This window comes from Pinus tabuliformis, chromosome 7 (assembly GCF_031772625.1).
Source record: "Pinus tabuliformis cultivar Carrire ecotype Pingquan chromosome 7, CPIR1, whole genome shotgun sequence".
In the NCBI taxonomy this organism is placed as follows: Eukaryota; Viridiplantae; Streptophyta; class Pinopsida; order Pinales; family Pinaceae; genus Pinus; species Pinus tabuliformis.
Window position 1 is genome coordinate 1,535,027,320 of NC_142293.1, and position 72,089 is coordinate 1,535,099,408.

The window sequence follows — 72,089 nt, forward strand, 5'->3', positions numbered from 1 at the left end:
TAGTTAATCACAAGTGATACCCATCACTTGTTTTGCCCAACATTCAGCTTGGAATACATGTCACATGACCTTAGTGTTATTTTATTTACATGAAAAATCAACCAGGGGTTGTTACATGCACTGAGTTGACAAAAGCCTAATTATTTGAGGCTGAAGACATACTTTCACTCCCAAGGTTTAGAGCCAAGTTTCTAACCATGTTACACTTTTCTTCCATAAGAATAATTCTTTGTTATTATTGGATCAACAAGTTCATAATGTTTCCACGTTGTGAGATGAAAGTGCTCCAACTCATTTATATTTGAGGTTATTGACAGAATAGTTTTCTTATCTAAATGGATTCCTTCTTCATGTCTTTTCAGTATTCCTTTAAGCTTGTTGATATTCATGTTGTCTGTGTTGACTAGATTCATTATCAAATAGAGATGCACATAGTCCCTATTGAAGGATACTAATGGATTCTAAAAGCTAAGGAGAAACTTCTTGGAAATCCTGTGAGCTAAAGCAAACTTGAGACCAAAATATGAGAGAAATTCTTGTGCTGACAAACTAATACCAATATTGACCTATGTCCTATTCCTTGTAACTAGGGCCAATCTTATTTTTGGAAATTGATCGTCTCTTACTATTAGTGGTTGATCTCAAATCTCTTAATAGTATCTTCCTTATAGCTGTGACATCATATTGGAATAACTCCATCCCTAAACACATTGTTTTAGAGTATATTTCTCATTTTATCACGGTAAGGAGTAGTTTTGATCTACACATACACATTGCATCATAAATGAGAAAAAGAAAGGAAAAGAAAAACAAAATAAAATTGTATACCCCATTCTATCAACTACACTATGAGAGTCAGGTAAACCTAGTAACCACCTCCCTAAATCTCAAATGAAATCTAGTAACAAACAAGAAAAGAACTGCTAACTTTCCTTAGCTTATGATTGATTGAAACAAGTAATATCTGAGGTATAACTTACCTGTTTATCGAAATTAAGTTTGAAGTCCCTTTCAGTGCCTTTGATAGTTAGATTCTCCTTGATGCTTTAGAGATCGTTGCAGTGCTTTCCACAACTTCTCCATTATTGTTTCGAAGTATATCTACATACACAGAAACACACAAAGGATTAAAGCATCTAGGTTATAGAATGAAAGATAAATGAAACACTTAACTTAGCATATATCATAAATTGAATCAATAACCAATCATAACGTATGTGAGTGATTAAGGAATCTCACAAATGATATTAGAAAAGACATGATTAGGAAAGAACAAATTTTTTTATTAAATAAAAGGGAAAACAAACTTAGAACCTCAAAGCCTTGATGTTACAAGTCTCTTCCCACAATCTCCAACCTTGTCCTTCGATGAAAATCCTCCTATCCTTATTTCTTCAGCATAAGCCTACCTTCAATAGTCCTCCTCAATCCTCTGGCTTTTGTTTGATTTATAGGCCAAGGAGGAGGATTAAGATTCTCTTCCTAAGGGTTGAGATCCACAAATGGCGGGATAGGGGATCCACAAAGAGAGGGAAGTAGCTACATGATGAGAGGGATCAGGCTTGAGTAGGAATCCATTCGAAGTTGTTAGTTTGGAAAGATTCGACTGAAAAAACTTCTATACTTTACCTTTTATTTTTAACTTACGTTGAGTCATGTGCATGTCATAGTGTTATACAAAGCGCACTTTTGCGCAACTTATAATGGTCTCTTCTATGTATGCACAAAAATGGACTAGGGAACTATGTGGGAAGCTAAAAATAGGTTTTTCAGGCTAAAGATCTAGGAATTTCATTCTCTTTGGGATTTTTTGGGTTATAGCCTTGTAGGGGTGTGCTTTGGAACACTTTGAAGGATAGCGAAAGATCCAAATTGATGTTTATTTTTCTAATGTGACAAAATGATGTGTAATAGGTGCGTTACACACTTGGAAATGTATATATCTTGAAGATGCTTTGATTTTGGGGGCTTTATTTTTCTCTTGGTTTTGGAGTGGATGGTGCATGAGAGTTGGGTTTGAAGAGGAGGAGACTAAGAGATAAGTGTGGAAGGAAACTTGATAGGGGGAACTAGAGTTGGGAGTTAGCAAGGTGCTTGACATATAGAGGTTAGACACACTATGGCTATGGTTATAGACTTGCTTGGAGGGCTAGGTAACCTATGGCGGTTCCTTAGGCTAGGAAGCCAGTTAGGTTGTTCCTAGTTGGTAGGGTGGCATATTTAGTTAGGTGATCCTAGAAGGAGCACTACAACAAAGCTAAAATAACCAAATATTCCTATTATTCATCATGTTTATTTAAAATATGCTGAAATAAAATTGTATGATGTTGATTCAAACATGAAAAGAACTATTGTGTAGTTGTATGATATCTTTTTTTTTGTATATAAATAAATAAATAAATAGATGGAATAAATCATTTGTTTTATAATCTTGAGGCCCTAAGTAAGGGCCTCACTTTCAACCAATCAAGTACCAAATTGATACCCACACCAGATAATCCCCATTCAAAATCAAAATTTGGGGGCTCTGACTTTGATTTCTTATGTCAGGAAAAAAATGATCTTTGACCACCCATGCAAGCTCGATGCTTCAACCAAGGCTCTAATATCACTTTCTATCACCCTCATTACTAAACCAAACAACGAACTAAAATACAATTTAAGAATACATTAGTACATCATGATAATTATGCTCATGCAAATAACGAAAAAAATTTGAAAATGGAAATGTAACTATTTAAGCAAACAAAATAGCACCTAAATAGTAAGAACAATGAGTAAAATGCAACAATGAACTATTTTCAAGCATAACAGTGATATTTTAAATAGAAAAATTGATAAGAAAACGTGTCTTTGTAAAAAATACACAATTTTCTATAAATGTTGGATGTTCCACCCAACCATAAACTCTTCTCCTCTAGTTTATGAGTAGTAGGTCACCCTCAATTCTGGGCTGTGAATCCAAAAGAAAGGATGACTCCTATAACTAACAAGTGTGCACTAGCCCAATATTCAGTAAAATTGTAGCAAGATAAGTCATGCGTCAACTCTAACCCTCCAGCTCTCTTTCTCCTCAACTTGCACAACCCAAGGGATGGGAACCATTTCTCTGCAACATAGTCCCCTAGGCTATCCCATTTCCCTCTAAGACTCCAACATAGGTTGTGTAGGAAATATTTCACCTGGGGATTCCAAGAATTTTACTTATACAAGAGTGCTCATAGTAGCATTTTCACATGACCATTTGGGTAATTCTCAATAAAAATTCACTCATAGGCATTAAAAAAATAATTCTCTATGCATTTTATAGCTACAACAAGATGTTTTCAACACCACTATACTTGCATCTCATTTCTCCAACACCACTATACTCGCATCTCATTTCTCCAACACCCCACTGTATTTTCCTCTCTCCCACCTAATTGTAAAAGCTACCCTCTCCTCCTACTTGAATTTCCTTTTCTTCTTCTTCCATGCATGCTTGAATATCACTCTTCCCAAATATAATTCTACCATTTACATGCCTCAATAAATTATTTGGATGACTTTCCCACCAACCTCTAACATGCATTCATTGATTGGTTTGATAATTCAAAGGAGGAAAATATTAATAATAAAATGATTTAGAAAAGTGACTTAGGTTTAATAGGCCTATGGAATTTCCCTTGGAGCCCACTTTATCCTGCTCTCTTGTGGAAACATATCCCTCATGACTTTCTTCTTATATGTCTACATTTTATCATGTATTTTATTTTTATTACATTATATGTATATTGTTTACATATTACACCACTTAACCCATAGCCATTCATCATATTTATAAATATACAATGTTAATGATAGAATTAAAAACTTGGATGTTGCATGGACTAATATATGTGAATGTCAAGATATTAAAATGGTTTGAAATTTATTTTTAAATATTAAATAAGTTTTCATAAGGTGCATGATATCATGAAAGCATACTACTTAACGTTGAAAGGAAAAGACTACTTAGCATACATAGATATTATGAAACTTTTGGTAAAGAAAGATATGGTCATAGTGATAGGTCATGGTGGTGAAAAAAATAGTTTATAAGTATGTTTCAAAATAACAAAAAATTGTAAATATTTTCTGTAAATGCTTTGTCCAAATGGTTTTGAGAAAATAAAAACACAACTCTAAGAATCTAGCAACATTCTTCTTAAATCATGCATGGTAATTGAGCCTTTTAATCACTCTCAATGAATATTAATGAAGTCCATTGAAAATGAAAATGAAGGTATTGTGGACATAATTATAGCAAGGGGATATGAAGGGAATTCCTAAAGGTTGAAAACTATTTGCTTTATGCACTTCCTTAATCCATGAAAGCCATCTAGTAGCAACCTATGACTAACCATTACAACATCTCTTCATGTAATCTAGGTAATGGGTTATGAATTTCCAATATCCAAGGGGTAACAATCAAGCTTGAAAGAGTTGAGTGACTTTGTCAAAATCATGATCCAAACCTAAGCATTAGCACTCAAAAGAGACAGTGGCCCCAACACCAATGCAACACACACTATAGAAAAAACTTTAAGATTCTTAAAGATGACAACTATGTCTCAATTAGAAATTTGGTTGGTTAAAGTTAAATTTAATTAGATGCTTAGAATTATATTTTTTAGTATACCTAAATATCCATCATTACCCTTTTATATTGTAAAACATTTCTCATATTTTTTAATAAGCTTTCATAAACCATGACCAAATCCATAAAACAAAGATCTATGTAATTAAAAATGTAAAAGAGAAAAAAAATCACATGCCACTTGTCACTTTTGATTATAGATGGAAAATCATGTTATTTCTTCACTCAATTAGAAAAATAAACAAAAAAAAAAATAACAAAATAGTTGTAATCATCCAAATGGTGAAATTCGAGGTACTATACAAAACAATCCATATCATTAAATCCTTCTCTCAAAAATTTTCTATAACTTTGGTCCTCAAATTACATTATATATCAATGTGGTTCGAAGTGAATAGAAATTTTTGTAATCATTTGATCATGCTTACTTATATTTAAATTTGTAATAATTTATTCATTTGAATAATGGCATGGACCATAATAATATGTTGCATTGTAACATTAATATGATTATGTCTTCTTTTGACATTCACAATGGTATTTATGTCAAATTGTTATGTTCTTAATAATTATGTTAGATTCTAACATTGATCCAAGATTATATTACATTGTTATATTTTTCAATATTTATGTCACATCATGATTATCATCTTGGTTTTACTTGTAGATTTTCCTTGTAGATTCAAACTGTTAATGTAATTTACTAAAACAAAAGACTTGAATCTACTATGTTCATGAGTGGAAAGCAAATTTAATCAATCGAGAAATCACAACATAAACATGAGACAAGATTCAATCACACACATGATCGAAGATTTAAAAGAAACCACTAAAAACCACTTCCTATTTTTATTGCATTAGTCAGAAAATAGAGAAGAAATATAATGCTTTCTCAAGTCTGAGCAACCTCTACACTAGTATAGTCTATCTCATTGCTTCACAAGCTAGCTGTGGTCAATATTTAACCAAATTTCAGCCTACCCAAGTCCCTATTTCCTTTTTTATTTCTCAAGGAATTAGCCCCTATTATTTAGGGAAATTCCACATCTAGAATTGCGCAATCCCTGTAGGCCTTTTTTTGACTGCATGCACCACCTGTACAATTTGGAATTGTCTACAACTGATAGTCCACTACCCTTAAACTCCAATCTCAACTCGCCAACTTGAGTTATTTGCATGCATCAACTATTTTGGGCTAATTGATGATTTCACTGGTTTATCACTGGATAACACACCCCACTATTTGATTCTCCACTAGTTCTTAATTGGTTAGAACTAGTTAAACTCACAAAAACACAAATTAACTGAAATAGATTACTACAAATTAGAAATCAATCATAACTAAATACAACTCAAGTGTCTCCTACTTGAACTAACATATTTAACTGAATGATAAGTACCATATCACTTCAGCTAAATTCCTGCAAGTATTTTTAAGAAATTAGAATTCAAATTTCTCCTAATTTAATTAAGGAAAAATTAAATTAGGAAATTCTTGTTACATTTTCAACACTCCCTCTCAGCAAGAAAGGGATTCACATTTACCCCGATCCAACACCTTTGGAATGTATTTCATGCAACACTTCTCTTTGTTGCTACTGCTACTGCAACTAAGAAGCATCCATAAACAAAATCATTAAATCAATCTGCAACTGTCTACTAGGAAAACTATGTTGTTCCTCACTGTGCTACTAAGCCTCCTACTCTACTATCAACACTACTCTACACTCCTCAATATTTGAATGAAATTGATCCTCCTGCTATTGAATATTGTGGGCCATTGTAGCAATGGTAATGATCCATGAGACAAAAACATCTCAATGGAACCTACCCAAATTTATGAAACACTTTGGACTATCGCTTGACATAACCCCACCTCACACCTAGAGGTATGGATACACATGCTCCTTCTTCACACTTAGCTTGAACTCTCCCCCTACTGGAGGTCTCTACTTGATTGGATGTCTCCACTCTGCCTCATGTCTACTTCTCCATTTGTGGCTACTTCGCAACTTCTTGAGGCTCCATTTTGAGAGGTAAATCATGTTCCCTTTCAACAGCCAGGTCTCTAACCCTGGCCTTGCTCCTTAAAGCTTTGCATCCATATTGTACCTCAATGGCATATAGGTTCTTGACTCAAGAACCAATCTACTTAAATTGTCCCATGGTTGTGTCTCAGGAATACTTTCCTTTTGCTGAGGATCACATTGTAACCACGTTCTTCCAAAACTGCAATGAAGATTAGATTCTTCTTTGGACCTGGAACAAACATCACATCCTTGAGCTTAAGAGGGGAACCTTACTCCCTCTAAAAGGACACTGCACTGATCCTAGTAGCACTGTACCTTTCTTCATCTCCAAACTCAATGTTCCTCTAGAGATCTTTCTCCTCCAAGTCATTGAAAAAATCTCTATTCCCCGTCATGTGGAATGAGGCACCACTATCCAAGTACCACCCACTCCCCATCACTGTGCTCACCATGCATGAAATAAGGGTGAAATCAAACTCGAATTGTGAATCCAAAGCTTCATCCGATGTTGCTACTATAGGCTCCTTCTTGTTCTCCTTCTTATGTGGACACGTTGTGGCATAGCGCTTGAATTAATGATAGTTGAAACACTTGATTTTGGACAAGTATTTCTTCTTTCCCTCTTGGATAGAATCAGCCTCACCTTGATACTTCTTTCCCTTGGCCCTCTTTCCCATGGAGATTCGAAACAATATGATCTCGAACTCCCTCCAATATAATCCTCCTCGATTTTGCTATGCACTTCTTCCATTCTGCTAGATCTTTAGCATCTGATGTTGGAGGATTCCAGATATCATGATCTATCAATTCCTTCAGCTCATTATCTTCCAACACTTTCTCCATCCTTTGCTTCCAAGCAATATAGTTTGATCTACCCTCAAGGGCATACTCGAGTCTCGAGCCATAGAAAGACATCTTGCTAGCTCTGAACAATGATCCTACAAATTTGATTCACCTCCAAAATCACTTCAAATTATTCTCTCCTATTGTGATTCCTTCTTTGATACAATGTAGATTTTCCTTGTAGATACAAACTACTAATGTAATTTACTAAAAAAATACTTGAATGTACTCTAATCATCAGCAGAAAGCAAATTTAATCAATCGAGAAATCACAACATAAACATGAGACAAGATTCAATCACACATATACTTAGAGATTTATCTAAGGGGAAAGAAATTGTTAAAAACCCCTTCCTAGATATATTGCATTAGTTACAAAATAGAGAAGAGATATAATGCTTCCTCAAGCTTGAACAACCTTTGCACTAGTGCAATCTATCTCACTGCTTAACAAGTCAGCTTTGGTTAATAATTAACCAAATTTCAGTTTGCCCAAGTCCCTATTTCCTTGCATTTTTTCTCGAGGAATTAGCCCCTTTTGTTTAGGGAAATTCCCTATCTAGAAATGCACAATCCCTATAGGTTCTTTTTTGACTTCATGCACCACTTGTATAATTTGGAATTGTCTACAACTGATAGTACACTACCCTTGAACTCCAATCTCAACTAGGTAGCTCGAGTTATTTTCATGCATCAATTATTCTAAGTTGATTGATAAGTTAACTAGTTGATCACTGGTGAACACACCCCACTGTTTGATCCTCCACTAGTTCTTAATCAATTAGAACTAGTTAAACTCACAATAACTCAAATTAATTGAAATGGATTGCTAGAAATTAGCAAACAATCATAACTAAATACAACTCAAGTGTCTCCTACTTGAACTAACTAATTTAACCAAATTATAAGTGCCATATCACTTCAATTAAATTCCTCCAAGTATGTTTATAAAATTTGAATTTGAATTTCTCCTACTTTAATTAAGGAAAAATTAAATTAGGAATTTCTTGCTACATTTTCAACAATGTTAGGTCCCTATAATACTAGTGATTACCCCATTACTATTGTAGTTGTATCCTTTATTAATATTGTTGTGCCCCTATTGTCCCCATATTTTTATTACTGTGCCCCATAGAATCCCTCTATTGTTATTTTTGTGCCTTTATATTATTATTGTTAGGTCAGCTTGGTTATATTGTGACTCCTTAGACTCCTATATATAGAAAGGAGGTTTTGTCATTTGAATCATCCAAGAATTGTTCATTTGTGTAATGTAAAGGAGGTTTCCCCCTCGAATAGGCAGAATTCTAAGGCGTTTATCTTTCTTTTCTATCATTTTGTGAGCTGGTTTCATAACATTTGGTATCAGAGCTTTGAATTCTAGGGTTTCGCTGCTCCAAACAGGTCATTGTGGAATTTGCACTATAACTTTTTTTCTGCGACGTTTCAGACGCTACAAAAAAAAAACCATTTGAGAAGAAATCGCACTGAACCTCAGGTCCAAATTTCAGAGCTTTTCATGCAACATTTGCGGAGATATGATCTGAGGAAGTCAGTCTTTTTGCAGACTCCTGAATTACTTCCAAACAGGTGACCTGGGGAAAATAGTCATAACTTTTGTTTTGAGCATCAGATTGAAATTTCGTAAGAAGTTACAGAAAGAATACGGACTGCAGTTTCCTGTATATATTTTTCAGATCCCAAGATCGAAACAGTGACACGTGGCACTTCATAAAAGTTCGCTCTTCTGAAAATGTATATAATCGGGTCATATTGGGAGATTGTGCATAACACTTCCTTGGAGAATCTAAATTCAATCAGACTGATGGCATTGGAAAGAGGACGCAGAGGTTTACCGCAGGTCACAATTTTAGAACTGGAAGATCTTAAATTACAGAGATACATCAGAGGCAATATCAAGCTCCTACAAAGTGAAAAAAGGTGTGTAGATTTTTTTAAATTTTTGCTTAAGCTTGGTTTGAAAAACTATTTTGAAGGAATTCAAAGGGCATAGTATAGCATTATTATCGATAACTGATGCTTCGAGGAAAGAAAATGCAAACACCTAGTAAGCAACTTGAATGCTCTAGCATGACTTATGAAGAAGAGGAAGAAATGCAACATGATATATCAAAATTATGAGACCAAGTGCAACAAATGTCACTCGCACAAAAAGTAACAGAATCTAAGATGGATGGTTTAAAGAAAGATGTAGAAGCTAAGATGAATGACGTGGAAGCTAAGATGGATGATTTGAAGATAGATTTGAAGACAGATTTGAAGACAGGCATGGCAGATTTGAAGATAGATTTGACAAATTTTCTACAAGAAATACTTACTAATGGTGAAAGGGTAGTAAAGGAAACTCGTGATGAGAAAAAAATAAATGTTAATCATGATTTCATAGACTCTAATGTTGGATCTAAGAACCACCATATTCCAAAAATCGATATGAGGAATTTTGATGGCAAGGATCTCGCAACATGGATACTACAGATGGAGCAATTTTTCGATCTCAATAAAGTGCAAAACACACAAAAGGTATGTATTGCCACTTTATAGTTGGAACCAAATCAATTTGTATGGTATCAATGGCTTTGCTCTCGTAAACAAATTGTCACTTGGGCAATTTTTATGGAAGAATTGACAGCACATTATGAGGATACAAAAAGCAACACTTTTTTTAGCCAACTGATAAGTCTCAAACAAAAGGGTTCAATGATGGATCACATTGAGGACTTCCAAAAATTGAACATAAGGGTAAAAGATATTCCAGAAGAGCATAGGATTGATGTGTTCATAGGGACTTTAAAGGATAATATCCAACATGAGGTTCACCTTTGGGAACCTAATTCATTGGAGAAGGCATTCAGGTTAGCAAGAAAAATGGAAAGCAAAATTATGGCAACCAGGAAGCCTACCACTCACAACTATAAAGATGGAAGTGTTGTTGCCCCTAGCCTTCCACAACCTATAAGGTTGACACCACAAAAATTGGAAGAAAAAAGAGCAAAAGAGCTTTGTTACAGTTGTGATATTAAATACACTAAAGGTCATAAGTGTGCTGAGAAGAAATTATTCTACATAGATTGTGAAGAGGAGGAAGAAAAGGAACAAGAAATGTCAAAAGAAGAGGATATACTCCAGGAACAAACCCTAGATAAAGAAGTAATGAATCCAACCATATCTTGTAATGCATTGGCTGGAATTACCACTCCTCAAACTGTTAAGATAGAAGGACATATCAAGAAGAAAAAGGTAATAGTGTTGATTGATTCAGGAAGTACCCACAATTTTATTCATTGTAAGATAGCAAAAGAATTGAATTGCTTCCTATATCCAGCACCAGAGTGTCAAGTAATGGTTGCAAGTGGAGGAATGATAAATTGCTCTAGAAAGTGCCATAATATCAAGCTATCCATGGGAGAATATGTATTGAGTAGCCCAATGCTTTCCATTCCAATGGGAGGTGCTGATGTTGTACTAGGAGTCCAATGGCTACAATCCTTGGGTACAATAGCTTTTAATTTTCAAGAACTTTTCATGAAATTTTCTGTAGAAGGAAAGGAAGTTGAATTAAGGGGTATTGCAGGGAAACCAGGAAAAATAATCAGCTCTAACAGTATGACAAAGCTTCTAAAAAAGGAACAAAGAGGTGTAATTGCACAATTATGTTCGCTAGATGTTTCCACACCAAAATCATCTATTTCTCCAGATCTCCAAAATGTCCTAGACAATCATTCCAAGGTATTTGAGACTCCCAAAGGTCTTCCACCTATTCGTGATCATGATCATGCTATTCATCTGATTCCAGGAAGTGTTCCTCCAAACATCAGGCCGTACAGATATCCCCATGCCCAAAAGAGTGAAATTGAACGTATGGTTGCAAAAATGCTAGAGGCTGGTATAATTCAACCTAGTCAAAGTTCTTTCTCTGCTTCAGTAGTATTGGTGCACAAGAAGGATGGATAATGGCACATGTGTCCGGATTATAGGGAGCTCAACAAGCTCACTATTAAAGATAAGTTTCCCATTCTTGTCATTGATGAACTACTGGATGAATTGCATGGATCAATTTACTTCACCAAGTTGGATCTTTGTTCAGGATATCATCAAATCAGAATGAAGACTGAAGACATTCCGAAAATAGCATTTAGAACTCATGAGGGTCATTATGAATTTTTGGTCATGCCTTTTGGCCTTACCAATGCACCTTCTACATTTCAAGGTTTGATGAATTCCATTTTCAAACCCTTCCTTAGAAAATTTGTGTTAGTATTTTTTGATGATATACTAATCTACAGCAAGTCTTGGAAGGATCATGTTGAACATGTTGACAGGGTGCTACAACTATTGGAGGAGAAACAATTATATGCAAAAAGATCCAAATGTTTCTTTGGAGTATAAGAGGTGGAATATCTGGGTCATATTGTATCTCATGAAGGAGTTAAGGTAGACCCTAGCAAAATTAAAGCCATTAAGGAATGGAAAATCCCCACATCCATAAAGCATCTGCGAGGATTTCTCGGGTTGACAGGGTATTATCGCAAGTTTGTTAATAATTATGGGAGAATAGCAGCACCTCTAACAACATTATTGAAGAAAGATGCATTTTCATGGACTCCAGAAGCAACAAAGGCCTTCAAACATCTTAAAGAGGCAATGTGCCAAGCACTGGTCTTAGCTACACCGGACTTCACAAAAACCATTATTGTGGAATGTGATGCCTCAGGAAATGGAATTGGTGTTGTTTTAATGCAAGATGGAAGACCCATTGCTTTTGAAAGTCGTCCAATCAAGGGAAAGTTTTTACACAAAGCTATTTATGAGAATGAAATGTTGGCAATACTACATGCACTTAAGAAATGGCGACCCTACCTAATGGGAAGACACTTCAAGGTAAAAATGGATCATGATAGCCTTAAACACTTTTTAGAACAAATATTATCCTCTAAAGAGCAACAAAAGTGGGTCACAAAGATGTTGGGTTATGACTTTGAAATCATCTACAAAAAAGGGAAGCAAAATGTGGTGGCAGATGCACTCTCAAGAAAGGATGAGGATGTGGAAGCATTGTTGTGTGCCATTTCTATTATCCAACCAGATTGGATAAACGAAGCAAGGGAGGAATGGAAGAATGATGAAGAAGTGTAGGCACTTATTCGAAAGTTACAACAAGATTCCAGTACATCTGATACATTTAGCTAGAAAAATGATTTGTTATGGTACAAAGATCGCTTATACCTCTGTAAGAATTCCCAACTCAAACAAAAGATTCTTATGGAATTGCACACTTCTCCCTTAGGAGGGCACTCAGGATTTTTAAAAACTTACCACAGGGTTAAGAAGGAATTTTTTTGGGATGGCCTTAAATCGGATATTCAAAAGTTTGTGGCGGAATGTTTGGTTTGCCAACAAAATAAAGTTGAAACAATTAAGACCCTGGGTCTATTACAACCTTTATCCATTCCAAGCCAATGTTGGGAGGAGGTTTCAATGGATTTTATCATAGGTTTACCCAAGTCTGAGGGAAAGAGTGTAATCATGGTGGTAGTTGACAGACTTACCAAGTATGCACACTTTTGTGCATTATCACATCCATTTAAAGCTAGTACAATTTCTACTACATTTATGGAAACAATTCAAAAGCTACATGGAAACCCAAAGATTATTGTAACTGATAGAGATCCCATTTTCACTGGAAATTTTTGGACAGAATTATTTTCTTGTCTTGGTACTCAATTTGCTCATAGCTCATCTTATCATCCTCAATCTGATGGGCAAACTGAGATAGTAAACAAATGTTTGGAAGGATATCTTCATTGCTTTGTATCTGATAAACAGACACAATGGGTCAAATGGTTGCCTCTAGCTGAATGGTGGTATAACACTTCCTTCCATATAGCAACAAAAATGACCCCATTTATGGCACTTTATGGATATCAGCCACCATCCATCACATCATATTTAAGAGAAAATTCTAAGGTTCAAGCAGTGGAACATCACATCGAGCATCAACAACAAGTCCTCCAACTCTTAAAGGATAACCCCGTGTTGGCGTAGAATAGAATGAAACAACAGGCAGATCAACATCGCAGCGAAAGAAGTTTTGATGTAGGTAATTGGGTATTCCTACAGCTACAACCATATAAACAAATGTCCCTCAAGCAAGCTAAGAAGGATAATAAATTATCACCAAAGTATTATGGTCCACACAAGGTGTTGTAAAAGATTGGTACTATGGCATACAAATTGGAGCTTCCTGCAGCTTCTCGAGTGCACCCACTTTTTCATGTTTCATGTTTAAAGAAGGTGATAGGCGACAAGCTCCCAATTCAAACAATATTGCCAGAACTTGACGAGGAAGGAAAAATTATATTAGAACGGAAGCAGTCACAGAAACAAGAACTCGACAGCTACGAAATCGATCAATTTCAGAGTATCTCATCAAGTGGAAAAACTTATCCGCTAGAGATTCCACAGGGGAGGATGAGAATTTTATACAGAAGCATCCAAAACTACTCAAGCGTTGAGGACAACACTTTTTTTGAAGGAGAGGGGCATGTTAGGTCCCTATAATATTAGTGACTACCCCATTACTATTGTAGTTGTATCCCTTATTAATATTATTGTGCCCCTATTGTCCCCATATTGTTATTACTGTGCCACATAGAATCCCTCTATTGTTATTTTTGTGCCTTTATATTATTATTGTTAGGTCGGCTTGGTTATATTGTGACTCCTTAGACTCCTATATATAGAAAGGAGGTTTTGTCATTTGAATCATCCAAGAATTTTTCATTTGTGTAATGTAAAGGAGGTTTCCCCCTCGAAAAGGCTGAATTCTAAGGCATTTATCTTTCTTTTCTATCTTTTTGTGAGCTGGTTTCATAAAAAACAATTTGTCTCAACAAGAAAGGAATTCACATCTACCCTAATCCAACACCTTTGGAATGTATTGCATGTAACACTTCTCTCTGTTACTTTTGTTACTGCAACATCTGCAACTAAGAAGCATCCATAAAAATAATAATCATTGAATCAATCTATAATTGTCTACTAAGAAAATTGTGTTGTTGCTGACTCTACTACTGGGCCTCCTGCTCTGTTGGCAACATTGCTCTACACTCCTCAGTATTTGACTGAAATTGATTCTCCTACTACTGAATACTACGGGCTGCTGTAGCAAGGGTAATGATCAATGAGACAAAAACACCTCAATGGACCTTGCCCAAATTTATGAAACTCTTTGGACTGTGGCTTCACATTGCCCCACCTCAAAACTGGAGGTATGGTTAGATGTGCTCCTTCTGCCCACTTAGCTCAAACTCTCCTCTACCGGAGGTCTCTGCTTGAGTGGATGTCTCCATTCTTCCTCATGTCTGCTTCTCCATTTGTGTCTATTCCACAACTTCTTGAGGCTCCTTCTGAGGCTCCGTTTTGATAGGTAAATCATGCTCCCTCTTAACCACCAAGTCTTTAATCCTGGCCTTGCTCATCAAATCTTTGCATGCCTCTTCTACCTCAAGTGCGCACAAGTTCTTGAGTCGAGCACCGATCTACTTCAATTGTCCCATGGGTATGTGTCTCAGGAATACTTTTCTTTTGCTAAAGATCAGATCGTAACCATGGCCTTCCAAAACTAGAACGAAGATTAGATTCTACTTTAGACTCGGAACAAACATCACATCCTTGAGCCGGAGAGTGGAGCCTGAATCCCTCTGAAAGGTTACTGTATCGATCTTGGTAGCACTGTACCTTCCATTGTCTCAAAACTCAATGTTCCTTTGGAGATCTTTCTCCTCCAAGTCACTGGAAAACTCTCTATTCCCTGTCATGTGGAACAAGGCACCATTATCCAAGTAACACCCACTCCCCATCAATCTGCTCACCATGCATGTGATAAGGGTGAAATCAAGCTCGAACTATGAATCCAAAGCTTCACCAGTTGCAGCTACTGCAGGCTCCTTCTTGTGTGGACCCTTTGTGGGATAGTGCCTAAATTCATGACAGTTGAAACACTTGATTTTAATCAAGTCTTTCTTCTTTCCCTCTTGGCTAGAATCATCCTCACCTTGGGGCTTCTTTCCCTTGGCTTTATTTCCTTTGCTGACTAATGAAAATTCCTCTTCCTCTTCTTTGGATGAGGTCCCATCTCTGATATTCTGCCCTATCTCCTTTTGTACCAAGTCTGACCAAAGGTGTTCCTAATTTGGTAGGTTATAGCTCCCATTCACCGAATCTTGGTAGTTGTGCCAACTCTTGGGAAGGCCTATAAGTGATAGGCTTACGAGATCATCTTCTACAACGTTAATACCAACACTCCCAAGTTCATCTCGACATTGGGTGAACCTGCTCAGTTATTGTGGTATTGTATCGCCCTTTTCTGTCTTGATCTGTCGAAGCTTGTCCTTCAGTGCCAACTTCCTATGGTCAATGTTGTTCTAAAACAAGTTTATCAAGGCTTGCCACATTACATATGGAGTCTCTTTCCCATGGATATTCAAGACAATATGATCTCGAACTCCCTCCAATATGATCCTTCTCACTTTTGCTACACGCTTCTTCCATTCTGCTAGATCTTTAGCATCTCATGTTGGAGGCTTCGAGATATCATGATCTATGAATTCCTTCAACAAATTATCTTCCAACACTGCCTCCATCCTTCCCTTCTAAGCAATATAGTTCTAGCTACCCTCAAGGGCATAGTCGAGTCTCGGGCTATAGAAATACATCCTACTAGCTATGAAGAATGATTCTGCAAATTCGATTCACCTGCAAAAACAACTTTCAATTCTTCTCTCCTATTGTGATTCTTGCTCTGATACCATGTAGATTTTCCTTGTAGATTCAAACTACTAATGAAATGTACTAAAACAAAAGACTTAAATCTACTATAATCATCAGTGGAAAGAAAATTTAATTGATCGATAAATCAAAACATAAACATGAGACAAGATTCAATCACACATATGCTCAGAGATTTATCTAAGGGGAAAGCAACTGGTAAAAACCCTTCCTATTCGTATTGCATTAGTCAGAAAACATAGAATAAATACAATGCTTTCTAAAGCGTGGGAAATCTATCCACTAGTACAATCTTTCTCACTACTTCACAAGCGAGCTTTGGTCAATAGTAACCAAATTTCATCCTGCCGAAGTCCCTATTAGTCCCCATCCAGAACTGCACAATCCCTGTAGGCCCTTTTATGACTGCATGCACCACCTGTACAATTTGGAATTGTCGACAATTGATAATACACTTCCCTTGAACTCCAATACCAACTGGGTAACTCGAGTTATCTGCATGAGTCAATTATTCTAGGATGATTGATGAGTTATCTGGGTGTGAACACACCCCACAATTTGATCCTCCATTAATTCTTAATCAGTTGGAATTAGTTAAACTCACAGTAACTCAAATTAACTGAAATATATTGCTAGAAATTAGCAATCAATCATAACTAAATACAACTCAAGTGTCTCCTACTTAAATAACTGATCTAACTGAATGATAAGTGCCATATCACTTCTGTTAAATTCCTCTAAATATTTTTATGAAATTAGAATTCAAATTTCTGTTAATTTAATTGACACAAAATTAAATTAAAAATTTCTTACTACATTTTCAACGTTACTTATATTAAATTTCTATATTCTTAAATTATATCTCATTATATTTATATTAAATTGCTATATTCTTAAAGTTACATGGTTGAATTGTGACATTTCCCTAAATTCTTATCTCAGTGTAACATTCATGTTAATTCACTTATAATAAAGTGTTACATTCTTTACCAATTTTGTCGACTTATCCTCCGAAGGTGGCAAAACCTATCAAACTCAGGTGTCAAACCAACAGTGAGGACAGCCATCTCTGGCTGCTATCCGCGAATGTCGGTTTGACTCATCGCCGTTATCAAGGAAAACCACGCCACCTGTAATAACCCGCTGGTGGTCCGTAAGGGAGCAGGCTTTCACTCCTGCCAGATGCCTCTGGGTCTTGGGCCGTTAACCTGTTTCCTTACGTCCGAGGAAGACGAGCTCTTAGCCAAGCAGAAGCAGTTTTACGGCATACTCCAGGCCGAAATTTTGTCGACTTATCATTTTCAATAAAAAATTATTATCACACTCTAATATTATTTAAAGATTATATTAAATTATAATATTTTTCACACTTCCTATAATTATATAAAGTAAAAGTATACACTCAAACTATACACTCAAACTATACAATCACATAAGACAGTACTTCATACTGTTCACTTTTGAACATTGTTTAAAACTCGTAATAATAATTTAATTTATATGGTGATCATCAAATGTACCCATTTAGAGGGCAAGCACTCTATTTTAAAAGTTCACGCAGAAAAATCACCCTATATTTTAACCCAATAATCATGGAATCGTAGAAACCATGAAACCCTTAACAATAATAATAATGCGTAACTTATTTAATTTTCATGATTGAAAGTTTCTTATTTATGTTCGGTTCAAAGATGTAATGAGATTTGTACTTTAAAAAGGCCAAAAAGATAACAATGTTTTTTAATTTAAATCCATAAAGCTGAAATGTAAAAAAGAAAATTAAGGTATTAATTAAAAACCAAACTGTCATATCTGAAATTTTTAAAATCTTATTTTTTAAATGAATTATCGCACGTTTGTTTATTTATAATGATAAGTCATAAGCACGAATGAATTTTGATTTTAAAAAACCATTTTTCGAATAAATTTTCTTTTAAAAAAAATATTTTTACAGTTAAAGAGAGTAGACTTTTTGTGGTGCATATACTACTCCATGTATTATAGATTTGTTAAATAAGGTCATATGTTAAATTCCACTCTACAATAATGATATTGATGCCAGGATAATAATTTCAATATTTTTAATAAAATTCAATAATAATAAGATAAATAAAATAAAAGAAAATAGTTAAAAATAATTATAATATAATAAATAATTTATATATAATATTGATGAAATTATTAGCTTTTTCCTTCTTGTACTTGTATGACATGGGATTGATTTCCATGCTAACCAACATAATACACCAGATAAACAATCATAACAAAATATAATTAAAGTAAAAATTATATATATCTTTTAATTTAAATATTTCTAAATTTACATATTAAACATTTTAGGTATATTATTATAAATTCAAAATTTAATTTATAATTTTATATTTATTAAAATATAAAATTTGATCGATAAGAAAAAAGATAAGATGACATGCATGGTACTAAAAAAGATAAGATGACATGCATGGTACTAAAAGAACGGATTATTGCAAATATGGTTTTGGATATCATTATTTTCTTATTTATAATCTTAATTCATTAAATTTTAATTTTTTAAAATATTTTCATTCATAATAAAAAAAAAAATTTAATTTTCATTTTTTAAAAGGTATTAAATTTTTTTTAAGGAGAGAGGACCTTTTAATGTTGGCTATGAATTAGTTAAGTTGTACTCTCCATTAGAAATAGATATATACTCTTGTGAGAAGAATGGTTCATTTTTTAAATTAAAAGTTTGGAAGAATTGTTCATCCAGCCGGGAGAAGTGGGAAAGAAATATGTGTAAAAAAAACGGGTATTAAATTGTGAAAAATAAATATATAATTTTCATTTATATATAAATACAATATGACTTGATTCCATTATTATGATATATATAAGTTATTGATTGGTATATTTTTATTTTTATTTTAAATTTATCACATATTTTAAGGATTGAAGTTTGACATTTGTTTTTCATGATTAATATAATTTATTTGTGTAAGTATTTTATGAAGATTTAAATATTATGGTTTTGTGTATAGTATAAGTGATTATTTTATTTTGAAAAATTATAATTATATATATATATATAATAAAAAAATGTAATTTATTATTAAAATTGGTAATTATTTGGTTAATATTATTGATTTAATCATATATATATATATATATATATATATATATATAAAATAATTGATTTATATATATAAAATAATTGATTTAAAAAAAAAAATGTGTTTTAAACAAAGCTAATTTATGAATGTCTAAAAAAATTTGTGCTTATATATACTATGTGTTAATTTTATTTTAAATTTGAAAAAAATCATACATCTATTTTATAATAAAAAACATACTACTAAAATGTTTTAGTAACAAAAAAATATTTACTTTCATTTATTTATACATTAAAATACTTGAGATGAAAATATTTTATTTATTATTAACATTCATTTCTTTCCACTAAATACCATAGATTAACTCCATTTTAAACATTAAAAAAAATACAAGTGTTCCTTATATTTAAAAATAAAAATATATGATTTTTTTTATTTTTAATTATTTTGTATTTATATTTCTTTACATAAAGATAATGTAAAAATATCTTGTTTCAGTTGATATGAAATAATTTTTCAACCATGTATCAACTAGATATTAAACCTATAAAAAAAACTTTTCAAAACCAAAAAAAACACTTTTAAACATAGCACGTGCTAGTAGCAGATGTCCCTGCAAACAAGGGATTGCATTGTAGGGTAAGTCATTTGTAACATTTCAGCAGGATAATTATCCTGCAATCTAATTTATAAAATTTACATCTATCCAATCTTTTCTGCCAAAGAGGAAAGGGGTTCGTATTGCTTTGTCTCTGAAGCATCTATTTGTAGATTTGGGTATTCAAAGACTTGATCGGTCATTTTCACCTGATAAACAGTAAGCTGCAACAACTACCCTTTTATGCTTCCTCAGGGCTAGATCCTATTCTTTTACTAAGAGAGCAAAGGTGGAAGCATATTTTGAATTTTTAGAACATTGTAGTCTGCTAACAATTTGATTTCATTATGGAGGTATGTTCTATGGATTTCTCATGAAGTAGCCTTTTTGTACAGTATTTTTGAAGATATTCTTTATTATATTAAAACCAATGTTATCAAGGCGTAGATCAAGTTTGGCATGCCAAAGTTAGAGTGGTGGTTTCAATTTGAATGCATTTTAGGGATTTTTTTGTTGGGGTCAAATTTCTTAGGAATTATCTTTTCTCACGAGTTTAAATATGATTTTTAAGCACTATTCGAACTGGAATTTAAATAGTTTTTATTTTTTTTTTTTTTTTTTTTTTTAAATATATTGGGTTTTATAATTCATTTTTTAAACACTCTCTATACGAAGTTAATGTAGATACATAATGTTAGTGTAGATTTAATGATAATGGAGAGGTAGTATGATATGCACTTTCACCACTCAACGATCTCTTATGTTGGACCAAGCAATTTCTAGTTTTCTCTCTAGAATTTCTATATAGTGTCTTCAATTATGGATAGAGGAGACATTTAGGATCTTTGTAAAGTGATGTGTTTCCATGAGGATATGATTCAAGAAAACAGTTGGTTGACTAATTAGATTGGGTCTACTCAATCTCTACAATTTTAGAAGAGAATGACAAGCTCTTCCTCACCCACTGATCTTATATGTTGGTTCAAGAAACATATAGTTCTATGTAATCACTTCAATTATGGAGATTTTATAAATTCAAGAGATTGATAAGGTGATGTGTCACCATGGGGAGATATCACCTTTGTTTCCTTGCTCACATTCTCTTTTAAAATCATGGAGATTAGGCAGCCCAATCTGCATTGTTAGTCAGAACATTTTAGTTATCTAAAAGAAGCTACTAGACTCTCTAGAAATAGAATGCCAAAGGGTATAATATTTAACACATTATGTGCATGGACTCTCTGTCAATGGGTTCAGAAAATAGAGACAACAAGAACTCTCCTCCAACAATTTTAAAATATGAAGAAATAGTCCATTAACTAGCAAACCTTATGGATATTTAAGGACAATGTGTTGAAATATGTAACTAGGTTCGATATTTCATAATGACATGTGTGATCATGATTTTATGTAATTAATAAAAAGAATAAAAATAAAATTATTTTTATGTTATGCTTGAGACATGGGTTTCATGCTCAAGGAATTTTATAGATCAAGCTCCCATTTTGAGCTATTAGGTTTTATCATTAAGTCATAAAGTCAATTGAGTCAATGTCATGTATTGAAGGCCCATTTAGGCATGTTACATATTACAAAAGGGAATTTATTTGAGTCATTATAAGAGTCATAAAACCTCCAAGACGTCGTCACAAGTACTTTCGCAAGTCAACCTTCCAAAGAAGCTATAGAATGTTCTAAAAGGTGATGTCGGCCTACACACTATTATAAGTTGGCTTATTTTGTATGCACAAATCACTATATAAAGAGGACTCGTCCTCACTTCAAAGGCATCAGTCAAGCATCTGAAATAGAAGAGGAAGTGCAAGTGAAGGGGAGAAGGGAGACTCTCATCCAACGAAGGAAAAGTGAAGAAGATGAAGTGTTTTGGCTTCATTTTTGGGTCATATTCCTCACACATGTGACTGAAATTAGGGTTTCTGCAGTAAGGTCATATCAATCCTTGAAGAAGCTAAGAAAGGGGTCACAAAGCAAGAATTTTTTCTAGCCGAGATCACCAGGGGGAGTCTCCAAGCCAATCAAACAATAAAAGTGTCACCAAACTCCTCCAATTAGTTCACACATGTGAAATTGTATGGATTTTAGGCAGGCCAAGAATTGTAGGGCTGCAAAGAGAGGTCGAATTTTAGGGAAGTTGAGAATAGAGGTGCAAGCAGTTATTTTGACAAGTGTTGACTTAGAAAAGAAGAACAAGTTGTTCAAAAAGGTTTTGTGACTTGGCCTTGGATAGGTTGTTAGGTCAAGGGTCTTGGTCTTGGAATTCATCACTTGAAGATTTTATAAGAAGAAGAATTCATTTGGGTTCTCCTCTCAAGTTGGAGAGGTTTTGGCCCTGGTTGATTGCCTACATTTTGTATCCCTTGTCTCATCATTATTTATGATTTGGTAGTTGTTTGGGTAGGTTTTAACCCCGTACATAAATTATCTGCATACGAATTCTAAAACTAGAAAATAGACAATGGAAAGAGGAACGTAAAACAAATATACACAGAGATTTTCCCCTAGATCCCAAAACCGGGACTGCCAGATTGATTTTTTATTATGTTCCTTTCAATGTTACAATACATATATATACATGCTATAACATCCATAAACCCCAATCCATTGACCCTAGATTATAAAATAATTGTAGTTCCCTTTACTCGATCTACAAAATATCATGGACTGAAAACCATCGCACCCAAAACCATGTGATAAATCCATGCACAAAACCATAGGTAGGTCCACCACCCCCACTGTGACCCCCCGGCGGTGCCCAACATAATGTATAGATGGGGCCACCGCCCCCTCTGTAACCCCCCTGCACGTGGGATAGTCGTGGAAAGAATATAACACAACCCAACATTCTCCCACTTATTGTTTTCTTTCCACAAGGGGCCATAGGAGAGCTTAGTCATTGATCTAGTGCCCATTGTTTCTCTACTCCAAGAGAACTTCTCAGTGCTCACAAAATTTGTCAATGCATTTGTAGTATTCTTCAAAGTGCCCACCTTTACTAGCAACACCTTTTGTCTTCTACCATATCCCTCACAAAGTGATACTGAACATCAATGTGCTTTGTCTTAGAATGATAAGTAGGATTCTTTGCCAAGAAAATTGCACTTTGGCTACCACACCTTATCCTTATAGCTCGATGTGCTAACCACATACTTAAACACAATCTATGAAACCAAACTGCTTCCTTCCTTGCATGAGTGGCTTCCATGTATTTTCCCTCTGTAGTTGAAATTTCCACTACAGATTGTCTCTTACTCATCCAACTAACTACACCTCCAAATAGGTTAAACACATATCCACTTGTAGATCTTCTCTAATCCATATCTCTAATCCAGTCTGCATCAACAAAGCCATGGATGTCCAAAACCCTATCAAATCTTGGTCTTCCTTGGTAGCACAAACCATAATCACTAGCACCACACAAATACCTGAAAACCCGCTTCACTGCTGTCTAATGCTCCTTCCATATTTTTGACATAAACTTGCTCAATACTCCCACTACATGTACAATGTCTATTATAGTATAGACCATCGCATACATCAGGCTACTGAGTGCACTTGCATATGGAACATGGGATATGTCCTCTTCCTCTTCTTGTATCTTGGGACACTTTTCAGCAGATAACTTTACACCTACAGGAATAGTAACCTTCACCAGTTTACTATCCTACATATTAAACATCTGCAGTATTGTCTTGACATACTTCTTATGGTTTAACGAGAGCTTCTTGTTTGCCTGATCTCGTTTAATTTCCACGCCCAAAATATAGTTTGCAGCAACAAGATCTTTCATGTCGAATTTGAAGGACAATTTGGTCTTCAAATCCTAGATAATTTCTTTGTCATTTCCAACCAGCAACATATCATCCACATACAAGACCAAAAAATAACACAGTCACCAATTAATTTAAAATACACACAACGATTTTCTTTGTTTTTGGTGAAGCCATGTCCCTGTAAAAATGTATCAAATTTATGATACAACATCCTTGGTGACTGTTTTAACCCATACAAAGACTTTTTTAACTTGCATACCAGTTATTTCTTACCCTTCACCGCAAAGCCTTCAGGTTGCTTCATGTATATCTCTTCTTCCAAATCCCCATGAAGAAATGTTGTCTTCACATCCATATATTCTACCTCAAAATTAAAAGAAACAACAACATATAAAAGTAATATAATAGAATCTACCTTGGCAACAGGAGAAAAAATATGACCAAAATCAATTCCCAACACCTGGGAATAACCTTTTGCCACCAACCAATCTTTTTATTTCTCCACCTTTCCTTTTGCATTCATCTTCTTCTTGAGCACCCATTTGCTTCCAATGGTTTTCCTTTCATCCGGCAACTCCACCAGATCCCAAGCTTCATTTTTATGCAAAGATTTCATTTCATCAACCATGGCCTCTTTCCAGAGTTTGTCATCCTCTGAATCTACTACTTCCTTCACAGTTTGGGATCATCATCAGTAATAGATAAAGAAAAATTTGAACAGAAAGCAGATGGACTATACCTTTCTGGCTACCTTCTTTCTCGAACTGATCTTCTCACAACTGCAGTTTGTGGCTCTTCATCTTTTGATTCCTCTTTTGTTTTAGAGTTTGATTCTTCCTCCTTTAGCTCAAACTCTATCTTCTCAGGTCCCTTTGGTAGGACTTCATGTTTAATAACATATTTCACCTCTCTAAAAACCACATCTTGGTTGTACATAACCTTCCTTGTTACTGGATTCCAAAGCTTATAACCTTTGAAACCATCCTTATGCCCAATAAAGATGCACTTTTCAGATTTACTATCCAACTTTGTTATTTTCTCCTTTGGAACATGTACATATGCATTACATCCAAATACCCTCAGATGTGAAAGAGAAGAATTCTTATGAGTCCATACCTCTTGTGGAGTCTTATCCTCCAATGCTAATGAAGGTATCAAATGTACAAAACCTTCCTTGTTACTGGGTTCCAAAGCTTATAAGCTTTTAAACCATCCCTATACTCAATAAAGATGCACTTTTCAGATTTACTATCCAACTTTGTTCTTTTCTCCTTTGGAACATGTACATATGCATTACATCCAAATACCCTCAGATGTGAAAGAGAAGGTTTTTTACTAGTCCATACCTCTTGTGGAGTCCTATCCTCCGACGCCAATGAAAGTTATTTGTTGACCAGGTAACATACAGTCTCCACCGCCTCTACCCAGATGTCTTGTCTTAACCTTGCACCACTAAGCATGCTTTTTTCCCTTTCCATCAACATCTTGTTCATTCTTTCTGCAACTCCATTTTTGTCAGGTGTGTATGGAGTAGTATTCTGTCGTGTTATACCACACTTCTTACAGAACTCTTCAAATCCATTCTTGCAAAAATCTCCACCGCTATCTGTCCTCAGTACCTTTATCTTCTTCTTTGTCTGGTTTTCCACCAGATCCTTAAATTCTTTAAACCTGTCAAAGACTTCATATTTCTTCTCGAGGAAATATATCCATGTATTCCTTGAGAAGTCATCTATAAATGATACATCGTACACATACTTACCCAGTGATGGAACCGACACAGGTCCAAACACATCACTGTGCACAGACTCTAATATCTATTTGGCCCTCTTACTAACAAAGGGGAAAGTCACAAGATTTTGCTTCCCATATACACAATTTTCATAGAAATCAAAATCCAGAGAGCTATTAGACATACCTTCTACCATACCTTTACCATGAAGTATTTGAAGGCCTTTCTCTCCAATATGTCCAAGCCTTTGATGCTTAATCCAAAATTGATCAATGCATGATCAAGGATCTAGAAAAAGCCTAAAATTCAAAGTTACTCGATTCAAGTGGAAGCAGTGTCATTATGTAGAGCTCGCAGAAACGACTCTAGCGCAACTTGAATAGGTGCATTTCGCCTCCTGATTAATAAGAAATTGCTTGTTGAAGTTTGTGACGAAATAATGTTTTACTCATCAACACATGGCAAAAGTACAGGTTCATCTCAGTCGCTGTTATGAAACCAGCTCACAAAATGATAGAAAACATAGATGAACACCTTAGAAATAAGCCTCTTCGAGGGGGCAACCTCCTTTACATTACACAAATGAACAATTCTTGGATGATACAAATGACAAGACCTCATTTCTATATATAGGAGTCTAAGGGGTCATAATATAATCACAACCGACAATAATAATGTAAGGGAACAATAATAACAATAGTGGGCTTGTATGGGGCACACTAATAACAATATGGGGACTACATGGGCACAACAATATAATAAGGGGATTGTACTAATAAAAATAAGGGGTTACACTAGTAGTATAGGGACCTAACATGCCCCTCTCCTTCAAAAAGTGTTGTCCTCAACACTTGAGTAGTTCTTGATGATTCTGTATAAATTCTTGTCCTCCAATGTGAAATCTTCAACGAGTAAGTTCTTCCACTTAATGAGATACTCTGAAATTGATCTATTTCATAGTTTTCGATTTCTTGGTTATGTGACTGCTTCAGGTTCCAATATAATTTTTCCTTCATTGTCAAGTTCTCGCGATACTGTTTGAACTGGGATCTTCTGTAAATTTTGAATGAGTTCCCACTCCTTTGGACATATGGATATCTTTAAGGCTTGATGTTTGGAGGAACACTTCCTGGAATCAAATGAATAGCATGATCATAATCATGAATAGGTGGGAGGCCTTTGGGAGTCTCAAATATCTTGGAATGATTGTCCAAAACGTTTTGGAGATCTGGAGAAATATATGATTTCGATGTGGGATCCTCTAATGAACATAATATTGCAATTATGCCCTGTTTTTCTTTATTTAGAAGCTTTGTCATGCTGTTAGAGTTGATTATCTTTCTTGATTTCCCTTCGATGCTCCTCAATTCAACTTCCTTTCCTTCCCAAAAAAAATCAAGAAAAGTTCTTGAAAATTAAAAGCTATCATACCCAAAGATCATAGCCATTGGAATCCTAGTAAAACATCAACACCATCCATTGGAATGGAAAGCATTGGGCTATGCAATACATATTCTCCCATGGATAGCTTGATATTATGGCACTTTCCAGAGAAATTTATGGTTCCTCAACTTGCAACCATCACTTGACACTTTGGTGTTGGATATAGGAAGCAATTCGATTCCTTGGCTATCTTACAATGAATAAAATTATGGGTAATGCCTGAATCAATCAAAATTATTAGATTTTTCTTCTTGATATGTCCTTCTATATTGATAGTTTGAGGAGTGGTAATTTCTTCCAATGCATTACAATATATGGTCAGATTCATTTCTTGATGCTCGATGTGATCTTTCACTTCTTGATATGTCCTTCTATATTGATAGTTTGAGGAGTAGTAATTTCATCCAATGCATTACAAGATATGATCGGATTCATTTCTTCTTTCTTGATGTGATCTTTCACTTCTTGAACCTTTTTCTTCTTGATATGTCCTTCTATCTTGAGAGTTTGAGGAGTGGTAATTCTTTCCAATTCTTTACAAGATATGGTCGGATTCATTTCTTCTTTCTCTGGGGTGAGTTCCTGGTGTATATCCCCTTCTTTTGATGTTTCTTTATCATTTTCTTCCTCCTTTTCATAATCTTTGTAAAATAATTTCTTCTCAGCACACTTATGACCTTTAGTGTATTTTCTATCACAATTATAACAAAGCCTTTTTTCTCTTTTTTCTTCCAATTGTTGTGGTGTAAACCTTGTAGGTTATGGAAGGCTAGGAGAAAAAAAAATTCCATAATTATAGTCATGAGTGGTGGGATTCCTTATTTCTATAATTTCTCTTTCAATTTTTCTTGCCAACTTGAATGCCTTCTCCAATGAATCAGGTTCCCAAAGATGAACCTCGTGTTGAAGGTTATCCTTTAAAGTCCCTATGAAGACATCAACCATTTTCTTCTCTGGAATATCATTTACCCTTATATTCAATTTTTGAAAGTGCTCAATGTGCTCTACCATTGAACACCTTTATTTGATATTTATCAATTGGCTAAAGAAGGTGTCTCTCTTTGTATCCTCATAATGTGCTATCATTTCCTTTGTGAAAATTGACCATGTAATAAGTGGTTTACGAGAACAAAGCCCTTTATACCATAAAAATTGATCTAGTTCTAAATATGAAGATGCAATACATACCTTTTGTAATAGTTTCACCTCATGTAGATCAAAATATTGCTCCATCTGTAGTATCCAATTTACCGGGTCCTTGCCATCAAACTTCCTCATATCTCCTTTTCTTGATTTTAGGATTTCAATCTTGAAACGACTATAAGTCTATAATTTTGGATCTTCCAGTTCTAAAATCATGACCTACAGTAACCCTATGTGTCCTCCTTCCAGTGCCACCAGTCTGATCAAAATTGGATTCTCCAATAAAGATTTATGCACAATCTCCCAAGATGACCTGATTATATACCTTTTAGAAAGAGCGAACTTGTATGAAGTACCACATGTCACTATTTTGACCATGGGATCTGAAAAATATACACAGAAAACTACAGTCAATCCTATTTGTATAACTTCTTACGAAATTTCAATTTGATGCTCAGAGAGATAGTTATGATGATTTTCCCCAGGTCACCTGTTTAGGAAGTTATTCGGGCGTCTTCCGAAACCCTAACTTCCTCATATCATATATCCTCAAATATAGCAAAACAAGATCTGCATTTTGGACCCGTGGTGTAGGTTGATTTCTTCTCAAATGGGTTTTGTTTTTAGCTTCTGTAACTTCATATCAACAAAGTTATAGTGAAAATTCCACGATGACCTGTTTTAGATGAAATTCTGGAGCTTGGAAAAACCCTAAATTCCTCAGATCATATCTCCGAAAATATAGCAATACAGGATCTAAAATTCGGACCCGAGGTTCAGCGAGATTGCACCTCAAATGGGTTTTTCTTTTATCTTCTGAAACATCGCAGACTAACAGTTATAGCGAGAATTCCATGATGACCTATTTGGAGCAGCAAACCCTAGAATCCAAGATCTGATACCAAATGTTAAGAAACTGGCTCACAAAAAGATAGAAAAGATAGATGAACGCCTTAGAAATAAGCCTCTTCTAGGGGGAACCTCCTTTACATTACACAAATGAAAAATTATTGGATAATACAAATGACAAGACCTCCTTTCTATATATAGGAGTCTATGGGGTCATAATATAATTAGAGTCAACATAACAATAATAATGTAAGGGCACAATAATAAAAATAGTGGGCTTGTATGGGGCACAATAATAACAATATGGGTACTACATGGGCACAAAAATATAATAAGTGGATTGTACTAATAAAAATAAGGGGTTACACTAGTAGTATAGGGACCTAACAGTCGCGGATATCTAGCTTCGTTACAGTGGTAATATCTCCAGTTGATTACATGGTGAGATTTGGGTATATATGGTGGCATTAAAAGTATGAAAACTTATGCACAAACATGATTTATAAAACATATAACATGTGGTGTAAAGAAAACATATATTAAAATATGTTATGGTATTAAAATTTAAGACACACACCATATATTAACCCATACATTAAACATTTAATTGCGCAAATATAATATGGGTTATAAACCTAGTCTACGAAATATAATCCAAAACATATAAAAGTGGGGGTTAATGTTATTAAAGTTTCATAACTATATATTAAACATTTAGTGGTGCAAATAAATGGTGAACGTATATTTCAAAATGGTGAAACACATATTACATAAGGTTAAACGCATATGTTACATGGTGAGTTGAACACATGTAGGTTTATTGCATGGCCAAATAGCGCAGAGTTTATGGTTGTAATGTTATATGACATAGTTCAACCATGTTAGGTGTCACATGGCGTGGGATTTGGCACCGTTTCGATTCGCCGAAAATGACATGCAATTCAATGACAAGCCAAGGGATCCACCACTCCACCGTGACGGCAAACGGATAAGGCATAGTTTGACATCACCGTGTTCACATGCCATGGGTTCTAATGTAATACCACCATCGAGAATGTTATGCCATGTATAAAATTGGACTGTGCCAGGGTTTAATTTATTATATGGTTGTTATGTGTATAATTTCCATTTCACCGAATGTAATATTTTATGGTGCAGTTCTAAACAAATGTTAAAAATAGAACCATATTGTTATATGGTTATAATAATGCGGTATGTAATTAATACATTGTTATGTTTGTTGTATGTGTTAGTTAACAACACTACATATACATGTAATGTAATGCCATGAAAAAAAGGAGGGAGTTGTGACATTTTGTGCAACATAGAAGATTTTTAGTGTAGTTTTGGAGATTTGGAGGTAGAACTTTGCAGGTTTATTCTGGGAGCTGTAAGAGGTCTTTTCATGAGTTGTCAGTTGCGTCGGATTTCTGAGGTCGAGCAGAAAACAACTAGACCAGCCAGGGATCTTGTTGATGTAACTTTGATGTATTTTTTTGGCTTTGAATTTCTCATATAAAGGCCTCTCCATTGAGGACTAGGTCCGGAGATGTAGGCTTTGAGATAGCCGAACTATGTTATCAATCTCTTGCATCACTTTTCTTCTCATGGTTTGTTTTCTTAATATGTTGCAAAATTTCTTAACAGTTCTTCATGATTATGTATTTAATGGTGTTTTTAAATCATGCATTAACACTTTCTAACAGTAAATAAATCACATTTCAATTGAATATCTTTTTGAGGATCAATGCCATAGCATGGTCTTTTCTCCAGAGATCACTAGATTTTCTGATCCACTTTCAAGAACTACAAAACTATTGCACCCATCAATAACAGTGTTACCTTGTAGCTTGTACAAAGTTCCAATCTGAACTCCCCACATCAATACAAGCGCGCCCAAAACCATATTGTAGGTATCTTTCTCGAACACTATTTTTACACATGCACCATCCAAAATGCTTACATAAATCATATTTCTGGCTAATGCAGGAATATGCAGAACACCCGAAAGTGTTCTAACCCTTCCACCTTGCAACTTCAACTTGACTTTTCTGTGGCCAATGATTCTAGACTTCCTGTCATCCCCTAAGAAGACATCATCACCATCATATTTCCCATACTCACAGAACCACTCTCCATTGGGAGTGAAGTGAAAGGATGCACCTGAATTAATCAACCATGCCTCATGATCTACATGTGTACTTAAAGAAGAAGCCAAGTACACATCCCCACCTTCATCTGAGTTGGTTTTTACCTCTGCAAAAGGAGCATCATCATATCCCTTTCCTTTCTCAAGAGCTTTAGATTTATAGTCCCTTTTGTTGTGCCCTTCCTTTCCGCATTTCCACCACACCTTTACAGGTTTTCCTAGAGATTTAGATCTCCCTCTAGATTTATATCTCCCACTTGAGGACTTATTTTTGTTTTTGTTATGGGACCATCCTTGTACTGACAAGGAATCACCATTATGGCTCTCCGTATTTTTCCGTCTCATCTCCTCTGTCAGCAAGGATGACACTATTTCATCAAACTGCAAGGCAATTACATTAGAAGAAGTCCACCTGGGATCCTCGCTCAAATCATCATCACAAGGAAGGAGACCTCAAAAGACCCTAACTCTACTTGAATTGAAGAAATCATCAAATCAAAGCATCTTGAAGTATACTCATCCAAGGGAGGCAAGAAGAAAGGAGTTGTTGGCATCATCAAAGGATTCAATGTGATCTCCCTCTCTTTGGAGTCATGGATCACTTTTGAATAAAACCATCTTCATCAAGAAGAAGTTTTCTATTATTTATATCATCATCAAATTCAAGAGGGTAGCATATTGAAGAAGCATCTTCACAAGTAAGTATATTTATGTCTACTTCTAAATCTTTCAAAATTTCCTTTTGTAAGGAAAACAACAAGTTGTTTGGGGCTTCAAACTTTCTTTCATGGAAGAAAAGGAAATATATGAACCTCATATAAAATGAGGTCATGGAACATGCTAAGGGCTCCATAAAAAAACCTCCAAAGGAAGGAAGATGCTCAATAACTTGAAAGGTATATGAAAGGGGAAGTAAGGTCTCAAAGGATTCTCATATAATCCATCAAGGATCCCCTCATTCCCTATGTATCTAAACATGACACATCAAAAAAAATATATGGCAAACTTGTAGAGTTGTTTTCTGTAAGCACTGCAGGAGAAGTAATCTCGTTAAGACAAGAACTCTACAAGATGAAGATATAAAAAGAAGAAGGAATAGCCTCATACTGTATGAGGATATCTTAAATAAGGGATCAACTACTACAATTGGGATATATAATACATGTCTAACAAGAATATGACTACCATAGTACTAAATGCACTACCAGAGGAATGGGGTAACTTTACATCAAGCATTTATGGGAAGAATGAAGCTACTCCATTCAAAGATCTATGGTCATTATGTGAAATAGAGGAAACCAATTTGAAGGCAACATCTGATGTAAGATCAAATGAGGAAACTCAAGCATATGTTGCTATGGCAAAGAGATAAATGGAAGTTTTGGAAATTTGGTCCTCAGAAAAGAAAGAAGAATATGGCGAAGGTGCAATTCTATGGATGTCAAGAATATGGGAATTACAAGAGATATTGTCATAAGCTCAAGAAGGACAACAAAATAGGAAAACAAGAAGCCCATATCACTGAAGAAGTGGAGGAAGTTGAAAAGAATAAATCCAAGAAAGAGAAAGTAAAAGATCTCTACTATGATTGCGATAGCCTTCCTCATTTGGTTCCTTTCAAGTTTCTATTTTCAATTTTTTATTTTGTGTATCTACCATGGTAGGAATCACTCAGAAGCATGATAGGATGCACCATGGCATCATAGAAGCATACGATTGAAAGAAAGAGCTCATGACATCATGTTAGAAAAGCATGAAATATAGGTGAAATAGAAGTTTATGGCAGTCACCTATAGAAGGTTATAGATCTTGGTAACCTCATTAGAATCATAAGTAGTACTTATGGGAAGAAGAAAGTCATCTAGGATAGAGCACATCATACAACATTCAATGGAAGTATTTACAGGATGAGATGATCCTCTGCTGAAATATTAATTAGAAGATTCAGCGATTGGAAGAAGCAAGTGTTTCATCAAGAATTCCAAGTTGTAGGGAATACATGGGATAATGGTATGATGAAAAAGTGAAGCAGGACAAGATGATTAATGTACCTTCAATCAAGGAAGCTTCCAAAAGAAGTATAGATGACTAAAAGAAATAAATGAGGTATGTATGCATATATTTGGATAAAATTGAGACATGTCATATGGTTGCACGAATAAATGCTCTACCTTGTGAGCATGATCAAAAGAAAGGATCTCTTCCTTTTGAAGACTGCATGAAGGAATGGTTCACACATTAACCAGATGAAATCTACATAATATGTCCTCATATGAAATATGAGGTCGTTGACAAAGTTGAAGCAACTATGATTGGAACTTCCTAGGAAGAAATGTGTGAATAAATAAAGGAAGAGATCATGAAAATAAAATTATGGAGAAGGAAATCGACATCCAAGGACTAAAATATTTGACTATGATATCTCCATAATAAAGATATGAAGATTTTGATAAAGTCTGGAAAAAAAAAAGAGACCCTTGACATTGTATATCTTTTGGAGATGTGACAATATATATGTAGGATGTTGATGAATACAAGAAGATGCCATGATGAAATACCATCACAAAGGTAATATTGATTAAATGATTCATTTTTCTATTTTTGAACAATATCTAGATGAGCTAATGTAGGGCTTCCAAGGAAGAGTTGTAGATGTCATCTACAACTGATGTTCATGTGGTAGGATGAAAGATCCGGAAAGAAACCTGACATGAAGAAGATAGCAAGGCATGAAGGAAGGATAGATATGGACTAATGGATCACTTTCCGATGCAAATAAGGATGGCATGACTGGCATGATTCATGAATGAAAGTGATGGATGGTTTGTTCCCTATAAGAAATCCCAACAAGATGTAGGCTCCATAACATAGAATAAATTCACGACATCAAAGGAAGGAATCCTACAAGAAGTTGTTTGCCCCGTGATCTCCACCTTAAAGAGCTACCAGAAGCAAGTCCTTGGTTAAGAGGAATCTTGGGTACATTCCTTTCATAGGAATGGGTACATTCCTTCAATGGAATGAGTATATCCTCTCTAGTCGAAAGGGAGATATAGACGCATCATTCTTATCTCCACTTGGGAAGATAGAATGGAGGATTGGGTAAGCATCTGGTATCTGATACTCTTTGAGGATGTGTTAGGGAATCCAAGATAAGAGTAGTCATAAATGACCGATATTCTTTGAGGACTAGGAATCCAATATAAGAATAGTCCTGGTAGAACATACTCTGAGAGAACTTGGGTGGGGTATGTTTTGAGAGAGACAATGATGAGGGTGTCTATAAAGCACTGGTCTTGCAAACATTGTGCTCTAATATCGTGGAGAGATATAGTGGTTAGTCATTGTCTTACTATGTGGCAATGTTGGACGATATGATGTTAAACATATGGGTTACCAATTCGACTATTTTTATGATAATTCTTCAGATTGAGAATGTCCAAGTACCTTGTATGGATTATGAATACCTCCCTAGTTAAGAGGGAGTCTTGAAATATGTAACTAGGTTTGGTATTCATAATGACATGTGTAATCATGATTTTATGTAATTAATGAAAATAAGAAAAATAAAACTATTTTTATGTTATGCTTGAGACTTTGGTTTCATGCTCAAATTTTTTTATAGATAAAGCTCCCATTGTGAGTTATTAGGTTTGGTCATTAAGTCATAAAGTGAATTGAGTCAATGTCAGGTATTGAAGACCCATTTGGGCATGTTACATATTACAAAAGAGAATTTATTTGAGTCATTATAAGAGTCATAAACCCTCGAAGACCTTGTCACCAGTACTTTATCGAGTCAACCTTGCAAATAAGCTATAGATTGTTCTAGAAGGTGATGTCCGTCTAGACACTAGCACAAGTTAGCTTATTTTGTGTGAATGGATCACTATATAAAGAGGACTCGGCCTCACTTCAAAGGCATCGATCAAGCATATGAAATACAAGAAGAAGTTTGAGTGAAGGGGAGAAGGGATCCTCTCATCCAGTGAAGGAAAAGAGAATAAGATCGAAGTGTTTTGGCTTTGTTTTTGGGTCATCTTGCTCACACGTTTCATTGAAATTAGGGTTTCTGTAGTAAGGTCATAATATCCCTTGAAGAAGCTAAGAAAGGGGTCATAAATCAAGCATTCTTACTAGCTGAGATCACAAAGGGAAGTCTCCAAGTCAAGTGAATAAGAAAAGCCTCACCAAACTCCTCCACTCAGCTCACACATGCGAAATTGTAGGGATTTAAAGTAGGATGAGAATTGCAGGACTCTGAAGAGAGGTGAAAGCTCAGGGAAGCCGAGAATAGAGGTGCAAGAAGTTAGTTTGACAATTGTTGACTTGGACAAGAAGAATAAGTTGTTCAAAAAGGTCTTGTGACTTGGTCTTTGAGAGGTTGTCAGGTCAAGGGTTTTGGTCTTGGAATTCATCACTTGTAGATCTTATAAGAAGAAGAATTAGTTTGGTTTTTCTCTAAATTTGGAGATGTTTTAGCCCTGGTTGATCGCCTACATTTCGTGTCCATTGTCTCATGATTATTTATGATTTGGTAGATGTTTGATTATATAAAACATTAATATAATCAAGTGAAAGAAAGAAGCTAATAAATATTAAGTAAAATTGCATCACAAATAGTTATCATTGCAAGAGAAATCATCTCATCTCTCTACCTATATTTCTCAATGCAAAGTTCCCCTCAATCCTTTGAGGGACAAGAATAAGTGGGTAATGTTATTATCTATTATCGAGTCATGTATTTTTGATAATTTGTGTCTTAGGAGTCTATCTTAAGTAGACCACCTGCAAGCCCACATGGAAATTTGGAATTGTGGATTGTTGGATTTTTTTTTTTCTCCTTAACAATAAGTGTCATGTCTTGTTAAGTTGTGGAAAACAATGACTATGTAACTTTCCACACACTTCAAATGTGGCCCTCTCTCTCTCTCTCTCTCTCTCTCTCTCTCTCTCTCTCTCTCTCTCTCTCTCTCTCTCTCTATATATATATATATATATATATATATATATATAAACAAATTTTTTAAGAAAGTATGGGTTTTAGCAAGAAATATCCTGCAACGATAGGTCATTGGGGCTAATTAAAATCTCTATAAAATAGGAGATTATATTTTGTAATAAAATTGTATTATATTTTTAAAGATATGTTGTTAAATAAAAAAGGAAAAACTTGTGAGCCATGAATAGAAAAAAAATCATCTACCTTGTACCAAGAAGTTTCATGATCAAATCTACTTCAACCACACACTGCCTATTTCCAAGCCTTTTTCTAACTTTCTGACTAATAAGTACATCTCCACTATTATTTTCATTAGGAGAGTGTATTGCTTGCACAAATAGGTGTAAGTATTCACAAATATTTCCTTTATTAATAGGAAGAAGTCTAAATCTAAGCATTCATTTGAAAGGAAAAACATATAATAAAATTTGGGAGAAACAAATTTAAGTATCATAGTGCTGAAATTGCAGCAAAAAAATCATAATTTTATTTTTCCTTAATTAAATTAGGAGAAATTTCAATTTCAATTTTAGTAAAATACTTGGAGGAATCTATCTGAGGTGATATCGCAGTTATCACTCAGTTAAATCAGTTAATTCATGTTGGATACACTTGAGTTATGTTTAGTTATGATTGATTGCTAATTTCTAGCAATATTTTTGAGTTAATTTGAGTTATTGTGATTTTAACTAGTTCTAACCTATAGAGAACTAGTGGAGGTCTAGCAGTGTGGCGTGTACCTCAATGATTAACCAGATAACTCATCAATCAACCTAGAGTAATTGATGCATGAAGATAACTCGAGTTACCTAGTTGAGATTGCCATTCAAAGGAAGTCTACTATCAATTGTAGATAATTTCAAATTATACAGGTGGTGCACGCAATCAGAGAAGGGCCTATAGGAATTGCACAATTCCCAATGAGTAATTTCCCTAATTAATAGGGGTTAATTCCTTATTGAACAATGCAAGGAAATAGGGACTTGGGAAAGAAAGAATTTGGTTAAGTACTGACCAGAGCTAGTCTATGAAGCAGTGAGATAAACAATACTAGTGCAGAGGTTGATCAAGATTGAACAAGCATTATATTTCTTATCTATTTTTTGATTAATGCAATATAGTTCGGAAGAGGTTTTGAGCAGTTTCTTTCCCCTAGATAAATCTCTGAGCATATGAAATAAAATTTTGTGTCATGTTTATGTTGTGATTTCTCGATCGATTAATTTCTTTTCGCTGATGATTAGAGTAAATTCAAGTCTTTTGTTTTAAAAAATTACATTAGCAGTTTTAAATCTTTAAGAAATTTCTACATGGTATCAGAGTAGGAATCACAATAGAAGAGAATAATTAGAAGTTTCCTTTGTAGGTAAATCAAATTTTCAAGATTGTTCTTCGGACCTAGCAGAATGTCTTTCTATGGAATGAGACTTGAGTATGCCCTTTGAGGGTAGCTCAAATTATATTGCTTGGAAGGACATGATAGAGGTAGCATTGGAAGATAATGGGCTGAAGAAATTCATAGATAATGATATCACGAAGCCTCCAACATATGTTGCTCAAGATCGATCAAAATGGAAGAAGTGTGTAGCAAAGGCGAGGAGGATCATATTGGAGGGAGTTCGAAATCATATCGTATTGAATCTCATGGTAAAGAGACTCTGTAAACAATGTGGCAAGCCTTGATAGACTTATTTCAGAACAACAGTGACCACACGAAGCTGGCTCTAAGGGACAAGCTTTGAAAGATCAAGATGGAAAAGGGAGAGAGAATACCACAATACCTAAGTAGGTTCACCCAATGTCGGGATGAACTTGGGAGTGTTGGTATTACAGTTGTAGAATATGATATGGTAAGCCTAGCACTTCTAGGCCTTCATAAGAGTTGGGATGGCTACCAACAGTAGGTAAATTGGAGGTAGAAACTACCAAATTGGGAGTGATTATGGTCTGACTTGGTGCAAGAATAAATAATGAAAAACACCAGAGACAGTACATTATCCAAATGTGATGATCAGGAGAAATATCCCTTGGATGGAAAGGAAAATAAAGGGAAAGGGAATAAATCCCAATCCAAAGCAGAATTTGGTCAGGTGGGTAAGAAAAAACACTTGTCAAAAATCAAGTGCTTTCATTGTCATGGGTTGGGACAGTATGAAATGGAGTGTCTGCACAAGAAGGAGGGTTTGAAGCCCTCAAAAGCATCGGCATTTGAAGCTTTGGCTTCACAATTCGAACTTGATTTCACCCTCATCGCTTGTATGGTGAGCATGGTGATGGGTAGTGTGTGGTATCTGGATAGTGGAGCCTCATTCCATATGACGGGAAACTGAGAATTCTTCAGTGACTTGGAGGAGAAATACCTCGAGATGTACATTTAGATAGGAGGTGATGGAAGGTACTGTGTGACCAATATTGCTATAGTTACTTTTCAAAGGGAGTCTGATCCCCTCTCAAATTAAAATATGTCATGTATGTTCTGGGTTTGAAGACGAATCTCATTTAGTTGCTATGTTGGAAGACCGTGGCTATGATGTGATATTTAGAAAATGGAATTCTTTCCTTAGACACATCACCACGAGACAAGTGAAGCAGATCAAGGTTTGTCTAAAGAACCTCTACAAATTAGATGTAGAATATTGTGCAGGATTGAGCACAAAATGAGAGAAGGTTAATAGCCAAGACATTGGTGAATTATGGCATAGTAGACTTGTCCATTTGCAACATGGATCTTTGAAGATCATGCAACAAATTTCTACAGGCCTTCCCAAAGGTGCACTAGAGAAATGAGAGACATGCAAAGGGTGTACATTGGGAAAGGACACAAAATCCACTTTCAATGATGGGGAAAGTAAAGCATAGGAAATACTCGAAAGAGCGCACTATGATGTGTGTGGACCTTTCTCGATAGACTCCACTACCAAGCACAAATATTATGTTATATTTGTAGATGATTTCTCACAAAAGTGCTAGATTTTATTCATGCAAAAGAAAGACTAGACATTCTCCAAGTTTGTTGAATTTAAATCACCTTTTGAGAAAGAGACTGGGAAAAAAGTGAATTCTCTCACGAGCGATAATGATGGAGAATATCTGTCGAATGAGTTTAAGAACTTTTTGTGCAGAAGAAGGGATTTGACGGGAGTTGACAACACCCCATAACCCATATTAGAATGGGGTGACTGAGAGAAAGAACATAAGTATTATGGGAGATGCACTAGCCATGTTGCATGAATAGAACCTACCATTGAACTTGTGGGCTGAAGCACACAACACAATTTTTTATTTGCAAAACAGGTGTCCTCATCAGATTCATGGCATGAGTACACTAAAGGAAGAATTTTGAGTGAAGAAACCAGATGTATCACACTTCAGGATCTTAATATCATCAGTTTACTATCATGTTTCCAAGGATGATAGGAAAAAAATAGTGCCTATAGCTGAGTTGGGCATATTTGTGGGGTACACTGAAACACCTCACAACTATCCTGTGTACTTTCCATCTCTCAGGATTTCAGTTGTTAGGAGAGATGTGAATTTTGATGAGTAGAAGGAAATGAGGTGTTCTCTTGGCAGGGAGATTTTGGCTCCAAAGGAAGAACCTCAAGAAGTTGTTGAGTAGCCACAAGCAGAGGAATAGAGATTGGAGACACCCACTCAAGCAGATACATCGAGATATGGAAGGAAGCGCACTAGGGAAGATGTCGTATTATTGCATGATGCTAGAGAGAATGTCAGATCACCCACATCATAGCACAGGTAGAGGAGGTCATTGGATATGTACACTAGCTACATGGCTCTGATGAGTGAGCATGTAGAGACTGAGTCATCCTCATTCGACGAAGTAATGCAACAACTAGTATGGGTTGATTCCATGGTAGAGGAATATGATTCCATTATCAGAAACAATGTTTTGGAAGTGGTCCTAAGACCAGAGGACAAGTCAGTGGTAGGTTCCAGGTGGATATATAAGGTGAAGCCAGAAGTAGATGGAAGCATTAAGAAACACAAGGCTAGCTTTGTACATTGAGCAGCCAGAAGGATTTGAGACCTTAAAAAAAGAGTCACATGTGTGCAAACTCAAGCGAGCACTGTATGGATTGCAAAAATCATCCTGTTCTTGGTACACTAAGATTGACAACTATCTCATTGAGTTGGATTGCAAAAATCACCCTGTTCTTGGTACACTAAGATTGACAACTATCTCACTAAGTTGGGCTTCACCAAAGTTGAATAATATGAAAACCTTTACCATAGTGTTATTGAAGGTAAATTATTGATTATAGTATTATATGTCGCTGATTTAATTTTAACCAGTGATGAGAAGTTAATCAAGTCTTGCAAAGAGGATTTTGCAAGAGAATTTGAGATGAAGGACTTAGGGCTCATGCATTATTTCCTCGATATGGAAGTATGGCAAGGAGATGGGAAATTGTTTGTCTCTCAGGGAAAGTATGCCAATGAGATTCTGAATAAGTTCCAAATGGAGAGCAACGAACCCACGGAGACTCCTCTAGCAGGGAATTGGAGGAAGGAAGATGCCACATCAAGTGAGGAAATGGAGGTTATCATTTATAGGAAGCTTGTGGGTTCACTCATGTATTTGGTGAACACGCGACCAAACATGTGTTATGCAGTTCACCAGCTTAACCAAGCATGTTGGAAATACTGAGAAGGGGGTGAATCACTATTTCTTAGCAATTAACACTTTTTAATATTTTTTAGAGAATTAGTTAATCTTCAGTTATTATTATTGTTCTTCTTTAGATGAACATAAACAATAATCAATAGTAGACAACACCATACAATAATGTAGAAAGATAAAACAGAGGACACGAATATTTTTTGGTGGAAAACCCTCTCTGGGTGAAAAACCACCTAATGCATCTTTAGTAATTGTCTTCTCCCTGTTAAAACAAAATTGATTACATCAAGCTTTCAACTACAATTGAGGGAGGCTTCAAACCCCTAATTCATAGGCTACAACCTATAAGAAGCTACTAGACCCTAATATCTTGTTGCAACCAGAAGGATGCCCCAACACCTAGTATATTAGGCCACAACCTAATGAATTCTCCAACACTCTATTTACCAGTTGCTGTCGGAAAGGATGCTCCATTGCCCTGATAGTTTATCAGCCACAACCGAATGGATGCCACAATGCCCTTGCCTTAGCACCACCCTACTGCCCTGAAGTGTTCTTAGGCCACAACCTGAAGGTGACTCCAATCACCTTTCATGCACCACCCTACCACCCCAACGATCCAGAATACCACATTTCATAATTTTCAGACTGGACCCCCTATACTTTGAATCAATGTAGAATAGTTGTAAGAAAGATGTAGGATAAATTTTGAATCCTGGTAGCCATTGGTCACCATTCCCACAAACTGATCACTACACAATGCTACACATCAATCTATCATTGTTCTACTACACATCACTCTCATTGCACATTGTATATCACTACACATCTGATCACTTCTCAATTGCACATCACACTCACTGCACATCTGATCACTGCACATCCAAACCACTAAATATATAAGCGTTCATGAGCTCAAAAAATTCCTACCAATCATCACACTACACTTAATTGTACCAAGTTCTTGCACTGCTGCAAATTTTGAACCTAGCTATCTTATAATGGAATACCCTAAGATGCCCCAGGTCATCCCTATGACCTACCTGCAATGCTTCCAAGTTATTCCCTCAGAGAGTTACCAACATATGTGTAAAGTTTGTTTCTTAGATAGTCAATTCCCTAGAGCCATCATCAACTGTTTTCATGTAAGATCAATATCAGATTGCTTGTCAAACTTGTACATCACGGCTACTGCTAAGAGTCCCTATCAATAAGACCATTGTTAAATAATTTTCTATTCAACACTTATCTCATCATTGGTACGTTGTCAAGGTCATTAAGGACACATTTTCCTATTCACTGTATACAAGTCATTGTCATAGTATCATTATCTATAGGTCATGTCAATGTTACTAGTTCTATATATCGTGTCATTGTTGTGTGTTAAGAATGTTGTCAAATCATTTCATACTATGTAAGTGAGGTAAATAAGTCAAGTCTCCATAGTTACTATCATATTTCCATCCCAAGGAACATTGTTATATCAAGCTATAGTCAAGGAGTCACATCACAGATCACAATGTTATGTTCAAGTTTCTATAATTCCATCACTCCTTCAGGAAGCATCACTGTCATAACTTAATGTACAGTCATCTTGCCTAGCGCTATTAACATATAGGTCACTTGTTGCACTACATCTTTCAAAGTTTATGTCAAGTTCAGGTCATGTCACAATTTCAATTCTTACACAAGGACAAACAAGTCAAGGTCACATTAATGGGCCATAAACCATTGCTTGTCATAGATACCAAATCTCATTGTGAAATCAATTAAGGTTTGTCACTATCAACCTAAATATCACTGTCAAGAATTTACATGCACAATCACTGTTTGTTGTTGCATTAGGACAGTTACAAAGCAGGCATTAATGTGACCCTAACCAGTCCTAAAAAGGACGTGAACATACCTAGATCATACCTTAAGTTAGACCTTAACAAATTACTTAAAACCAAACTTCGATTCAACTTAGACTAATCCTATTCTACTGATTTTTTTAATAGACCTTCACAATCTAGTTGCACAGGTCTGAATTTTAAGAAAAATTATAGGACCGAAGGAAGTGATAACACTTCAAATGAGACATATTTGAATTGGCTATTCAAAGCATAAATTCTAAGCCAAAAGGAAAAATTATTTTCAGGAGACCGAAACTTAATTCACCTTAGATAGACTTATTTTTCCATAATATATGCCCTAACTATTTTATACCATGGATCTGAATACACCTACAACATGCTTGAGATAAATAAAAATCTCAATAGACTGAGATAAAATAGGCCTAGACTCAGAAAATCTCTCTTTTGGAGGTGATCTGCTCTAACAAGAGACCCATATATGAAAAAAAAAAAGACTCTTATCACCAAGGATAGATCCCTAAAGGAGGCCGAAGTCTGCATAAGAGAAGAGACACAAAACACAGTTCAAAAGGAACTTTGAAAATATTACCTTAGGAGGCCAATTACAATAACTTCTGAAATAGGCTGAGTTCAAAGAAATCTTCCCTAACGAAGACCTAAAACAAAACCAACTTCAATCCCTACGAAAATTTCTAGTTGTTGTATGTTATCTCTACTTTGAAAGGTTGAATATTTCCTCAAGTAAGTCGAAGGAACTTCAGAGCTAAAAGAAATGTGAGAATATTATGTTTTGGAGGAGGATGTGTCATTGTTTTATATTGTTTTAGAGAGGGATTTATTATTTGAATGTTGTAGATAGAGAGCGTTTCCATAGGAACTTTAGGGCATTAAAATTTTAAATAAAATATGCCTTGTAACTTAATAAGAGAGACACTACCATTAAAATGATTAGATCAAACTTGTAAATCAAGGAAGGGATACTCCTTATGAGTGAAGGTAGTTTGATGCCATTTCTTAATATAATTGTTCTTTTCAAACCTTAAGTTAGATGTTTAATAAATTTAATTTAACTTAGTAATTTTTAATAACTTTTTTATTAAAATCTAAGTAATTATACACTAACCCTCTTTGGTGTGTTTTGTAGGTGACACATGAGTGCATTAAGTGAATGATTGATTTATTGTCTTTGGTTTTTGAAGTTATGTAACTTAAATGGGGTGATATTACAATGATAAAATATGTCATGTGTTTACAACTGTAGGAGGAGGTGTCATATCAGTACCCCTTGGGGTTTTAGCCCAAAAACTGGGGTCACTAACTTCAATTGTAAACCCAAACCCTAGGACTTGGATTTTTAACCATCGAACGGTATAGATGCCATCTTTATGTAATCCAATAATTACTAAGAAGCGTTCATTAACCATTTGACATCAATGACTGGTCTTTTTAGTCAAATTCAAACCTACTCAACTCCATGGGTTGACATCAATGACAACACCACCCAACAAAGCAATAGCTAAGCCAACCAGACTTTATTGGAAGATGATCTAGATGAGAAAGATTCTTGTTGGGTTATTTGGTCAAATGATGGATCCTACTTTGATTTACTATAATAATCAGTGTTGTAACAACTTCTCTAAGAATCCTATATTTCATGATCAATCCAAGCATATCGACATCCTGTATCACCATCTATAAGATTGTGTGCAAAGGCGGATTATGTTGTTGGAGTACATTCCTACAAAGGAGCAAGATGCATATATATTGACAAAGGCTTTGTCAAGATGAAATTTTGAGCTACATAGAGGCAGGATAGGGGTATCAGATAATCCCTTTCTTTCTGAGAGAGAGTGTAGAAAATACAACAAGAAAATCCTAATTTAATTTTTCCTTAATTAAATGTGGAGAAATTTGAATTTGAATTTCAATAAAATACTTGGAGGAATTTAAATTAGGTGATATGTCACTTATCACTCAGTTAAATCAGTTAATTCAAGTTGGAGACACTTGATTTATGTTTAGTTATGATTGATTGCTAATTTATAGTAATTTGTTTCAATTAATTTGAGTTATTATGAGTTTAAATAGTTCCAACTAATAGAGAACTAGTGGAGGGTCCAACAGTGTGGTGTGTACCTCAGTGATCAACCAGTTAACTCATCAATCAACGCAAAATAATTGATGCATGTAGATAAATCGATTTACCTTGTTGTGATTGGAGTTTAACAGCAGTGTACTATCAGTTATAGATAATTCCAAATTGTAGAGGTGGTGCATGCAGTTAGAGAAGGGCCTATAACAATTATGCAATTCCCAATGAGTAATTTCCCTAATTAATAGGGGCTAATTCCTTATTGAATAGTGCAAGGAAATAGGGACTTGGGTAGGAAGGAATTTGGTTAAGTATTTACCAGAGCTAGTGTGTGAAGTAGTGAGATAGACTATACTAGTGCAGAGGTTGCTCAGGCTTGAGCAAGCATTGTATTACTTATCTATTTTCTTATTAATGCAATATAGATAGGAAGGGGTCTTGAGTGGTTGTTTTCCCCTAGATAAATCTGTCATCGTATGTGATTGAATCTTGTATCATGTTTATGTTGTGATTTCTTGATCGATTAATTTCTTTTTGCTAATGAGTAGAGTAGATTCAAGTCTTTTGTTTTAGCAAATTACATTGTAACACGTCTCCTCTCACATATACCAATTTTCACTAGCTTACCCTGGGTAAACATGAGTTGAGGGGATACTATGATATGACTCAACCTCCTAGATGACCTTAAGGAAATGGAGTCAACCCAACTAGACCTTATTGACTTCCCTCAGGTGCAACAAGACCACTAGGAGTAACCCAACCCCTCCCGATGTCCAATCCCTTAGACAACTCATGTTTTCCCTCATCTAGAGCCCTAGCCGCTCCCTTTCCAAGACCTTCATGTGACTATGGGTTCCCAATCGCTCCCACAAGCCTGCATCAGTGCGACTGTGGCATTTTTCTACCAATGTTGTGCCAGTTACTACAAGAATTAAGACTATTTTCTAGGGCTGGGGCTCAACCTTTGCCCAGAAAGCTATGAAACTTCCAGAACTCATAAAAGACATTAATACAATGATTATAAAAAAAAAAAAAAACTAGAACTAGTACTTGACCTGACCATTCCAAACTGGGACCGATATTCTATTAAAAAATTGCTAGATATGCAACCTACAAGTCATGAATGCAAGTCTGAACATGAGGGACTAAAAACTTATCTGAGGTTTAACAAGAACTGCCTTCTCTCATTAGTTGTCTTAACACCAATTAGGTCTTGCATCCATTATTTATTCAACTATGAGTGAAAACATGAAAAGAACCATGACTAAGATCTTTCATAAAACCATGCTTATAACTAGCATATAACCAGATAAATAACCATAAGAGAAAAACCATTAAAGCTGCATAATATCTAGTACATTTCCTTACCAAAAGCAAGAGAAAATTAGCTTTTATTAACCATAGGAAAATACCAATTTGGTTTGGGACTTCCACGTGCCACCCGACCATAGATTGGTTGAGCCATATCTCTCTTCAGCCAATCACCCCCATGCCATAATCCAAGCCTGAATATGGGATCTCATGGGATAAATCAATCCAAAGACAACCAAGGGAATTTATAGGTTAAACCACCTCCACCCTCTCCATATTCTGATCACACCTAAGTCAGTGCCGAGATAAAAAAATAAAACTCATCTTGGATGCCTCAAAATTTCTTCACTATCCTTGAGGAATTTTTCTTGTCTCTACCCTCAGGCTTTACCATGTATACCACCGTTACCAGTCAAGGAATTCCTAGGCCTTTTGGAATTTTCCTAAGACCACCTCACCCCGGATCCCGAAACCACCCAACAATCCAAATCTCAAATCGAGAACAATCTCATTACACCATGCTTATCCAGAAATGGCAAGTCTAGGTTAAAATCCATTGTCGAATCCTGACAAAATCCATGCCAATGACATCAAAATAACCATATACCAACATGCACATACCATGCGTTTCAAAACCAGCTAGGAAATCACATATGAAATCTATTACCTGCAATTATTCCTGCTAAAAATGCTTCAACCTTGCCTTCCTTTTATTTCCTTGTACCTCTTTTCTTTTCCTTTCCTTTCCTTGATTTCCTACTTTCTTGAATCTCCTCTTGGTGCTTTCTCCTCTCTAAGACATTCTAACACTAAATGAAAAAAGGCTCCCAACTAATGCTATGAGGTCTTTCTATTGATGAGGCCTTTAATTTCTTCAATTTTCCATTATTTTCCTTCATTTTCCTCCTCACATGAAACCTGTGACCTTTCACCTTTCTTTTCTCCTAATTCCCTTTATTTTCATAAATAATGTGCCAAAAATACCTTTTTTCCTTTCCAAAGCCTTAGCCATTTCCTTTCCCAATCTCCCCTTAGCCATAAAACACAATAAGTGATGCCCACTAGGATATTTTTCCTAACATTCAACTTGGAATAAGTATCCCTTACTCATGGTCTTATTTTACCTTTATTAACTTTTATTACATGAACTTTTAACCCTAGGCCATTACAGACCCCTCCCCCTTACGAGAACATCATCCTTGGTGTTAAACCAAACCTAAACCCAACAAAAATGCTAAAGAGGAAAAGCATACTACATATGGAGCTTTATAACCCAACTCGTTGCAGTATTTAAAATAACATCCTGCTCAAAAGAAAAACCATCATGTAAATCATGATAACATGACAACCATACCGCTTATTGGAGCTTTATAACTTAGCTCAATGTGATATTTATAATAGAAACCATACATAAATATGTACAAATACCAAGACTCATTTTCCTTCACCAAAAAGAAATGATGGATATATATCCCCCATTTGATCCACCCTCTCCCATGTAACTTTGTCGGGCCCAAAGTGCTTCCACTACACTTTAACTTGCTTGAGTTCTTTATTCCGAAGCATGAGATGTTTCCACTACAATATGCATTGGGGTTCTGGCTAGAATTCTCTTTATTTCTCCACCTACAATACAAACCAATCGATAACATGATCAACATCCTTTACATATCTTTTAAGCAATGAAACATGAAAAACATCATGGACTTTCACTATCGGAGGCAATGCAAGTCTATAGGCCACTAGTCCAATCCACTCAAGGATCTCAAAAGTCCCACAATATCGTGGTGCCAACTTGGCACATGATCCAATCCTCAAGGAGATCTTCTCGGGCTTGATGTGAAAATACACATGCTCCCTTTTGTCACACAGAATGTCTAGGCACCACGACAATGAGTCATATCAGGGGTTGTCACCCTAATCCCCAATATCTCCATTTAAGTTGTCTCCCAATAACAGGCTAAGGGGTGTAGACCATAAAGAAATGGAATGAAGGAGAACTAGCTGGGAACCAACCAGTTTGGGAGACACAGTTAAGAAACTAAGTACTTGTTTTAGATTTAGCAAGAATTTTAAGATTTCGATTAGATTTAAAAATTGATAACAATGCCTTATGGAGTCAACTATCTTGCTAGGAAATTTAGGACAAAGTAATTGATAAACAACTACTGGTTGGATGAATAAATATCTTATATGAAATGCAGATCCTAAAACTAATGTGAGATGCAGGAGTCTTGGTTAATTTTAGTTAAACTCCTATCTAAAATTTAACCCTTCGATCCTTTCTATAGTGATCATGATCCTGTAGTAAATGTTAGAGAGACGATAAGGTGAAGCACAATAAAGTGTGATTAACGATACCTCTCCTAAAAATCTAATATACCTGGTACCTTCGACACTACAGAGAGTTGTGGCATTGATGACTGCAAGGTCACTGTTTTAAGTACTATTAAAAGTAGGTTTCTCAAGCAAATATGGATGGGTACCTATCTTTCTATTGACCAAGGATATGCTTGGAAGTAAATTTTAATTATGCAAGAATAACCTAATATGCAAATGCATGAGATGATTAGAAAATGGAGCAAAATGAAGCTAGATTCAAGGATTGAAGGCCCTTATGCTATGATCTATTTCAGAGCTCTAAGCCAAAACCTTTAATTTCCATAATAAATATTCAAAACACTAGACTCAAAAATAAACTTCTCAGAAATATTCTATCAGAGTATAATTCCCAATTAAATCACAGGCTTATCACTTCAATTTATTCTTTCCAATGTAATTATAGCTCAAAGAGAACAAAATTTTCTTCATAAATCTTCAATATCACCCTCAAGATAAATTCCAATTATATAGATGCTCAAATACTCAATTTAGGAAACAAAGGATATGGAATTCATCATAATTCCATGAAAGAGTACTTAATAATTACTTGAAATATTCATAAAAAAAATAATATGCAATAAATATCCAATAATTCAAGTAAACCACACTTAGAGTTGATTAAATGACGATCAATATCAATAGATGTCAAGCATGAAACCCAATGTCAATTATGGTAAAGACAAAAGCACTTGAATTCCGAAAATTAATTACCATGAAGAACCATGAAATTCAAATGCTAAACACTTCAAACAATTCAGAATTAAAATGATTTTTCTGAAGTGACCCCAATTGAAAAAAAATCTTGCTTTCCTATAGTCAAATTTTAGAGATGATTTAAAAAATATTAAATGTGTTTTGACTATAGAGAATTTCTTTTTTTTTTAATAGCACAAAATTATCTCCTTCTAAAAATTTAAAGTCCCACACCCTTAGCACCAAAAAACCCCATTAAGGAACTTTAGATTTAATAATTTATATTATTCCCTTGGCAAATTTAATGTGATAATTTTTATGCATGATGATTAAAATTCTAATATGGAAAATGATTAATTAAATTTTCAAAAGACAAACAAAAAAAAATTGAAACTTGAAATTTTAAAGGCACACTTAAAAAATTAAGATTGAAATTTTAAAATTTTCTTTTGTTTTGAAAAAAATAAATAAATAAAAAATTTAAAAAATTTAAAATTTAAAATTTAAAAAAATTAAAAATAATAAAAAAAATAAAAAAATAAAAATAAAAATTGATTTCCTTAAAAAAAAAATTCAAAGTCACACTTAAAATTAAAATCGTTAACCTTGGAAAGGCAAAAAAACTAAGCCAAAATCGAAAAAATTAAAACAAAGAGAAGGGCACTAGGGTTTTGAAGGGAGCGACGACAGAAAAGGAGAAGTCTTGATGCAGGTCTAGGGGAAGGGATTCGCGAGAAGCAAGGTAATGAAGGACATGGATTGCAACAGGGATGAGATGGGACGCAGGGTTAAGGAGAATCCATGGAGGAAAATAAGTACCAGAGGGAGAAGGCTTAGGCGGACGAGTTAGCAATGAGAGAGGGTGACGAACACGAAGGAAGAGTTGTGAGCGTGAATGAGGGATCATTTTTTTTATTGCATGTCGAGGGATCTCAGGCAACAAGGGAGAACATCGATGGAAACACAGAGATATGGCATCGCAAACTATGAACCCACACAGATTTCAAAGAGATAAGAAAAGGGCTCAGTGAGGAAGAGGATCAAGCTAGGGCCGCGATAGGATAAGGGAAATCAATTTTTTGAATGCAGGAAAGGATAAAAAATACAATAGGAAGCAAGGGAAATAAACGCAAAGAGGAGGAACTCACACATGTAGAGGGAGTAGCGAAATTTTAAAAGACTTCAAGGAAGTGAATGGTAGCCCAAGAACTTCAAAACAAATCCCATAAATTTATATATTAAAACGATATATTCCTCCTTCAAATTTTCTCCCAGAAAAACTTATGAAATCCTCAGATCTAAATTTGAAACCCTTCAAAAAACCAATTCTGAATAATCTTCCTTGTTAATTTTTTGTTGAGGCTAGATATTTCCCTCCAGGATCTAGATATGTCTCCAAATTAATTTTTTCTTTGAGATCCGCGCCTGCAAAATGAAAAAAAAAAATTACCAACATCCCAGATATATGAAAAAATGAATAAAAACCCCAAAACCCAAGCTAGAAAAACTTCAGATTTATACAAATATTTACATATCTATGCACAAGAGTTATGGATCTATAAGATCTTAGGAGTATGATTCCAAATTCACTCCAAAATCTTAATATTTAAGGCTCTTACGAGCCAGATCTATCAAATTTTCCACAAAATATTTAAAGAACAATTTTTGTTTTTTTCTTTAGAGAGGTACTAGCCCAAAAAACACCTTGCAAAAAAAATAAATATATCGTTAGATAAATCTTCGAGCTTATATGAGGTAGGCTATTCAAAAAATATGTGTTGAGCGCTGGCTAATCCAACCGAGGACTATCCCCAAACGCTCAATGAAAACCTAAGAAATATTGCAAACACTGGATCAACCATCACATCAAGTAGAGAAATAGAATAACAATAAAATTATGAAGAAATAGAAATACTTGCGAATTCAATCAAAATTAAAATTGTTACCCTATATCCAACAAATTGAATAAGATACATGTATTCAGATTATTCTAAGAGAGCTATTGGTTGATAGTCTTCACATAATATTAAGCAGAAATTTAAACAATGTTACCATAGATTCATGAAGAGGAACACCATCATAATTTGAAACCCCAAAGACTTTTTCATTAATTCCAGAAAGTATACAAGAGAGTTTGAGATCTTAGTACACGACTCAAAGATGGGATGATAAAATAGACTGACACTGACCTCTAATTTATAGATAAAATCTCCGACAACTAATTGGCTTGATCCCTGTCAAATTAATCTGGATCGTTCATATAGATTTGATTAATCTTTAATCATCACTGTCGAAATTATTTATTTTATTGAGGAAAATTTGATTTTTTTATTTAATTGATTTTTAATTAACTCAAAGTTAATTATTTCGAGTTAATTTCCTCAAAATTTTCACTTTGACTTAACCAACAAGGCCCAAGAGTCCAAAATTTCTTGATTTATTCAATATTCCCTTTGTCGGGGACCTCCAAAAATTAACTTCTTTAAAACCCACTAATTTCACCATTGGAGAATTTAATTTTACCTAGGACACAAAATTAATTAATTTTTTGGCTTAGGATTTTAATTTAATTTTGCAAGAAAATTTAATTAATTGACTTATGAGAGGATTAATAATATTTCCAACCCTCTAATATTTAGCCACAGTGTCTAACTATGAGGGGCCATGCACTAAATATATTTTACATCAAGATATTACAATTTAATACATGAAGGGGGAACACCCATTCGTTATAGACCCTCAAATATCTACCCAATTTTGTGACTCAAAATATGATCTAGTAGGCCAAGTAATTTATAATAAAATAATCTAGCCAATTAGCTACGATTATTTTCAAATTAATTTTACGAAGACTCAATAAAAAACACTAGGACTCAATTAATATCTTGACGATAAAATCCACCCTAGCTTTGGGGTGAGTTTGGAGGGAAAAACTTTACCGATCATTTGTGTCTAGATACACAGATGAATCAGTGAGACAAAAAACCACCTAGGGTAGAAATCATCATCAAAATACTATGCTGACCTAGGTTGTTACATACATGATGGTCTTACTAAGATTATTTACATTATAACCGTGCATAATGGGTTTTACATCTTTAACAACTTACCGACTGATGATGAAATATGAATGATGCAAACACTTTGAACATGATAGATCCCTTTTGAGAAAAAAGGGGTGTACTATTATGGGATCATTGACACAGAGTGGTCAACTTATGGCTCTATTTGGGGACACTTTGCTTCATTGAAGGAATATGACAATCCAGAATATGCACCCAAGCAACACACAAAATTACATAAGTAGTGTCTATCCAAATATCATCATATAACATTAAACACATGAAAATAGAAGCTCTTCTACTACTAACTATTCTGCTAACATGAAATGCAAATCTAATTTAACTAGAAAATGAATGTTGAAATAATAGGTTGTATGGTTAGGAATACAATACAAAGGATGCCCATGGCATCAGATGTCATCTTTGAAGAATAGCTTGAGCATCTGGCCATTTGCGGGTAAGTCAAGTGGTTCACCATCCAACCTGCTCAAGTGGAATGAATTCAACCCAATGAAGTCTTGGATAATATACTGGTCCAACCATAAACTGTCAAATTTCTTATGTTTTCTTGCTTTTTCATTCTTTCGATCCCAAAGAAGTATCATATCTCCAACATGCAAAGATCTAGCTCGAGATGATTTATCAAAGCTTTTCTTAATGTTAGATTTCCTTTTACACATATTATCAAAATATTTCATACGAGTTTGATCCAATTCCACAATCTGATCATTTATGTTTTGGATAGCATCTTTATTAGTAGAAAAATATTGAAAGGAGTTCATAAGATGACAATTTAAGGTGCACAAGTAAAGTTACATCCAAACCATAAATAATTCAAAAGGACTTTTACTAGTAGCTTTCTTTTTTGTAATCCTATCCGCCCATAAATCATATTTGATTTTACTGTCCCAATATCGCTTATTATCTCCTACTATCTTATTGATAATGGTTATAATATTTTTGTTATTTGATTGAGCAAGGCCATTACCCTTAGGATAGTAATTAAATGAATGAGATAAGACAATGCCATACTTGAAGAAAACATATGTGGCTTCATGTTCCACTATTGGATATAATGTTTCATCTATGTATCAATGTACTTGGGATCTTACAATTATGAAGAACTGAAAGCCTTGGCATTATCAATAGCGATCTTGACCGGGACACCAAATCTAGTAATGATATAATTTTCAATGAAGTCCATAATGACCTTTTCAGTGTCATTCTTAGCAAGAATGGCTTCTGCCCATTTAGTGAAATACTCAGTATCAGTCAAAATCCATGAGTAGTTATTGCTAGAATTTTCATGAAACTTCCTAATGAAGTCTAGACCCCAATTCTGAAATGTGCCTCCACAACTATAGGTTGTAATGGCAGGGGAGAAATCTTTTGTTTCCTAGTGAACAGTTGACATGTTTGGCAACTTCTAACAAACTTATGCACATTAGAAAAAATTGAAGGCCAATAATAACCAACTCTCAGAATTTTGTGGGCAGTAGTTCTAGCAACATAATGACCACCACAAAATCCTGAATGAAACTCAGAAATTAACTTATTGGACTCAATTTCCTCAACGCACCTAAGTATTATGCCCTTGGGATTTCTCCATCCAAGGCCATCCTTCATGAGACAATACTTATTGGCTTTTAATCTAAGAGCCCTTCTCTTATGAGCAACTAAATGGTTAGGACATGTAAGAGCCCTTCTCTAATGAGCAATACTTAGTGGCATTTAATCTAAGAGCCATTCTCTTGTGCCTAAGTATTGCTGATAGTGGCTTTTAATCTAAGATCCCTTCTCTTATGAGCAATACTTAGTGGCTTTTAATCTAAGATCCCTTCTCTTATGAGCAACTAAATGGTTATGACATGTAAGAGTTAACAAGTAATAAATAGTATCCTTATACCACTCATGCTCTCCTAATCTTTGCAGCTCAGGGAAAGATGAATTGTTAAGACAAATCAAACAAAGAGATTTCTCATTACCTTCGGTCATAATTTCAGCTAAGTCTTGACCTTTGACTAACTTGGTGGGTCTAATCTCTAAGTCGTAATCTTCAATTTTAGTAACCCACCTAACACAAGTCCCTAAGAAATCAGTTTGAGTTAATATATCTTTAACCGCAGAATGTGGGACAAAAGCAATGATTTCGGAATAACCCACATAAGTCATGAAATGCTTAACAGATTTAACTAAGGCATAGGCTTGATTTTCCATGGTAGTGTAATTTAATTCAGTATTTTGAAGTGCTCTACTCATGAAGGCAATAGGTTGTTCGTGACCTTCCTTATTTTTCTGTAATAAGACACCAGCAATGGTATCTTCATAAGCGAAAGAGAAAATCATGGAATCCTTTGAATAATCATGACTAACTAAAACAAGAGCTTTGGAAATAGCATCCTTGATTTCCTGAAAATCCAATTTTCCATCTTATTTTCATAAAAAATTTACATCCTTATTCAAAAGACTTTGAATAGGCTTAGCTACTTCTGCGTAGTTCAAAATAAATCTTCTAAGAAAATTTGTTTTTCCAAGAAAAGACTGAAGGGATTTAAGATTATGAGGGAGAGGAATCATTTGGATTTTCTAAGCTCTTTCAAGACCAATCTCAATCTCATATTTAGAAATTATGTGACCAAGTAATTTCCCTTCAGTTACTCCAAAAAAAGACTTAGTTGGATTCAAGGAGATCCCAAACTCTCTACATTTACCAAAAACTTGCCTAAGATGACCTATATGACTAATACCATCCTTAGAGAAAACAATAAGATTATCCTGATAAATTTTGATAATTTTCTCGATTAAACCCTTCAAGGGATAATCCATATCCCTTTAAAAAGTATCCCCAACATCGGTTAATCCAAACAACATTCTAATATATTCGAAAGTACCCCATGGTGTGGTGAATGTATTTTTGTGATGATCCTCTTTCTTCACCCATACTTGATTATATCCAGGAAAACCATCTAGCAATGACATCATTCCAGAACCAATTACTATTTGCAACATTGTCTCCATGTTTGATAAAGGGTAATTATCTTTCTTACATGCTAGATTAAGGTTTCGAAAATTGACACAAAGTCTAATTGCACCATTCTTTTTCCTAACAATCACCAGGTTGGAACACTATGTTGAATGCCTAGTTTGAGCAATAATTCCTGCTGCAAGCATATTTGAAAGCTCCTTTTGAACTAAAGGGGCTAACTTAGGATTTATTTCCCTAAGATTTTGACGGAAGGGTTTAGCATTTTCATCTTTCAAAGGGATAGTGTGCTTTGTGACATCTTCCCTATAACCTTTTAATTAATCATAATAAAATGCTAAAACATCCTGATATTCACGAAGTAAATTGGTTAACCTTTTCCTTTCTTCATCATTAGTACCCTCACCAATTTTGACAATCTTGGGATCACTAGAGTTACCAATGTTTACTTCGATAAATTCACCTGGATCCATTTTATTTTCCTCTTTCATTTTTGTGGCATCGTGATGATCAAAGTGTTGCTCTAAAGAAACAACATTCCTAGGAGTAGGATTTATAATATCTTCATAATCATTAGATCCATCCTCCTTAGAATTTATCCCAAAAAATTCAAACTCATCCAAATTATCAAGAAAACGAATCACTTTCTTTTAATCATCAAAACCTGCCAATGCTCTGAATTATATGGAACAAAAGGTCTAGAGATAACTTCCATTTTTATCTTATCCTTGACCAACCCATCAGATAACTACAAAGTAGAAGCAGTACAACAAGCTTATCTTCAAAACTATTATGTTTTCTTGGGATAGCTTCAAGGTCAAGGGCATCGAAGTATTCCATAGTATCCCATACAACATTTCTATAATTCTTTAACCATTGATTTTTACATGTAAATTTACTTTTAGTCTGCATGATGAATAAGTTAGAATCTCCCTTGATACTAAGCAACTTAACTCTTAAAGCCTTTGCCAACTTAAGATCCAACAAAAAATCTTCATATTCAACAACATTATTGGTCGCTTCAAATTCCAATCTCTAGGAAAATTTGAAAACATGACGAAGTGGAGAATTTAAAACTATTCTAGCACCTTTACCATGCCTAGATGATGCACCGTCAAAATACATTGACCATAATTTATCCTTCAGATCCCCAATATTTTCATCAACCTTGTCATCAAAAATAACTATGGGATTAGACAGAATAGCATAATTAATAATGTCAAATTGTTCTTTAATTATATCATTATGGGGTCTCTTAGGATCTTCAACATTGATCCTTCTTTTGGGCTCCCTGTTAAGTCTTACAAACCCATCACCTCTAGGATAAGGAATCGTAGCATATGACCAATTCATTTGAATACTTCCTCCTAGATCAGAGGCTCATTTTATAGATAATAGCATACCCCAAGTATCAGGGACATAAACAACAACAATGTCCATAACAGTCATAATGTCAGGGTAAACTGATAAATGAACTTGTAAATCCTTAATTAACCCATGAACTTCATTCTTCTTATAATATGTTGTAGCTGCTACAACCACCCTCCAATGTTTTTCCTTAGCTTCATTTTGGAGCCTCCCTACCAACCATTCTTAACAGCATGTCTTGCAGTGTCAAGTACATAGGATTCATTGATTCTTCAACAACTTGCCAACATGTGCGTGTTAGTTTTCTTCATTCCCCTCACAAGCTGCCACGTCGGACTTGGGCCAGCTACTGGCTAAGTAGCTCCCTCAGGAAATTGTGCAATTCTAGAGGGGAACCAGCGTTCCCCTTCAGAAATTGCACAAATCTACTGGGCAGCCTGTTGAGCCTAGAAATTGCGCAATACAGTCAAACAGTCTTCCTCGGGAAAATTGTGCAATCTGGCCCAACAGTGCAACTCAACCTATAAATTGCGCAATTCTAGGCAGCAGTCAGCTGCTCCTCCCAGAAATTATGTAATCCCTCTGGACAGCCAGCCCAGATCCTCCCAAAAATTGCACAAAAAGACCTCTCAGTCACACAGGTTGTTGCATGTGCCTTCAGGTTAACCAGTTCCACCCGGGACCCAGAAACTTGACTTGCATGCATGGGCTACTTTTTCCAGAAATAGAAAAAAGAAACATGCAAAAAGCATCCCTAGATTTTAGGGAGCTATTTTTAGCAGGTAGAGGTTACATGCAAAGATCGTTTTAGAAACTTTCCTCCAAGTGTCACTTTTTTCTAGATTTGTGGAATGCGCGTCATGAGCCTCAAACTTATTTATTCGACACTTCAAAGCTCATTCTTCACATAAATCTTGGAGCTCTGACATCCCATAGCACATTTAGGAGTCTTCGGCACATCCAGCTCAACTATTTTTAGGTAAGTCCGCTTTACTTGTCTTTTGTAGCATTTTTGTTGCTTTTTGTGTTTTAGCTTGTGCGAGTGTTTTCTACTTGATTTATGTGAATGCTTGTTGTCATTTTCATGCAAGTTAACTTGTAAAAGCATTGTTTCAATTCTTGTTTGCATCTCAGTGTTGTCGCATGCATGACACTGCTTTGCACGAACGGTTGCTGATTTGACGAATTATTTCACACACATGCATGTTGTTCCATTTGTTGAATCTCACATTCGTTGTTTTCTTGCATGATCATTCACTCCTGCTTACACTTAGTATCGCCATGCATTCACATCTTCATATGCTTTCAGTTGCCCATTAGCGGGTCTGGGCAACCTTGGCCAGGACTCTGCCTTGCCCGAACAACATTGCGTAATTCTAAGAGGGAAAGCTCTCCCTTCCTCCCAGAAAATGTGCAAATCTATCTAGTCAGTGCCCTCCAGTATTTCTTTGCGTAATTCTGAGAGGCAGTGTATGTTGGCCTAGAAAATTGCGTAATGCGGTCCCTAGGCCTACATCACTTGCCAGCTGAAATTGTGCATTGTGCAATATCAACAACCAACAAGCCAGTCAGGATTGTGCACTGTGCAATTCCATAAGTCAACCAGCCTCCCAATAGTCCAGGTTTCCTTTTGCACAATTCTGACAGTCAGTCTCCCAGCCTCCCAATGAAAATTGCACAATCCTTACCAGTAATTCCCCAGGTATGTTACGTTTTAATTGACATATTTCTCCCCATGCATGTCACCATGTCTCTAGATATAGAAAGTGTCCGTCTATCTCTCAACAATTCAGGATCAATGGCCTCCAAGAGAGCAGGTTCAAAGGACACTGACGAAAGCGCAACTAGAGAAGCAATTGAGTGAGTGTCTATGAGTTTGCCGATATACGAAGACACCAAGCTAATTGTAGATGACGACATCAAGCTGAAATGGCAGGAGGTCAATGATGCATTCTCAGGCACATTTGGGGAAGATCTCGAAGATCGCAAAGTCTATGTGAACATTCACAAGTCAGGCTTGTACCGATTGCATGCAGGTATGTCGCGTTCCCATGCAAAGACATGATACATTAGATCATCTCGCACACTGACCCCAAGAGGATGGTGTTAAGCAATGTCAGTGGGACATATATTGCCACCTTTAGGGCACAAGAGTATCAGCAGATGTACCACCATCTGAAGCCATTGATCACCATGGCGACACCCTTCAGCATACCCAGGAGCAATGTGAACTCTAGGGATATCTTGAAGAACTAGGTGAAGGAGCCAGCGAAATTCAGGATGACACCCAACCAGATTTACAAGACGAAGATATTGCCGAAGGCATATCAGTACTTGGTTAGCTTTTGCATGTTGCTTGTATGGCCAAGAGAGCACAAAGACCTTCCCGTAGAGTTGGGTGATCGCATTGGACCAACTGGCCAGTGAAGGCAAAACATGAAAGTAGTCTTATGCTGGATCACAAGCTGAAGGAATAGGAGCTTGATAGCCACTCAAAGGTCAACAAGTAGAAATCTACATGTGTGCTTACATCTTGGATGTAATATGTGCCCGTCAGTAGTTCTCGGGCTTGAAGTGGGCATGGACACCAGTGGAAACCTTTATGAATGCTTATTGTAAATTGATTTCCAAATGCAGCTTCCGAGGAGTCATCACATAGCTGTCAGACAATTTTTTCACCCCGGTGTACAAGATGATATTTGAACAGGATCCACCTTGCATGTCGAAGGCAACAATGGAGGCACCGATCGACATAGTGAATTGGTATGTCTCACCATTTTGCACCTTCATACACATGTACAACGCGAAAAATCCTCTGCATGTTTTTTTGAAGTTTGCCACGGACAAGCTCGTCATGCAAGAAGTGCCATACCACATCTCAACAGGACTATCAACTAGGCTTCACTAGAAGAAGAAGGCACCTTGGCCCACTCTTCCATTGTGGATCGGGTTGTACGAGATACATAATCTCAAGCATGCGGATGTTGAGATAGAAGAGTTCAATAAATTTACTTTCGGCACCAGAAGCTTCAAACTATATGACCCACATTACTTTGTGAAGGATCACTGCACCAGAGTGAAATTTTTGTGGATCCACGGGCGTGTCATTAGGCTGAGGAAGACCCATGGAGATATTTTCACATCTTCTCCTAGCCCAATGAATTAGTTAGCATCATTGTGTAATGGTTAGCAAAGCATCATCTAGGAGAGCACCAGTGGCAGAGGTAAACATACCAGTGTGCAACAAAGGCAAGAGGAATATTGTCGACAACACAGAGGCAGAACAAAGTTAGAAGTTCAGAGCAGACCCACTTGTGTAGAAAGAAGCTTGGAAATAGAGGCAAAGAGGCAACAACATGACAAGAGGACTGTGCAAAGGCAAAGAGAAAAACAAAGGATGCAGGAAACATTGAAGGAGTTGCAAGAGTTGAAGGAGCAACTACAGAAGGAACACGAGCTGCACAAACAGGAGAAGGATGCACAACAGGGGAAGATATAGTAGGGGACACAACATGCATCGATTGATGAAGTTGCGCCCATACAGGTAGTAGACTCATCTGAGTAGTTGGCACAAATCAAACAGGGTGAGAAGTTGTAGGAGCAAGGCTTCGCTCAAGAGATTGAACGAGTACTTGAGAAAATGAATACAGAGATGGAGCAGCCATAGTTAGAGTAAGACATCAACATCATGCCTTACCACCAGGAGGTTGACCCACCGGCTTCACTAGATCCAGAAGTAGAGTAGGTCCCAAGTGACCAAGGAGATACTGAGATCCTTGGAGATAATTCAGAAGAAGAGATGCATAACATATCATTTGACGAGTCACATTATAGAGTTGTGAAATCATGCAGAGTGTCTACTCTAGATTACCACACATATCCTGCGAATTTTGAGAAATGAGTGATCATATCTGACGTGCGCAAGCATCCATTAGCATTGGCCGATGCTACCAGAGCATATGCCGAAGCCACTAGATTGAGTGTTCGATTCTTGATAGCAAAGAATGAGTGAATGGCTAACGAGTTACAAACGGCCAAGAAGGAAGGAGAACTAGTTACAGCATCCGCCCGAGAAGAGTTGAAGAAGGCGATACTTGATTAAGGATCATTCTTTGAGACAGTCATGTGGGTGTTGTATTCTAGGTTTGGCACTGTGCATACGGCATTTGTCCATCTCAATGGTTGGTAGCAGCGATGTCCTAGGAGAGTATGCATCTTGTCAAAATTGCATGTTGTTGTCGATTACATGCAAACATGGACAATGAGATACAAGGGAGCCCCGTTACACTTGCCCAAGATGATGAAGCCCAGAGCGGTTGAGTTGAAGGCATACATCTAGAGTCAGATCCAGAACTATGAAGAACTCCCGCAGCTCATCACTAGTTTGCAGGCTTCCCATGCATGGGTATTCAGAAGCATGGATGTTGTTGTGCGCACACATGTGATCCCATCTATTGGGACACTCACCAAGGCAAAGACAAAGGCACAAGTCTGACTGGAGCTAGACTCATACTTTGACGAGTTGATACGCATAGCCACCAATGTAGACTTGGAAATTAGTGCAGACACTATGCATCAGTATGTCGCTAGTCCTGCCGCACTCAAGACAATGATGCGCATATTACCAGAACAGTTGGACAGAGGAGCCAAATCAGTGTACCTAGATGCAACAGAGGCAAGAGTTCATTTCCAGAAAGATGTCACCACAGAGTACATGGACACCATTACGGACTACCAAGCTTGGCATCAGTTCGCCACCATCAACCATCATGGGAATATTGAAGAGTTGGTATTCGCACAATTGTCCGATTCATAGTGATTTCATGCATGGCTTGCTGAAGCCTATTTTGTCTCACATGGGTACATGTGCAGATTGTATGTAATATCTTGTCAAGTGTTAATATCTGAATGTAACAATCATAGAGTAGTTGAAGAGTCATGAGGGTAGATGAACAATCACAAAGGGGAATGTCAAGGGTCACCCCACCCTTTGCTATATATAGTACCTCATAACTCATTGTATAGTATTTTAGTCAGCCAAGCTTCCGATAGGAGTATCTTAGAGAAATCTTGGAGAGTATTGTAACGAACCTTGGCTTCTCCACAGTGTAGAGCTAGTCCATTTCTTTGGAGGAGGTGGAAGTGACTGTAACGTTCCACTATAGGGACTAGTGGTTGGTCATGGTCGTAATGTATGATTGGAACTTTCCCTTCTTAATATAACAAAGCCAACACATTTCATGCATATGTTGTTATTATATTTCAGCTATCTTGGTTACTCTAATGATATATGTATTGTTTTCTTACACATGCATGTATGGAATCTTTCCGTATAAGTATGTATGAATCTTACTAAAATGTGTTGTTGGTTTAACCATCACTTTGGATTGTTAGCTAACTTGATTTCCAGTTTGTGATTCATCTTTTCTCGTGTGTTCCCTTCCAAGCCACATGCTTCCACAAGTTTCTAAGGGACACACTCACCTCACTTTTTGTGTGTTAGAACCGTTCATGCACCTTCCTTGGCTTGCTGCACATGTCACACCCTTGCTACCAAAAGGGTCATCTTACTTGACTCTGCGTGCAATCGCGGTCAAGGCAGTATTGTACAACCCAGTGCTAGGACTACTACACCAAACAGTATGAGGTCTAGTTGGGACTTCTTACGGGGAGATCCCCAAACATGTTGGTAGGTCCAGCACTGTCAACAAAATCCATGGCACATATATTGTAGTAAGGCCTAGAAACTCTTAAATTTATTTGTTCCATGACTCTCTTGGTCATGACACAAGCTGAGGCACCAGAATCAAGCATACAATTATTTAATTTATATCCATTAACCATCAAAGTAACAAAATAATGGCTAGTGATCCTTGTTATCAGAATCCAAACTTTGAAAATATATAGGGGCATCCTGATAGACAGTCTCAAGCACCTTCTGTTGAGAAACATTCACATGAGGAGCTTCAATAACTTTTAATAACTTAGCTCTTTGGGAAGGAATCTTTGATATATAGGTGACAGGAGCCCAAATTTTTTCATTATTAAACCAACTTCTTAAATCAAAATCCAATCTAGAGTTTGAGCCATGGTTAAAACTTCGAGGGGGGATTTTCTTTCCACTTTGATCCTTATCCCTTCTTTGATAAGTTAAACCCTTATCTTTAGCAATTTTCAGGACTTGATCTAGAAAAGGATTTTCACCAAATAATTTAACCTTCACATCCTTTTCATGATCAAAATTCTTTATACTAAAGAACGATGCTGAAGGCCTAACATCTTGACTAATTTCCTTAGCCTCCATCCAATTGTCCATAGACAAAGAAAATTATTTACCAACAACATTTATTTGATTACTCGCCCCAAACATTCCACTATCCATAATCCTTTTAACCGTGGGGCAAGTATCCTCCTCATGAAGAGCATCATAAGCCCTACAATAAGGTGGACCTTCATCGACCATATTAATAGATTCAAGCATATTAAGCAGTCTCTGCTCACTAGATTGGCCTTCTTTTTGCCAAGTATTATTACTTTGATTATTATTATTATTCCTAGCCTAGAAATTCTACGCTTGAGCCCTTTCCATTTGAACCAACCTAGACTGCAATGTACTCATTTCCTTAGCATGGTTAGAGATTAATTTAGCTTGGTTAAGCTCCATGCTTTCACTTTCTTGCAGTAATTTTTCTATAGAATCGTCATCAGATTATTTAGCCTCTTTTCCTTTAGGTTCTTTCAATTTTGTTGAAGCCCTATCAAAACTTGGGATTTCAAACTTCCCAGATCCCTTCTTATCTTTTTCAAGCTCTACAGCTAAAGTCTAAGCAACTTTATAATCACGATTCTTAGCTCGTCTCAATTCATAAGATGTACAAGGATTAAAAGCATCGATGTAAAATCAAAAAGAGATTTATCAGGAGTTTATAATCATGAGGTAATTCCTTATTAATATCATTAAATATCTTATTAAATTCTTCTACATTCTAATTTTCTCTCTTGTTTATGACACTGATAGATTTTACGAGATGCCTCTCTTCTATCTTATCTCCATACTCTTCCTTAAAGGCATTAATAATCGATTGCAAATAATCAAATTAACTATCGGGCTTTTTCGTAAACTAGTGCAAAGCATCTCCCTCCAAGGTAAGAACAAAAAGACTCATTTTTACATCTTCATGATCATAATCAACAACCCTTTCATACTTACCTACCCAAGAACCAAATATTTCAGATGAGCGTTAACACCAATTGCATTATTTCCCTGAAAATACGGCAATTTATCAATCCCATTCTTTGCAAGATCATTAGGATAACCTTGAATGTTAGCAAAGTTTCAAGGGGAGAACACGTCCATGATGTCATGCTCAACTGGGTTAGAAAAAATAAATGGATATCAAAGAGAGCTTCCTTTCCAAGATTAACAAGAAGAGTATGAGAAGAGAGCTTGTGTAATCACACATTGAGAGCTCTTTCAGGATCAGGAGTAGGATTAACCAAGCTACTTGGATATCTTCTAGTACACACACTTGTAGAAGATGACGGAAGTGGAGTCGCCACTCGGACAAAAATCTAACTTCAAATAACCCAAATGTAAGGAAGAAAGTCAACAAAAGGAACCAAGGACAAGGAACTTATCCTGGTGAGAGATGAAAGGAAGAGAAAAATGAATGAGATGAATGTCGTAAAGCCAAAGTCCAATAAATTGGTCCCCAACAACGGTGCCAAAAAATGTTGTGCCACTTGATGGACTAATAAATGGCGGAAAGTATTAGATGATTAGAAAAATTTAATGAGGACCAAGGATAGAAAAACTCTATCACCGGAAAAGGTGCCAAAAAATGTTGTCACACAAAATGTCTAGGCACTGCGACAACGGCTCAGATTAGGGGTTGTCACCCTGATTCCCAATCTCTTAATTTAAGTTGTCTCCCAATAGCATACTAAGGGGGGTAGATCCTATGGAAATGGAATGAAGGAGAACTAGATGTGAACCAACCAATTTGGGAGACATAGTTAAGAAACCAAGCACTTGTTTTAGATTTATAAAATCTTATAGGATTCAATAGATTTAAACAATTCATACCAATGCCTTATGTAGTCAATTATCTTGCTAGGAAATTTAGGAAAAACTAATTGATAAACAATTTTTGCCTCAATGAATAACTATATTATATGAAATGCAGATCCTAAAACTAATGTGAGATGAATGAATCTTAGTTAATTTTAGTTAAATTCCTATCTAAATTTTAATCCTTCGATCCTTTCTATATTGAATCTGATTCTGTAGTAAATGGCAGAGAGAAGATAAGGTGAAGCACACTAGGGTGTGATTAATGATACCTTTTCTAAAAATCTAACATACCCAATGCCTTTGGTGCTATAGAGAGTTGTGGCTCTGACGACTACAAGGTCACCGTTTTAATTACTATTAAAATCAGGCTTCTCAAGCAAAGATGGATGGGTACCCATCTTTCTATCGACCAATCTTATCCTTGGAAGTAAATTTTAATTATTCAGGACTAACCTAATATAAAAATGCATGTGATGATCAGAGGATGGAGAATGATAAAGCCAGATTCAAGGATTGAAGGTGCTTATGCTATGATCTATTTCAGAGCTCTATGCCAAAACCTTTAATTTCCAAAATAAATATTCAAAACACTAGACTGAAAATAAACTTCTCAGCAATATGATATCATAGTATAATGCCCAATTAAATCACAAGCTGCCCACGGGGCTTTGGATTGACGGTGAATGGGTGTACTATTAAGACACTCCTTGCGATAGGTCACCGGTTCAAATCCCCCGTGGGTGCTTAGGAAGTATTATATAGAAAAAAAAAAAAAAAAAAAAATCACAAGCTTATCTCTTCAATTTATTTTTTCCGATGTAATGATAGCTCAAAGAGAACAAAATTTTCTTCCTAAATCTTCAATATCACCCTCAAGATAAATTCCAATTATATAGAAGCTCAAATACTCAATTTAGGAAACAAAGGATATGAAATTCATCACAATTCCATGAAAGAGTACTTAATAATTACTTGAAAAATTCGCAAAAAATTTAATATGCAATAAATATCCAATAATTTAAGTAATTAAACCATGCTTAGAGTTAATTAAAAGATGAACAATCTCAATAGATGTCAAGCACGAAACCCAATGTCAATGATGTGAAAGACCTAAGCACTTGAATTCTAAAAATTAATTACCATGAAGAACCATGAAATTCAAATGCTGAACACTTCAAACAATTTAGAATTAAAATAATTTTTCCTAAGTGACCCCAATCCAGAAAAATTTCATTGTTTTCCTATAGTCAAACTTTAGAGATGATTTAAAAATATTTAAATGTGTTTTGACTATTGTTATAGACATTTTTGGGCACTGCAACCCCAATCATACATGTCCATAAACCAAGGGCTCCTAAGTCCCTAAAAGTGTTGTTCCATACCCTAAAAGAACAAGGTCAGCTGATTACATCATCTCCCAGAAGTTCTCCACAGGAAACTGCTCAGAACTGGTCAAAATTGGACCATATAGGTTGCTCAGTGCTAAGGGTGCGATGCATCCCACCTACCCAGTGTAAAGGGTGCGATGCATACTGAAAAGCCCTTCTGTAGGGTGCGATGGGAGAGAGTGGACAAATGGCAGAGACAATTTGCGAGGTGGATGATCATAGAATCTTCCAGAAACTTCTCCTATGACACTTGCCTCTCTAAATTCGCCCAGGGATGAGTAAGAGATCATCAATCTCCAAGTGGAATCAAGAACTATCAGAGAGAGGACACTAATCAAAATCCTAGAAGCTGACTCACCCCCCTGCAATCATCTATATATGGATCGCTCATCCCAGAGATCCAGAGGCTGGAATTTTGTATCTTGTAAGGAAGTGTTGTTGGTTTCTTGGCGGAACATCATAGTGTTGGGTGATCTAAGCTTTTCATGAGGTGAAAGAAGGGCTTTCATGCTGGAGGATGACGCTGGGTCAGAACAATTGGTTGTAATCCTCTTTGCTACTCTTGATATTAATAAAGCTATTCAAGTTTTCCTCCACATTCTTGTATGTTTGATGATATATGCATTTGTGTGGTCAATATATATCTGGTCCTATATTGTTTATGATTGTAGATCTCTGTTCTTCGATAGTATTATGTTGCTTTGATTCCACAGGTGCTCTTTGAAGCTGGGTAGATGAAGGAGAAGCAGCAAGGATCTGTCAGAAGGGAGAGGAACCGAACGAGAAACCAAGCGCAATACTGAGGTTGGTTTCCTTCATTCCCCTCTTATCTACTTCTCATAAAGGAAAACGAAAGTAGTTTTAGTTTGCTTGTTTCTAAGATAGCTACCAGTCTTAGTGGGACTAGCAGCTTTGAGTGGACACTAGATTTCCCGATAACAAACATTTCTCCCCAACAGTTCACAAGTTACAGGAAGCATTCCAATGATCCATGGAAGCCCTCATTTGCTTCAAAATATCGGAGTAGGCCTACTAAAAGACCCTATATTAATGGGGACTTTTGCCCTACCGCCTCCAATCAATCTGGCGAAAGTGGCAACGATGGGAAACTGCAATATGATATATACTATTCAAAATATCTTTGAAAATGATATTAACATGGATCATCTACAGGTATTGCCTCCAAGCCCAATGGAAATCTTCTAGCAATCAATGTTTTCGGCATGGGAGGCAAACCAAAATCAACGCTCATCAAGCGTTTGGATAGATAGGTCTAAGGAATATGGTACCCCTTCAGATCCTTGGTCGCAAGTACATTACACAGACAAAGGAATTGTTCAGTCAATGATGATTGACGGGGCACCATGGGAAGATTACCACCATCATTCCCATCTTCCGGATTACAAAGAAGATACTCCTACTGACCTTCATCATCCCACAGTTTTTTATTTTCTATCAAATACTGTAAACACGGTGGATTTCGAGTGAAACTTGTCCAATATTGAAGAAACTATAGCCATAAATATCTCGACCAAAACAAATGTTGTAGATAATATTTATGTCGGCAAAAATTGTTCTCCCTCAGAACTGGAAATATATCACGCTCTTTTTCGCGAGTTCAGATATGTCTTTCCTTGGTCATATGATAAAATGCCAAGCATTGACTCGAGCATAGTTGAACATGAAATTAAGATGTATCCAGATGTCAAACCAGTACGACAGTGGCTACGGCAGGTGCACCCCAAGAAAGCCGCTGCCATCAAGGCAGAAGTTGAAAAACTTCTCCATGCTGGTTTTATTTACCCGGTTCCTCTAACCGATTGGGTATCGAATATTGTTCCTGTAATGAAAAAACAAGGAATGATTAGAGTGTGCGTCGATTATAGGGATGTAAATCAAGCTTGTCCGAAAGACAACTACCCTACACCCTTCATTGACTAGATAATTGATGAATGCACCAGATGTGAAATCTTTTCATTTATGGATGGATTTTCCGGGTATAATCAAATAAATATCCACCCACAAGACCAGTCAAAGACTGCATTTATTTGTCCGTGGGGCACATTTGCATATCGCAAGCTACCCTTTGGTTTAAAGAACGCAGGAGAAACATTTCAAAGGGCAATGAATTATGCCTTCCATGACATCAAAAACATCGTTCAACCATATCTCGACGATCTTCTGGCTCATTCGCGAAAGCGGACCGATCATCCGCAACATTTGAGAGCGATATTTCTACGTTGTCGACACTACAAGATACGACTCAATCCACACAAATGTGTGTTCTGTGTCAGTTCTAGTCGTTTACTTGGCTTTGTGGTCTCAAAGGACGAGATTCGTCTCAACCCATGTAAGGTTCAGTCAATCATTAATTTGCCTCCACCTTCAAATTTGCTTCAGATTCAAAAACTCCAAGGGAAAGCAAACTTTCTGAGGAGGTTCATTCCAAATAACGCAGAACTTGCTAAAGGTTATACTCGTCTATTGAAAAAAGAAGTACCCTTCGTCTAGGATCAGGTCGCGTAAGCTTCCTTTGATTCTCTAAAGGAATCCCTAATAAAAGCATCATTAATGTACGCTCCTGATTATCAAAAAGACTTTAACATGTATCTGGCTGCAGCGGATACGACCATTGCAATGGTTTTAGTTCAAGAAGACAATGGAATTGAACATCCTATATATTATTTAAGTAGAAACTTAAATGATACAGAAAGCAAGTACTCCTACATTGAAAAGCTAGCTCTCGCAGTTGTTCAAGCAATACAGAGATTTCGACACTATGTCCTCTTTCGAAAAACTACCATTCTGTCAGATTGCAACCCCATGACTTATATATTGTCACGACAGTTGCTGGGGGGAAAATATTCAAAATGGATAGCAATTCTACAAGAGTTTGATCTAGAATTTATAAAATCCAAATCAAAGAAATCCCTGGTTTTCGCGGAGTTACTATGTGATCTCCCATCGTCGTCCAACGATGTAACATCAGAAGAAGCAATCGTGGACGAATCTTTGTTTCTGATATCTTCAAGCAATCCATGGTATGGAGACATAATAATCTATCTCCAAACTCAAACATATAGGTCTAATACCTCCCGCTCAGAACAATGACGCATTCGATACCAAGCAAAAGAGTACATGATCGTTGGCGATACACTTTACCGTCGTGGTGTCGATACAGTTCTGAGGAGGTGCCTCACCCACGAGGAGGCCGAAAAAGTCCTGAATGATTGCCATTCAGGCGCGTGTGGGGGGCATCAATCTGGTTACGCTATGGCGCAAAAGATTTTACGAGCAGGATACTTCTAGCCAACAATGTTCAAAGATTGCATAACCACAGTCAGAAGTTGCCATGCATGTCAAATATTTGATCGAAAAACCAGAATACCACCCGCACCTCTACAACCAGTAGTTGTTGTTGGGCCATTTGCCAAATGGGGCATAGATTTCATGACATGTAACCCCACCTCGGCTGGGGGGCATGGGTATATCATAGTCGCAGTAGACTATTTTACCAAATGGGCCAAGGTGATGCCTACATTAAACAACAACGGCAAAATGGCTGCACTCTTCTTTTTCAATCATGTAGTCTCCAGATTCGGCGTTCCATAGGCCATAGTCACAGATCATGGATCGCATTTTCGCAATCACATGATGGTTGAATTGGCTGCCAAGTTAGGGCTGTCCCACGACAGCTCTACTCCGTATTATCCGCAGGCTAACAGACAAGTTGAGGCAATAAACAAGGTCCTGAAGCGGATGCTGCAAAGGATGATTGGAGTCCACAAAACGAGTTGGCACCTGATCCTGTACTCAGCCTTGTGGGCATACCGGACATTGGTGAGGAATGCAACCAAGTTTATACCATTTCAACTGGTGTATGGCCTGGAAGCAATCTTACCGGTTCAGTGTGAAATCTCGTCCCTCAAACTCGCGGTCGACCTTCTCCCCGGAACTTCATAAGAGGAGGCTCGTTTCATGGAACTAATCCAATTGGATGAAACCCGTCGTGATGCTTCTTTGGCTAACGAAGCCCATAAGAAACGAGTCAAGGCGCAGTTCGACAAGAATGTCAAACCCCGTGTCTTCTCAGAAGGTGACCTGGTCTTACTTTACGACCAGGAATCTAATAAATTGGGAGCAAGTAAATTCAAGTCTTTATGGATGGGACCCTATATTGTTAAACATGTATTAGCAAAAGGAGCCTACGAGTTAGTAGATTATGATGGGATTCCACTGGCGCAACCTCATAACGGATTGTACCTTAAGTGTTACTATGCTTGACTCAAAATAGTAACCCCTATAGTTTTGTTACATTTTTGTTTTCGCTAAGAGTAATTGTTTTGGTTAAGTGATCCACTTTTACCTTTGTTGCAGATGTCGAACCTATTGGAATCATTTGTTGGATATGCTGACAGAGCGAGTCGTAGTTCGCGGAACCTATCTTTTGCGGTTTGGGCAATCTTCGATCCAAGCGGCGAGTTAGTGAGTTTCAGAGGGGTATGTATTGGTCCATCAACGAACAATATTGTTGAATACAACGCGTTGATAGAGCTCCTCTCTGATGCCATTGCACGTGTCATATGTCGACTCATCATCAGGCTAGACTCACAACTCGTCATCCTACAACTCACTGGTATCTACTACGTACGGAATCCAGCTATCTATCGCATGTTCCTAAGGGTCAAGATTTTGGAAAGGCAGTTTGATTCTATTCAATATCAACATATTTCTAGAAACTTAAACACATTAACAGACTCATTGGCAAATTATGTGTTAGATAGACATTTGCAACATTTATAAAAGAAGCATTTCATCAAATTTTTGCATCACGATCACGTAACTCAACCAAAATAAAGCTCCAAAAATAAAAAATATATATATAACTGTTTATGGTTCATACATGATGTTTTGTAACTAGGAAAAAATCGGTCAAATGACCCAAAACTCAAAATTCTAGGGGGCACCCTAGTCTAATGATGCTGGTGATAACAAGTCACTGCCTGGGCAATCATGCGTAAAATCCTAGTCCATCGACTCGGCACGCCAGTAGTATGTTGCTACAACCTCAAAGGCAGCTCATCGGTCCTCACATCCAGAATACTGAGAGTGAGGACTTCGATCTAATCCTGTAATGCTGAAAGAGTCTCAGCCACATCAAGGTCGTGAAGGATAGCCCTCCCCACAGCCTCTCCTGCTGGAGCGGTAGCTGGTACTCTCAGACGTACTGCTGGCCGAACTGGTCCAATATCTGCATGAGCACATGAGTTTTGATTAATACTGATAGAAGAAAGCACAAGAATGTTATAGAAAGAAATGATAAACAGAGATATGGTCAGAGAATTCACCGATAGCACCCCACTGCTCACTAGTCGGCAACACCAAATCCGGGTCACCCCAGAAATCTATACCAGCATATGGATACTCAAAAAAAACCATCTCCTGATGGTGGAACCACTCGAAGAAGGTATCAAAAAAGGAAACCTGGGACTGACCAGCATGTCAGGCCATAAGGTTGACCCATCTCTGCATCCGTGGCTCAGTTGGTGGAGGTAAGCCAAGCGAAATGTACTACAGCTGCATCAGTGGGATCTTTTCTAAGGCAAAAGCGGTCAAAATAGAACCATAGCTGAAGTTCTTGGATTTTCCGCTTTTTACCTTGGTCAGTTGTTCTTTCATCACAGGGAGTACTGCATCACACCAGTTGAACACCTTTGGTTCAAGGCATTCCAAGGCGTACTGCATATAGGACCTGTTAGCCACGTGAAGAGCCGCACTACCAGCCAGTCTAGAAAAAGTGAACAGAATGGTCCTCAAGGACCGGTCATTGACATCTCGGATATTGATCTTGCTGTCCCTACTTGGCTAAGATCCCTCTCTGCAATACCGGCGAATATAATCTCTCACGGATTCGCCCCCACGGGCAGAACCTGATAATGAAAGAGGGGCACCACGCCTCGATAAACTGGTCAAAAAATAGATGTCCACGATAGTCAAGGGGATAGATTTGCCTCTGATCTGAAACACCTGGTTGGTAGGATCCCATGCATCGAGAAAATATTGCAATAAGCTCGTTAAAACATAGCGACGGGTTTGCTCGAAGGGCAAATTATAGAACAAGCATATGTTATCCTCCTCAA